This window comes from Aspergillus karnatakaensis (assembly GCF_047715665.1).
Source record: "Aspergillus karnatakaensis strain CBS 102800 unplaced genomic scaffold BJY04scaffold_79, whole genome shotgun sequence".
Lineage (NCBI taxonomy): Eukaryota > Fungi > Ascomycota > Eurotiomycetes > Eurotiales > Aspergillaceae > Aspergillus > Aspergillus karnatakaensis.
In genome coordinates, this window is record NW_027395791.1 from 1 (window position 1) to 60,908 (window position 60,908).

A 60,908-nucleotide genomic window follows, 5' to 3' on the forward strand; every position below is an offset into this window, starting at 1 on the left:
AAAAAAGGGGAACGAACGTGGAGAGTGCGGAGAGGAGAGAGAGGAGAGGAGAGGAGACTCAGGAGAGAGGAGCAAGGACAGAAGGAGGGAAGGAGAAAGTGGTGGCAGAAGAAGTCGGAGTGAAGTGAAGAGAGCCCCCCTTGTCTTGGGGATCGTCGGGAAGGATCTTGTGATTCGTAAAAAGTTCTTAATCTTTCTTCTTCTTAATAATGATTCAGTGCTAGTTGCAAATGCCAATTCTTCAGTCGACCGGGTCTCTGCATGTGAGTTTATTGTTTAAGCTGCTGACAGCAGCCTGACTGTGTCGGTCTGTCGGGCTGTCTGATATCATCCCCATCTCATCGCTTCCATCAGGAACACCAAACAACCAACCTCCAGGAACCCCAAATCTACGTCAGCAACATTCCTTCTTTCCATGATATCACTGAATATATCCGTCTGGTCTGTCCGCTGGAATGCGCGACAAGCAAACCGCATCATCGCCATCGCCCGTTGACGCAAACATCTCCATCTGCTACAAATACCAAGGGAGTACCTACCATTCTGTGCCACCTTCACCTTCGGCTTTTCCAAGGTCTGACCATTCTACGGAGTATATGTGCTGTACTCGATACATTTACCCTCTTACAGAGTACAAAGGACAGGAGGTTTTATCCGAAAGGAAGCTGGAGTACGGAGTACGTATTCCAGAGAAGATGCTCATTTAACTAGCCCGCCGATCGGCATCCCAAGATCCCAAGACGCCCCCCAAGGGCATAATCTTCGCACGGCACCCCTCACTGGCCCTCAGTAATTCTCCTATCTTTCGAGGAGTTTCGACGAGGGGAGTCTCTTAAAAAAAATAATCCAAGACATGCACGCGGTGTGGAATGTTGGGCGCTTGGCAGATTGCTCGCTTGACCGCATTCGTTTCTCCAAGCATTCTCCCCACACACCACCATCGAGTCTAGACTTGGGCAGATTGGAAACAGGTGCCGTTGTCATTGAAGTAGTTACATCACTTTGCAGGTATCCATTTGAGAAAGTGTACCTGGTAGGTACAGCATTAATCGCCGGCGATCTAGTCGTACATACATGGTAACTCTACCAAGCATGGATACGGTGGAACAATGAGTAAAAAAGTGGTGACTAATATGTATATAGAAGGTAATATACAGTCCAGACAGTTGGCTGTCAGATCAGTGTAGAGAATTGTCAAATGACTGAAAAGTTGTTCTACCTCAACTCATTAAAAATTAAACTTCTAGTTCTTAGGCTTGCAGTGGCCCTCCTCATCGCCATCGTGGCTTCCACCCTTGGTCTCGGCCAGGCCAAGACACTCGGCCATCTTGAAGAAGATGTCGTTGGAGTTGTAGACACCACCGAAGAGCTCCTGGCAAGGTCCACGGGCAAAGACGGGGACGTCAGTGAGGGAGTGGACACCCTGGTTGGCATCGGGGGCGAGGGTGCCGTTGATGAGGAAACCGCTGACGGCATCCTTGTAGCTGGCGTAGTAGCCATCGGCACCAGACTCGGCGGGGGTACGAGGACCATCCTTGTGGACCTTGTAGTTCTCGCGGTGGTCGGGGAAGGCGACGGTACCGGCGTGGAGGGCGTAGCGGGGATCCCACTGGGCGGGGAAGTGGACGCCCTCGGAGTAGCGGAGAGCGTTGGAGCCAGCAACGGTGTACTGAGAGAGACCGGAGTTCTGGTAGATACCGATGGCGCGGCGCTTGTCGCGGTCATCCTCCTGTTCCTCAAGATAGACGGTGTCGACGGCACCGGTGACATCGAAACCGTGGCCGTGGTCGGCGGTGATCACGACGAGAGTATCCTCGAGAACACCGAGCTCCTCGAGCTTCTCAAGGGTGGCCTTGACGGTGTCGTCGAGCTCAAGGAGCTCACCGAGGGAGCGGTCGTAGTCGAGAGTGTGCATCTGCTTGTCAATGCTGGCAGCCTCAGCCATGAGGAACCAACCCTCCTCGGCGCGGCGGGTGTTGAGGATCTCAATGGCCTTGGTGGTCATATCCTTGAGGCCGGGGTAATCCTCAGCATCACGGCCAGAGCCATCGGGGTGGTTGGCAAGCTCCTTGAGGTTGTCAGTGTAGACGTTGCGGTCGAGCCAGGTGGGGAGGTTAGAGACGGCAAAGAGACCAAGAGCACGCTCCTCGTTGGAGGCAGCCTCGAGAGCAGTCTTGTTGAAGCTGACGGAATAGCCCTTGTCCGCGAAGAGCTTGTAGTAGTCGCGAGGAGCATCCTCGCTCTCAAGGAAGTTCTCGGCACCGGCACCGAAGAGGACGTCAGGGCCGTCGAACTCGGTCCACTCGTAGTCGGTGAGACCTTCGAGGAAGGTGCTAATAACGTGGTCGTACTCGCCACGGTCACGGGTGTGAGCAGTCAGAGCACCGGGGGTGGCATCAGCCAGGAAAGCAGTGGAGACGATACCGATACCAGCATTGGGGTGCTGGCGGCGGAAGATCTCGGGGAGAAGCTCGAACTTGGGGTCGTCGAAGGGATCCTCGGAAGAGTCGACGTAGACACCGAGAGCATTGACGGTGGTCTTGTGGCCACCGTACAGAGCAGTGGCGGAGTTGGCAGAGTCGGTGATGAAGGAGTCCATGGAGTGGGTCATCTGGTGACCGAGGACGGGGAACTTGTCGAGGGCAAGAGTGGTCTGGTACTTTCCGTTGATGCTCTTGTGGGCAATGAGACGAGCAGCAGTGATCATGTTGGTGGTCATACCATCACCAACGAACATGACGACGTTCTTAGCGCGGCGCTTCTTGGGGACATCGCGAACCAGCCAGTTGGCGACGGTCTGTTCCTCGCCATAGTATGTGAGGATAGCCTCGTACTCACCGGGCTCGTAGAGAGCAAGGTGACGGTAGGCCTTGGAGGTGACGTTGACAACGGAGGGGGTCTCGGCATCCTGAGCGAACAGGTCTGGAGGAGTTAGCCTCTCGGTGCGAGCGCCCTGCAATTGATGTCAACTTACCCTCGTACCAGCTGAACTGCCAGTTCTCAAGCTCAGCCTCCTCAACATCAAAGAAATCGGTCACATCAACACCGGCCTGGCCTTTCTTGCCAATGGTGAACTTGAAGTTGGGGTCAGGAACACCATCACGTGCCTCCGATCCGTTGACAGGAGAGTGAACCTCCAGACGGATATCGAAGTGCTGTCCAGGGAGGAAGTCGGCCCTGGGGTTGATTGTTAGTTTGTTTCATCGCGTTCGGCAATTGCACCCAAAGCTTACTGGTCAGGAGGGAAGACACAGCCCAGGGAAGGGCAGCCACCCAGACGCTGGAAGTACTGGCCGAAGGCGCCAGAGGCGAACAGAGCCACACCGGCGAAAGAGGTAGGCCTCATGTTGATCGATGTTTGTTGTCAACGATTGAGACCGCGGCAGTGGTGGTACAGAGCTTTTTTCGAGGTCAAGCAGGGGAGAAGGCTCCTTTATTTATTATTTGCCGGGCGATTGGGAGCACTACCAGAACGGGCGAGCTCCGATGGCTTCCATTCCAAGTCGCATGGGCAGCTGGCAGCTGCGAGGAGCGCGAACGGCGTCAGCGATAAACGGCACCCCCGTCGAGCTCCAATTCCCATTTCCATACCCTGTCTAGCAGGCTTGGCAAATGCGACGCATGGTGGGAAGATACGAATCAGTTGCAGCGAAAGCCTCCACGTGCGGCAGCTAAAGATTGCCATGAAGCTTGGATTGGGTCTTGAGAAGTGGAAGCCTTGGCATTGCCAAGACGCCAAGGATCACCTGTCCTACACGTGCAAGGGTCTCGCAGTGACAATGGCAGTTTCTCTCAATCTGATGTTTTTCTTCCCCAACGCACGATCACAAAATGACTCGCCCGATGCCATTTACCTGTGGAGCTTATGCATGGAAGTCTGGCAATACGAACCAAGAAGGAATCCTCCGGCATTACCGATTGTCCATCGGAAATGAGCCTTGCAAACGCCACCATGATACCCCCAACGCTCGACGCGAGATCTCACCATCATAAGGTGCAGCCTGCGGCTTTATGCCAGCCAATCTACGCCTTTGATCCGGCCATGTTTTGCCCTAACAGATCTGAAAGACCTCGCCTGTGAGGGGTTGCTCGGGGGTATCCCTGCTATGGTCCACTGGGAGAAATCAGATGGATGCATGGCCGTGCTATTGGTCTTTACTACTGGTAGCTGGCAAGATCTATCGCGTTACTTGGCCTGGATTGTCGGTTATCCCGGTCATTGAATGGATCGCCTGTTCTGTCATCGTTCGTGATGGAGCAGCTGTCACTGCGCTGACAGACCATGGCGGAGCTGGGCAATCCCACTGTCAACAGAACTCTCTCTCCTACTCGACTTGCAGGAGGACCGGCTGCAGATAAGAGCATGCTCTGCAGTTTTGCTCTTTCATTATTCGGTCCTGATCACTTCTTCCGTCCAAAGCATATCCTCCCGGCCTCGAATATCTGCCTCAGCAACTCGGTACCACAGGATGCGCGATCAGCAATCTCTGGGGTACCAAGGCGCGTTCCTGTTCCATGCCGTCTTTGCATCCTTCCAGAAGCTTTTGTGCATGAACAGCCGCTGAGCTTCCCCACACGACCCCTGTTGATCACTCCGAAGACGTATCAGAGGCCAGGAGGTGCGCTTCCCCGACAACACAGAGTCTACACGCCCTCGACATGATCAACTCCAGCAGAACAGAGTTTGCATCAAGCTGATAATCGATTTAACGTTGGTTGTGACAAAAAGCTTGTCATTCAAGCTTAAATTCTGCAGATTTCCTCTCAAGGTCCTCACCAACCTAGCTGCCTTCTACGGTGTTTTAAAGCGGGCATCCTGGGTACCCTGAGAGCAAGGCTGAAAAGCAGAGTCAGGAGTTGATTTGCCGTTTCCACAAATAATCCGCAGGTCTGTTCTTTTGGACTTTTTGGTTACTCTACGCTACTCGTAAAAGCCACACAATCTCCATTTACAGCTCCATTTGATTCATCAAGCTAATATAGATCAACCACGTCTAAAAAGCGTACGTGAACGCCAGATAACTATCAAATCAGCCAAATACAGTATTAACGGCGCGAGCCGCAATTGTTCGGAGCCACCGTGATATCACGAAGTATGTGTACGACACGAAGTGCAGTACATTCTGCCTCTTGTGCTGGGCATGAGCTGGTTGGCTGCCCTTGGAAACCGCAACATAGGTTACCTCGGGATTATTGCCCTGGCTTTCAGGCTCAGGACCGACGCTGATCAGCTCAGGGGCGATATTGGCATCAAGAAGCGAGTCTCGTTTTATCCTGTCAGCATCGGCGACAACTGCAGGCTCACCAGGGCATGAAGCCGCAGTACCTGCATTAGCCGACGGCGGATCCGAGCTCTCCTCAGAGTCAATATCACTCTGACCAGGGTGTACGCTTGCTGGTGTAGTAGTGCCTGGAACATCCTCATCCTCTTCAGCAATAGAGTCAAGTGCTTCTCGTTCATCCCGATACTGGAACCAAGGATGCTCTAAAACCTCCTGGATGGTGAGTCTCTTTTCCGGCTCCCAAACCAACATCTTCGCAAGAAGATCGCCGAAAAGCTTCTGCTCCTCAATTGGTATCGGGTCTCGATGAACCTTCTTATCCCGTTTGCGAAGACCCCGTGTGCGAAGCTTATGTCCTATCGGTGCAGCAAGCTCCCTGCGTAAGATCTCCCTAATTGTCCCCGGGCCACCAATACTATCCATCCCCTTTTGCGAGTCATCCCTCTCACCCAATTCTCGCCTTGATTCATACCATAGCTCGGAAATTTTATCCCACCACAAGGGGTCCGCGGGTGCACCAAGCATCTTAACACGCTCGGAGACATAATAGCCATTAGCCTTGATATGTGAGTTCGAGAAAAAATCCCCTCCAGTCCGAATCGCAAACATCGTGCAAGCCAGCGCCCAGATCTCACTTGCGGGGCTACTAATATGATCCAACGCGAGCTCGGGACTGGCGTAGGATAAGGGAATCCCCGAGCCGTGCGCTGGTGCGTTGCCGATCTCGTGGGCCTCGCCCCAGTCGATGATGCATAGTCGGTCGGTCACGAGGTCTTTGGCTTCACGGGCGAAGTCTTCAATTGGGTAAACAAGGTATCCTGGGTATCGGCCTGAAGGGTCGTTTTGGTGTTCGAGCCTAGCCGCGTGAGCCTGTGGTGGGAAGATTGTAAAGACACCGTCTAGGGAGGTTCCGTCAAAGGGTTTGAGTCTGGTGAGGATGTTGCTCGGACGGAAGTCTATAGCCGTTAGGTTAGATACTATCAGAGGAATACTCGGGGAGGGATATACTAACCACCATGGCAGATTCCGTGTCGCTGCAGCATACCCATCGCCTCCGCCGCCTGCCTCGTCAACCCTCGCAAGAACTCTTGCGGGTCCTTAACAGTAGCATGGATATCATCCACCGGCCCCCCAGCAACAGGATAAAAGAAAACATCATGCAGTCCGTTCGGCCCTTCAATCTGCTGATGCACCCTCGGACACAACGCATACTTCCAGATTTCCTCATCGTCATCCGAAGCATCCATCAACTTCTCCAAGATGCGGAACTCCCGATTCACCTTCGTAGATGCCGCAGTCAAGACTTTCGCCGCCGCATACTTCGTTCTCTTGCGGTTAGTCACCTGGCACAGCCATACGATCCCGAAAGCACTGACTCCGAGCTTGTTGATGAGGCGGTATTCGTCATCGCCGCCGAGGCGGTCGCCCAGGAGCATGGGGTGGTGGCCGCCGGGGCGGTAGGATCTTTCGGGTTCGGGGTCTCGGACAGCGATAACAGGTGGAAAGCCGTGCGTGATCCAGAGGGCTTCAAGTCTCTCTAAGGCGTCGGGGGTATGAGGGGAGTCTGGACTGCTGTCTTCGTCTTCCTCTGACTCTGGCTCTGGCTCTGGCTCTGGCTCTGGCTCTGGCTCTGGCTCTGGCTCTGGCTCTGGCTCTGGCTCTGGCTCTGGCTCTGGCTCTGGTTCTGGCTCTGTGTCTGTCTCCAGGTCTAGCTGCTCGGGTTCGGAGTATGAATCGACTTCCGGTTGTGACTCTACCTGGATCGCCTGGGACTCTGTGTCCAGGTATAGCTCGGGGCAGGCATCTGAAGTCTTGGAAGCCATCTTGATTTCCAATACAGAAGAGTGAGGCAAGGGTTTGAAGAGAGGAGGACAAGTTGGAGGATTTGTGTATGATTTTAATGTCTGGCAGCCGCCAGTCTTTGAGTGCTCATTTCTTTGTAGTGTGCTGCACAGCACAACAAACCTGTTACTTGTGGTGTTTGTCTCTGGCAATCATGCTCTTTGTTAGTTTCGACAGATGCGGGAACATCTACATCCATGATCTGTCTGTCTATCCTCCATCCAGGATCCTAATTCCGGACATCTCCTCCAAACTGCTCAACAATCCACTCACACCACTTCTCAAACTCTCCCCTCCACTCTGCCACTCGCGCGGCCTTCACCCCATCCCCCTCTCCCTCAATCCCCGTAAGCCACTCATCCCGCGTCTGATCCTCAAACGCCGCCCACCGAATACTATCCTCCGCCATCGTCGCCACGCCCGCCAACCCTGTGTTCTCGAACGCAGCAACCACCTGATAAAAGTCATGACTGAGCCCGTTCTTCCCATGTCCCAGAATCGCCGGGTCGTCATTATTCAGCGAAACAGCCACCCCACGCGCCTGCAGCGCCGGCATCGGATGCATGAGGATATTCGACGTCAGCCGCAGAACCTCATGCGAGATAGGACACATCTCCACAAGGATCTTCTTCTGTTTGACCAGATCAATCAAGATCGGGTGTTTATACAGCGAAAACGCATGCCCAATCCGCCGCGAATCCAGCAAAATCGCATCCACAATATTATGATCCGTGCTCGTCCCATCACCTAGACACTCGCCCGCGTGGAAAAAGAACGGAATCGTAAGCCCCTTCTCGGCGCAGGTCTGCTCAAACCATTTAGCGAGCGGGAGCAGATCCACCAGCGGCCGGCCAGCGTCCTCTTGCCCGACGAAGTCAAAGCCCGCGATGAACTCCGGGTGCGCCTGTTTCGCTTTTATGCACTGCTGCATAGACTCTTTGATTTGGTCGTCTGGGAAGATCCGGATCGCGGTCCAGATCATCCTTGCGCCCCAGAAGCCCGCGCCTTCGGGGGTGGATTTGTAATCTTGGATACCCTGGGTGAAGCATTCGAGGAAGTAGGAGAAGTCGGGTTCTGGGGTGTCGGAGCCTTCGCGGTAGAATGGCTGCGCTAGGAGGAGAGCTAGCCGCAGCTCGACGTATTTGATGCCGTCTTGGTGAAGCTGGTGTAGGAGTCTCGGCACGCAGCGTCGGAAGATCGGCTCTGTGAAGAGTAATCCCGCGATGAAGCCAAAACACGACTGGAATTTTTTCCAGATATCTGCGATTCCGTGGTGGTGCTCTAACGCTTCTTGCGAGTTGATGGTCATCATGGAGATAGCCCATGCCTTGAAGGCGTCCACGCCACCGGGGAATGCCTTTGCCGCGTCGTTGATCGGAACCGGCTGGTTAGGAGTGTAGTCCGACTGCCAGATGTTCGTTGAGATTTGATCCTGCGCACCAGGGCGATACTGAAACGCAAATGTGGCCGACCACTCCGCATCCGCATGCAGCGGTGCCGCAGACGTAATATAGAACCCCGGGATCTCAAGCGCCTGGTCAAGCATCCAGTCAATATCAATCATGGCCTCCATATGCGCGTGCAGGAGAGTCCCCTTGGGCATCGCCGTGATGATCTTCCACAGCTTGGTTTTCTCGATGTGGTCGCGTGCCAGCGAGAAGGACATGCCGGAGAACATAATCTCCTTCAGATCACGGCTTGTGTTTTCAGTTACCGGGCGCGTCCATACGGAATACAGTTCGTCCGCGCGGATCTTTGCGACTGTTGCTGCTGCTTTTTGTGCGACCGGCGACATGCGCTGCCTGAAGGCGTGGTCGTGTCTGCTGGTTCTCTCGCGGTCGAGCAGCGCTGAGCGCTCAGAGAGGTGTTTTTCGACTTCGGAGTGAGCCATCTTGGTCTGTTTCTCAGGTTGTTGATTTCGTATAGGATTGTTTTGCTGGATCAGGGGTTCCCCCAGCCTGGTCTGACGTAACTAGTTCCAAGGTTGTAGAACTCTGTCCCCACGTTCGGCGGAAGGTCAGAATTTTCTCTGCCAAGTCACTGCAAAGTGTCGATTGCAACGTCGGACTCGGTGCAATGCAGACTTGAGACAGTTGGAGGTAGAGGAAACTGCTGATAGGAGAAAAACGAGCGAGGGGTCAGTCTAGGCTGAGGCTGCTTATCAGGCTGCCCCACTGCGGGCATGCATTGCTACTCTGGGGTTCGGCGTTGGCCGATTTTGAAGCAAGAATTGTGTGTAGAGAGAGAGTTATTACTTTTGATATACAGCAGTACGGCTGAGTTAGACTAACATATAAACGACGGGCAACCAAATCTATTCAAACTAAATCCAACATAAGAAATAACCATAAACGAATGACTGAACCTAGCAAAAGTCAACAATCTATCCTAAAACATCCACTTACCTCTCCTATTCCGCAACACGATTGAATCTCCTCGCCTTAGCTCGAAGCTCCGTGCGGTCGAGAATACTAACAGGATACCCATTCAGCACCTGGGTGGTCCGCCTCTCCGAAGGGTGCGCCAGACGGCTCGGGACCCTGCTACCCTTATGATAAGTAACGTAGATGTGAGCCTCATAAACGTACGACTCGCTGTTACCCATGTAGACCGTCAGGTGAGGATCATCTTCCTCATAGACCTCTTCTCTGTGGTCTCCAAAGCCGACGTAGCTTCGTGTGCATTTATGATCCAGGGCCCTGTCTCGGTTAGCAATGTTGACATTGACAGTTTAGATAGAAGAGAGGTGAACTTACCGTATTCAAATCTTGGTCATACCGTACTCCTGGCATACCTGCTGGCAAATATTATTAATTGCATACACTCTGCCTTGCTCTCTGTCGAGATCACAAAGCCAGTGGACCTAAACAGCATGGTTAGCAGAGTGTCAACGAGAAACCAACAGGCTGAAGGGAAATAAAGGGTACACATACATAAGGGTTCCCCACCGTTCCCTCCCCAATACTCGCAGCAAACTGTGCCGTTGCCAAACCATCAACGATCTGAACATACTTGTCCAGCGACATGGGGATCTGCTCGAACTAACTGTCGGGGGAGGTCTGGCGCCAGTTTCGAGGGCGAGGGGGCCCCGTGGGAACCTGCGCCGCCTGCCTCCTTTGATGTTCTTCTTGTCTTCTTTTCCCTTTGGACGGTGGGACGGGGTTCCATTTTTGCGATTGTCTGGACGGGGTTCGGCTGGGATTGAGACGGACGGTGGCGGCACCGGACGACGGGGTGCTACTTCGCGATTTGACGACTGCCATGGTGATGGGAGCTAGAACTGTATAGCATGAGGAATAGGAATTGTGAGTCAACATCCTAGCGTATATATACATCTGTCGGATATGACTCTCTTTGTTCTGGGGTTGTTTCTGGGAGACAAAGAATAGACTATAGCATTGTTCCGATCGCTTGTCTGTTCTAAGCGTGAGATTCTGCGATGTAGGGTTTGTACAAGGCATGACACTAAGAGCTTTGAAAGAGGTTTGAAGGCTTCAAAGAGTTTCCAATATTGTAGTTGAACGACTATCGAAACCGTGGCATATTCCTTCCTTCTTCCCTGGTGGACTTGCTACGCACCGCAAAGCCGTAGGGTACAATCCATCACCAGAGCAAGAACACTGAATGCCTTCACATGTAGAAGGGCAGAAATTATTCCTCGCCATCGAGGCTTCACAGCATATCCCCCTCATTCAAAGAGAAGTACGATACTAGACTAAATCATATAAACCATCTTTAACTCCCAGGTCTATCTAATCAATTCCCTCTCTAAAACCCCCTCCATCTCCTCCAAGTACCTCTTGATCATCTCGCCCTCCTCATACCCCTCATTAAAATGATACGCAACCCTCAACTGATCCCCAAACGTATAAACATGCGCCATGTTCATCCCCACCACAATATCCACCCAAAGCCGATAGTCCTCGACTCTCACCGTCGCAGCGCCTCTCGGCGTACCACCATACACCCGTTTCAGGTGGCTCTCTACAATCCCAAGGCTACTGAAAAATGCATCAGACGGCACCGGCGCGGAGAGATATTCAGGCGAGCAGGCAAGCTGCGCCATGAGATTCGCGAAGGCGGCGTTCGATTCGAGGCGCTCGGGGTTGCATTTAATGCATGTGGAATAGTACTGGCTTAATGTCTCTGCGAGTTTTGCAAAGGATGTGGAGGCGCTAAGACCTACCGTCAGCGGCATGGTCGTGTAATAGCATCCCATCGCAACGGTGTTGAACGGAGGGAGGCAGAAAGGCCGGAGATTAAAGACTGGCACGTTCGTGTAGCGCGATTGTGTCGACTCGGGGTCTGCGTATTTCTTGAGAACGAGGATATAGGCTGCGTGCACTGCTGCAGTGACGCTGATGCCTCTTTTCTTGCACGCTCTTATAATCGCGCTTGTCGACGAGACCGACCAGCGGTGCTCGAAACTGCGACATACTCCTGAGGCGACCTTGCCGGCGTTGGAAACGGGTCCGAGGGCTGGGAGGTTGATTATATACTCGCTTAGCAGCTCGGTTGCTTGTTCGATGTTTGATTGGGATAGCGAGGTGTGGCCGAGTGCTTCGTGGACGGTGGGATTCAGGCGGGTGTATTCCGTTCCAAAGACAAGATCGGTCCGTGGCGAGGTAAGCGCCGTGAGGAATTTATCCCAGAATATTAACATGCCAATGCCGTCAATGAGCCAGTGGTGCGCATGCAGGATCAGCTCGGACGACTTGGGGAGATAGTACAGGGTGGCCTGTTCCTGGTCCATGGCGTATCCGTGTGCGTATCCGTCGGGTCCGGCGTTGAGAACCTCCTCTGCATTATTCGATGATAAGACAACGAACGTCCTTTGAAGCCATTGCCCTAGTTCTCTCTGATCTGGAGTCTCGTAGACTTTCTTTTCTCCGCCTTCTTCGAGCGTTGCGGCGAGGTCGGGCTCTTGGTGCCGTAGCTGGAGCCAGGCTTGTCGGAGGGTTGCTTGTGGGTGTGGAAGGTTGAGCTCGACTTTCAGCGTTGAGACCAGGGTGTATTGACGCCGGCCGTAGACCGTCATGGCACCGTTGCCGGTAAAGTATAGATACCGTTCTACGCCTGTGGAGGGTCGTTCCCATCGAATGGGGGAGACCTGGATCCAGCTCATGGGGAAGAGGGAATTAGGATGAGGAACTGTTGAGACATATCATTGCCTCTTGATGCTTTGAAAGCTCTCATTTATAAGAAAGAGTTCTCGCAAAGTTCGCAAGCCTGTAGCAAAAGAGCACTATAAGTAGTATCTCTGCGAGGAATGGGGCGAATTGAGATATCCGGTTGGTTGGTTTTCAGCCCCAAGGCTGAGATCCAAAGAGCATATCGAGCTGGCAATCCTAGAGGCTGAGTATGTCTAAGACAGGTTTGATCGACGTATGCAGTGCTACTGAAGGTTTCAACGATTCCGAACCTATGATACAACCCTAGCCTTCGTTAGGGTCTCAACGTTGGTTCTATTCGGTACTGTACCTATAATTTCAACAAGAGACGAACCTGAAATCTGGCTGTCCTATCCTATATACGCTCATCACGCTGCAACGTTTACTGACAGGTAAGCACAAAATCACAAATGTTGTTTGGATCGCCCTTGGGGGGGGCTGCGGGCCTCCGAGGCCCCGACGCTCCACTCTCCACGCTGGCCTGGTCTTTTCAGGTTCTTCAGTCCAGATCTCAGATGCTGGCTATTCTCCTTGAAGTGATGATCTGTAATAAGATTTTTTGTAGCAGAATAGGGCTAACATTCGGGGCAAGGTAGAGGCTGTCTCGAGTGAAACTGGAAAGGAACGATTGAAGCCGGGAAGGACAAGATTGTGAGCCCTTTAAAAATTGACGGGAGAGACGATTATAGGATTATTAGGTATATGCGCAAGTTTCGCGAGAGTGGCTGAAACTCATTGGTGCTCGCAAAAAACCGCCATTCCGGGGTACGCCATCGAGCGCTAATCGTGAGGCTAGCTCTTCGACTAACTAACTATCGCAAGGCCTGTAGCTGCGTCATTGAAGTATGGCAGGCACCAGCCCTATTCACCGAGATATATCTGGAAAGGAGCGCCTTGTTTTTCTCAAGAGCTTGATAGACCCTGACCCGTACCGCATACTTACGCCATGGACGCCGACAGCTGCCAGAGCCAAGTTCAGTCACCTCTTCGCACATTCATCGATGTGTATGCATTCCTCATGCTCCAATGTCTTCTCCAAATTACTAACGGATCGTTTTAGGCTAATCGCCATCCTCATTGCCGCATCTTACACACCTCAATTCAAACAACTAAGAGCACGCGACAGAACCAGCGATAATGGGATTTCAGGCTGGTATATTACCTTGCTCACGATAAGTGCCACCACACATTTCGCTGCGCGTATCGAGAACGTGTACAGTCAAGAAGCCTATGACTGTACCCGCTACGGAGATCTACGAGGCTTGCGAGCCTTCTCCGCACTGGTCATCTATATCCAGCCACTGGTACAGTGGGTGGCTGCAGTATCTTTATTAGCTGTTTACCTGCGCGATCAGACCGATCATAATGGCGAATACAGTCCCATCTACAGCCTCGGCGGACTCCCACTCTTGACCGTTCATGACACAGACACAGATACACAGTACTCTTTACCCCGAGATCGACACGCAACTCGACCACTTTCAAAAAGAACAATCATTGCAGCGATCACCTCTCACGCTGCCATCGTTTTCCCGATCGCAATTCATCTTCTCTTTTCCGGCAGATCGGACGACTCCAGCAATGGATACAACCTTCGGCAAGGCCTCCACGTCGTACTCGCAATCACTGGGCTGTTCACCTCTCTCATCGCCGCGTTACCCCAGGTCTACCTTTTGATCCACCGAACCCGCGCCGGACTAGGCGTAGGAAGTCTCAGCCTGCTAGGGCTAGCTTTACAAGCTTTTGCATTCGCAGCACTCGCCGGCTCGCAAGCTGTAAGACTTGGATGGCCGGCTAGGCGCGGGTCGGGTCCTGATCAGCCATTGACACCGTTGGCGTGGTGGTGGGATATCAATGGGACGGCGGTTGGGTATGCTGCTTTGGCTGTGTGTCAGTTGCTTGTTCTCAAGGTCGCGATTGGGGCCAGCAGGGCAGGTGGAAGTGGGAGTTGACTGTTAGTTAGGAAGAGAATCGAACCCATGTATGATATGCACAGATTTTAAATCACTTCTGGTGTATCCCCTCTGTTGAGGTGACTCATGAACTAAATTAAGTAGCATTAGGAGCGAATCAAAATGATTGCTTCACGCCTCAGCAGTCAGCCGCCCGAATACGAACCAACCCACTTTGTCCCTTCTCCTACCTCTAAAGAAGCGAGCACATGCACTATACACTCGCCCACCATGAGCCTCCTTGCCCTCCCAAACGAGCTAATCCTTGCTATTGCAAGAATCCTTGAAGACAGCAGGTCACTCTCCCGTTTTGCCCGCACAACCCGCCACCTCCACACCCTGGTCATGCCCATCCTCTACACCTTCAACATCAACCATTCCAAGTGCTCTGGTCTCAAGCAACAATTAACCCCTCTGGAGATCAAAAGCTGGCAAGCCAGCTTCTTCGACGAAGCGCAAGAGGATCTCGAAGAATACAACAGCTCCTCTGAACTCACCACCCCAGACGGCCTCCCACTCCCCACAACAGAAGAAATCCTCAAACGGGATAGAGTAATTGCTGCATTCATAAGAAATGGTGCAAACCTCAACACTCTCTGCGCCAGACCCAAGTCCAGCCCCTGGGATAGCCCCATCCTGCACATCGCCGCGCTGAATCGCAACGCCCCAGCAGTAACCCTTCTCACCAAGCACGGCGCAGACATCCACTTACCGGATAAAGCCAAAAGCCGCATGCCGCTTCATTTCGCCGCCATCGGCGGCTCCGCGAAGATTATCAGGTTTCTCATCAACAAGAAAGCGGACGTTAATGCTCGCGACAGCGAAGGAAAAACACCATTCCACTTCGCCGCGGAAGAAGGCCATAGCGCTGCTCTGCGAGTCTTGGTCGAAGCCGGGGCAGATATCAACGCTCAAGATGAGGAAGGACTCACAGCGCTACATCTGATGATGATGAATGGCAAACCGGGCCCGGATGAATGGTGCATTCCCGCGCTCAAGACACTACTCTCGTTCAAGCCGGATACGGAACTTGTTGCTTACGAGGATAAGAAGACGGCGCTTCAGGTAGCGGCTTTGAGTCAGCGAGATGCTCACTTTATAGACACATTACTGGAACTTGGGGAGATGGATTTGAATGCGCGGACGGTGGAGGGGCGAACGCCGCTCTCTTGTTGTGTGGAGGCTGGGGATATCGGGTTCTTTATGAAGTTGGTGAGAGCGGGTGCTGACGTTATGACGAGAGATGGGGAGGGCCGCTCGCTTCTTCAGAATGTGTTGGATGATGAGTTTTGTGCGTGGGAGTGCTTGCCTACATTTCTGGAGGAAGGGCTGTGTACGCTGGAGTCGAACGCCGGGGATGGAATGACAGTGCGGCAGTTCTTGAAGGAGTGGAGATGGGAGTATACGGTTGAAGGTCGAGTTAGAGGTATTGAAGCTTTAGATTAGATGACCCTTTTCTCAGCCAGTGAGGTTTCACTTCTATGTCTCTACCCAGCTATGAAACTCTATACTACATTTGACTTCAGCTACCTCCAAACGCTCCTCCGTCTATCGTATTCAAAAATCCACAATCCTAGTGCCCTCAACAACCTCCACAAACTCACTCCCAAAGGCCTGCACCGGGGTCTGAAACCCCGGCTTAACAGCACCAGCAAGAACCCTCCCTGCACCCTCCGCAGAAGCCAATCCAGTAAACGTATACCCATTAACCGTATGCAGCACCGACCGCTTCACACTCCCGTCCGCCCCTGTCACAACAGCCACGGCATGATAAGGCGACGCAGCCCTCTGCTCCTCGGTCGGCCCATCCGGCAACGCCGCCAAATCACCAGTAGGAAACGCATCACCCGCAGCATGCACCCAAGTCCGGATATCCGGGACCTGGGTTGACCGGCGCAGGGTAATCAGGTCGGGGAGCGTAACGGGGTAATTGACCAATTCACCAGCCCCGTTGTCGAAATCGAGCTGTATGGTGTTTGTGGCGTCGTCGCGGGGGCCAAGTTCTCCGTCTTTGATTTGCAGACATTCTGCGGTTAGATTCTCCGAGGCACTGATTGCGGACCCGCGCGACATTGATCCCGCGACGTAGAGCGAGATGTCAATGCTCGTGGGGTTCTCGACTCGCTTTACGGCGTGCCCGGCGAGACAGCCTAGCATGGCGACACTGCCGCCGCAGCCGGGGAGGAGCATCACGCCGGCTTCTTTAGCGCGTGCGTCGTTGTTCTCTGCAAGCTTGTAGCTGTCTAGTTCGGCGGCGACATCGAGGTAGTGCACTTTGTTGCGGATTGCCGCTTCGATGAGGGGCTCTGCGGTGCGGAGGAAAGGGCCTGCGGCGTTGAGGACGGCTGTGATGTTTTTTAGACCAGCGTCGATGTTGGAGGGGTCGTCGAGGGTGAAGAGTCGATAGGGGAGGTTTAGTTCCTTTGCGTACGTTGCGGTTGACTCGGAGCGTCCGGCCAAAATGATGTTCAGACCGAGGGTTCTGGCGTGGGCTGTAGCGAGACGACCGGTGTAGCCAGTTGCACCGTATATCAGTAGGGTAGCCATTGCGGATAGGTAGAGTTGTTTATGGAGGGAGTGATATAAGAAATGACGAGTGAGACTGGTAGAGAGCGGTATGCTTTCAAAGTAGTCACTGCAGACACGAGTAATAGACTGCTGGATAACAGAGAAATGACCGAAAGACAACAGTTTATATACCTATTAAACTGAAAGTCCGAAGGTATACAGATGCTTGGCTTTCTGCATGCTCGGAACTCCGGGTAAGTGGGTATATTTATAAAACATGAGTGTATCGTACAATGGGTTGAGGGATTCGAAATACAACATGGGACCAAGTAAGCAATAGGACAGCCTCAACAGATTTGTATGAGAGTTCATTTGTGCCTCGTTAGTCATTATTGGTAAAAATGACATTTGAAAAGCAGCAATATATATTAGCGGTAGCATTGGAGGTAAACAATGTTCTAGCAAAATGCGACCAGCCAACAGATTAGACTTTTTGAGCGTATTATACCTCGACATGAGCATCTATATGGGAATCTTTATCATATTTATTCACTGATCTAGACAAAAACCGCATAACCATCCATCTTCGTGCAATTCCATCGGGGGTCATTGAGTATTATTACATAGGATACAAGTTTTAAAACAAAGGAATAATACATCAACAGGCAAGGTGGCCGAGTGGTCTAAGGCGCACGTTTCAGGCTTACCTGAAGCATCAATAGATATACGTGTCATTATATGGCGTGGGTTCGAATCCCACCCTTGTCATTTCTCTTTTTTTCTCGGTTACTTCCTCCACTCGGAACCCTTTTTCCGCACGGCTCTTGCTCGCAGTCTTGTTCTTGTCGCCCCTGGTCTGCCTGCTCTTACTTTGTAAATCGTCTACTGTGAATTCCCCGCTATCATTTACCCCCGGCTCGGTTTGCTTTCTCGACTGAGCATCATCTCCGAGTATCTTAGATTCTTCACCCTGGAAAACGTTATACAGACGATCGGCATCCAACAGATGTTCAACGATTGTCGAGGCTGATATTATGTGTCCCAGAAAGAGAGCCTTGCTTTGATGGCGGACCATAAATCAGAGCTCAGAGGAGCTTGAACCTCTGGATATATATGCCACACCCAGACCCTTCTGCTTGCTGAGTATTGTTCACTCCCAAAGAACTCTGTGTCTGCCAGATTGACAGTTGAGATTCTGGACCCTTTTCCTAGACCGGGCCGGTGGGTGGATTTGCCTGTTCGCTGTGGGCCTTCAAGGATAGGGGCTGTAATCCGTATAGAGGTACTGTAGTTGGGTAGTAGGTGCAGCGAAGAACATCACATCGTGTACTACTGACACGGGATAAAGTATAAACCATGGACCTGCCGCCCTTGCGATGCATGTATCTCTCCTGCCAAGTATTCTGACGCCTGTCGGGCAAAAGGACGACTCGATCATTGACAACCAAGCGTCAATCCTGGCAGAAGCTAGCGACCAGCCGTTACTGGATTGAAGCAGGTAGTAAGTAGCCTACCAAAGTACCAAGCGGAGAAGACGGAGATTATTTCCTACAGCCAGCTTGTGCATGTGAGTGTCCTCAACCCTTAACCCATTCTGCAAGATAGCACATCGTTTCTTCATGTAACAGGATGGAAATCTCACGAGCACCTCTTGCAGGGCAAGCGTTTACCCTAAAGCCATCTGATCGACCGGTGTGTGAAAGACTCCAACATGTCGGACAAACTCCGTCGGCGGACTTTCGGCCAAGGATGCGCTATATACTGCTTTGGTCGTAGCAGGATCTTTAGACTTTTCTGCCAAGTGTGTGCTAAATGGGGAAATCGTGACGAGACGCGGGCGGTTGAATGGTTTGTTATACGTACTCTGCTTGTTGATAATGCACGGTAGCTGGAATATCGAGCGCCCCTGCATTCCCGCAGGGACAGATCAATAGTGGCAGACTCCATTTCTATCATATTGGCTGTCAAGTTGTCAACAGCCACGGAACAAGTGCGGCGAAAAACAGGGAGGGGCTCCACGAGTGGGGAGTGAAATTGCGATGGGCGGACTCTAGGGCTCAGCTCGAGATCGCTCCCCGGACTCGATGCCGATCCATAGCTCGAAGTCTGTCACCTTGCAGTGCTTGCTGCTTATATCCCCTGGCGTGACTTGTGGTTTCTGCACTCGTTGTTTTGTGTTTTTGCTTCTTGTGCATTCCGTCAAGATGGCCAACACTTATGCTGAGAGTTTTGCTTTGTTGGCGCTGGGGCTGGTGTTTATTGTCTTTCGAGTATATGCCAGATGGGCCCAAGTCGGCCCTACGAACTTTCAGCTCGATGACTATCTTATGCCGTTGGCTGGTGTATGTCTCTCCTCATGTCCTACTTGACCGACTGTCTCAAACTGACACTCTTCTAATAGGTAGTCTTTGCGGTCGAAGTCTCCTTAGCATACCTTGTCGGAGCCAAATACGATGGTCTCACCAACAGCTACATGACGGATGACGAGCGCGCGGCAATCGATCCCTCCTCACGCGAATACTACAACCGGATCATGGGGTCCAAGATCCAAGTCGCAGGATGGTCACTATACACAATGGTTCTGTGGTTAATCAAGTTCTCGCTGGCGGTGTTTTACTCCCGCTTAACGTACGCCCAGTGCTATATGCCCTTGATCTACACGGAACGTGCTAATAGATCTTGACACAGAACTGGACTAACGCACCTACCGACTCGAGTCCGCACCGGATATATCATCCTCGGCGTCACGTATCTTGCTGTGGCTTTGACGATCGTGCTTAGTTGTCAGCCCATGCATAGGTTCTGGCAGGTTAGCCCGGATCCGGGGAGTGAGTCAACGTCTTACAGAGTTCTATATACCAAGCTGATAAGCTAGATACATGCCAACCCGCCCGCTCGATGGTCTACGTTCTCGTCGTCATGATCCCGAATGTCCTGACCGATATCTACCTCATGTCTATCCCCTTGCCGGTTCGTCGCCTCCTACACAAATCTCGATAATATCCAGCTAACCAGACCAGCTCCTCTGGGCCGTCCGCATCGGCACCCGGCGCAAAATATCTCTAATGGCTCTCTTCAGCGGCGCCATCTTCGTCATCATGGCCGCTATCATCCGCGCTGTGATTATTCTCACCGTATATGCCCCCTTCCACCTCGCCACCTTGGAAAATCCCCCACTAACCACAACTCCATCAGGCCGGCCCCAACGGCGCAATCGAAGGCTCCAAATGGGCGTGTCGCGAATCCTTCGTCTCAATCGTCGTCTCGAACCTCCCAATCATCCAACCTCTGATCCGTCGTGGGGCAAACAAAATCGGTCTCTCGGCGCTCTTCAGCAGCACGGGGGGTCCATCGAGTTATGGCCAGGGTCCGTCGAGACGGAAGGGCGACTACCCGCTTGCGTCGACGGAGGGGGCGACGACGAGGGGGACGATGAATGGGACTCTGACGGGGACGGGGAGGGATCGGAAGAGGGATAAGGCGAGGGGGCTGATGACTAGTCATTTGACGGCTAGGGGAAGCGATGAGGAGATTCTGGTTGAGGGGAGTGGCTTTGGTGCGAAGGGGGGTGGGGGAGGGGGTGAGATTAGGGTTACGCATGAGACTGTTGTTGAGAGGGAGGAGGTTGGCATTGAGGCTGATGCTGTGGGTGGTAGTGGGAGTGGCAATGGGAATGGGCATTCTATGACCCAGTCTGTGTCTGGGTATGAATGGGATGGGGAGAGGAGGGGGTGAGTGGTGGGCTTGGTCATGCTATGTTTCTTTTGTCTGTAAACCATTATTCTTATATCATTTAATCTATGACAACGTTCGGGCACACTCACAATTGCAGCTGGTTTCTTTACAATAAGATTGAGAACAACCTGGTCAATGCTTCTTTGAGGGCTCTACTTCTCGAGGAAATCTGCAGCACCCCTGTACATATCGAAAGAGGTTGAAGGTTCCAGATCAAACATAGCAGGACCAACTACCCCTCCATTAACGGAGAAAGGATCAACTGGAATATCCACGCATTCCAAGATAACATCCTCAGGGCCAATCAACCCCTCCAAGCGTCTTTTCACCGTCATCATCTCTGTTTTAATGTCATCGACAGCGCCATACCCCCTGAGCAGAACGTGCCTGCAAGCTGCGTAAAGCTGCTGTGCAAGAGCTACGAGCTCTACTTTCCGCGCAACTATCAGAGTTCTTTCCTCTGGGTCAGAGTCTAAATAGTGGATGATCTGTTTCAGGGCACGGCTGGCGGCGTCGATCCCTACTAGAACCACGCCGGCGGTGGAGCATGGCGAGGCCCATTGAGCATGTCGGGCGCAAGATTGAGCTCTCCACAGCGCGAAGGGAGTCGATTAATATTGTTAGAGCTTGAATGGCTCACTGTATTAGGCCGCTGTTGACTGGCTGGCAGGTAGGTGCGATGGTGTTGGCGGACTGCGGTTGAGGAAAGAGGAGGCGTTTCTTCAGATAGATGTTTTGTTTGTAATGAGCGCAGCTCTTCGTTAATGAGTGAGTTAGTGGGTGTGTGGCTTAGGGCTAGTTGGAGGGGATGTCGTTTTTTTTTTGCCAGTTGCTTGATATCGTTGGTGCTAGATCAACATGCTATATAAAAGACATCAAATAAAGGCTCTCATGTACACGCCAGACTATATAGAAGAATACAAATACCTACCAGCTAGAGAAGCATCGACTTCCTGCGGCCCCTCCCATCCCTAGATTTTGGCCGGCTCAGTCGAGTCGACTTAGCCAAAGCAGAGCTAGCTGAAACTATCTCAGTCACAGCACAAAGTATATCAAGCTTCTGCAACTGCGCGTCCCGCAGAACCCACCGAGTCTCGCCATCAGAACCCTTTCTCGGCTCATAAGGACCCTCACGCATCCACTCCATCCACCTCTTCACAACTTTCGTAGCAATTTCCTCTCCAACCTCAAACCACTCTATATGCTTCTTTCCACAAGTCTGGGCCGCACATCTCATCTCCTGACGACGATACGCGGCTAGTTCGGTGTGTATGAGTTTCTCCACACGGTTAATGTGCAGCACAGGTGTGGTGTCTGGGTCCTTCAGTGGGAAGTAGCACCATAGGTCTCTGCCGCATTGTTTCTCCCAGCCTTGAAGACGTGCTCTGACGTTGATGGTGTATCCGATCTTGAAGTGCCCGAATTTGCCCTGGCATTGGTAGATGTACATTAGTCCTTGGCGGGACACGTCTCCTGGTGTGAGAGGGGTGGTGAGGATTTTTCGTAGTCGCTCACTGACGGGTAAGTGATTATCTACCGTCGATATGTAGGGTACAAAGTCGGGTAGAGCTGGTGTGGGAGATGGGTCAGGCTCTGGTAGGGTGATGCTGGCAGTAATAGCTGGTAGGGTTGAGGTGAGACCTGCATCATCGGCAACGATTGAACTTGCCCTCTCGGCCTTGATGGTAGGTACTTCCTTACTACCGGCAGTGATGCTCTCGAGTCGTTGCTTCATAATAAGCAGACGGTCCGATTGATTCATGGATGAGTTGCTCTTGCCAGAAAGAATGCCCTCGGCGGCCTTTTTATGCGTTGATCCGCACAGAGCCGACTCGAAGATGTCCTTAATTATCTCTTCTATGTTGACAGTGCGTGAGGTTTGAGCTTTGTCAAGAGCCCTCAAGACTGCTGGCCCTTTCGGTGTCCGACGCTTACATCTCTCATTCTTTTTAGTGGTAGCGATGCATCGTGTATCGTCTTCCGCAAGCAGTTCTTGAATCGAAAGAGGCAAGATATTAGCCAGCGATTCCCTGAAAGCCAGGTCTTCCCTGGCGAGCTCTTCGACATTGATGCTTCTAGTTGAGGTTTCGCGTGTGGCATCGGCCGGTGTCGTTTCGGCACCGGGTTGACGATGGGGTTCACTTTCTATGATCGACTCAGAGGCGGAGGAAGCAGAACTGCCCTGATGACTTGCAACAGGTAGGGCACTCGTACTAAGCGACCGCGGTCTGGATTTAAATGCGAGACCTGGCGCCGTGAAGCTGTAGTCTGGCGTAGCGCTGAACGACTGCCGTCGAGTAGATCCCTTGGATACATCAAGGGTAGAAAAGATTTGGAGCAGGCCTAAAGGCTCGATTCTCTCAGCTGATTTGGAGGGTGTCTCAGCAGCAGCGCTGGCCGAATTCAGCTCATCTTCATCGTCCGAATATAAGCAGGTATTTGAGCTTTCTGCAGCACTGAGGGTCGGTGATGTCGATGCAAGCGAGATAGCCGAGGTGATATCGTTAACTGTGGGAGCTCGGATCAAAATACGTGGGATTGGCGCTGAAGATAGCTCATTCTGCTTGCAAGGTGTCCCTGGAGTGGGAGTATCCCATCCGTAGTCCGTCGCATCCGTCGCATCCGACAAGAGGGACTCGTTCGGGCTGAAGACAAGGTCTTCTTGAGAGGTGGGGGTGAGTACCGGGGTACTGGAACAAGAGACGAGCGACAGGTCGTGTTCATCTCGAGGGGTCGATTGCTTGGGAGGGACTTGTGCTTCTCGAATGTCCGTCATGGTTACAAGTTTGAACGGAATCTGAGGGAGAGCAGACTGCTGCCTTTGCGGAAAGACAGAATCAGCCTTGCTGGCGGCGCAGAACCAAGACCCCATGACTCTGGCATGTTTCGCTCTCCCCCCTGTACGATAGGGATTTAGTGGCTGCTAGCAATAGACCAGCCTGAACTGAAACGACCGTTCTTGCGCCGGCTGTCCCGACCCCTGCTGGTTCGTGATCCTGGCCTCGGGGGCACGTCGAACGTTGGTGGTGTTGGCACAAGAATCCCGGCAGGCCTCTAGTTCTCAGTACTAGTACTGGCCAGTTTGCCGTGAGGAACATGTCCTAAAATAACTTATCCGAATAACTTCTTCTAGGGGACTGCCGCTGGGGAGAAATGCGAGGGAATGACTGCAGGCGCTAAGGAAAAAGCAACCACTTGTCCGGCGCTTATGATCCCTGCACCAGGAAGCCTCGGAGGCTTGGGAGAACAAAGTCGTCATCAAGAGAGAGAGTGTGTGTAGGGGTTCCAAGGTACATAGTTAGGGATATAGCCAAGTAATTCCAAGGGGAGTGGTAGGCAGCAATCTCCATAATCCATATTAAAGGACACCGAGAAGGACGTCCGCTCTATTGATTTCTCTTTTCTAACCAAACCACCGCAACCATGAGGGTTGATAAGTCCCCACGGGGTCATACAGGAAGATATAGAAAAACAACCACTGGACCAGAAGATTCAACACATGCAACGAAACAATCACAGTCCTCGCCCATCGCAGCGCGAGAAGCCCAAAAACACCGGCAACTAGGGCAGCAGCACAGAACAGCGAGATTTGGACGGTCTTGTTGCCCAGGTCCCAGAACTCAAGAACAGGATGGATGAACTGAATCACTGCGCAGACCGTCAGGCGGAACAACGACGCCCTCGTCGTTTCGAGATCAGGGTCTCGGAGTGGGCGAGACCAAAGCGGGATGGAAAATGTCATGAATGGATTCATTAGACCAGTGAATATAGAGCTCCAGCTTCTTTTGTTGAGGAAATCTCGCTGTGCCGACACCGGGAGGCAGAAGATAAGCATATGAGCGATCATCGCCACGATAGCCCATGCGTAACGGATGCCGGGGTCGACAGAGTTGACTGTCTTGTCGGTTTCTCTATTATTTTTCTCACCGACTTCCTCGTCGGCTGGATTGTCGACTGTCTCGTTGACTGCTGTTTCGTGGGCTGCTGTTTTATTGACTTTCTCATCAATTTGAGCAACTAGAACAAGGAGCTCAAAGATTAGCCACGACGCGAGGTACATGGCTCCGGCTACTTGAGACAGGGGAATCCCTTTGCTAACGAAGAGCTTGATAGCAGAGGGTAGAACCCCAAGAAGGAATCCGAACCAGCGGACTCTGGACTGCGCCTTGGTGTCCTTGATTGCTATTAAATCTGGATTACCGCAGCTGTCGTCGGTGACGCGCTCTAGAAGAACTCGGGCTGCTGCCTGGCGAATGCTCGTCGGTGAAGTGGTAGGGGCAATTAGATATATAAACCAAGACACAAGGATATTGACCGAGTCAAAAGCACATAAGATGGGTGAGCCGCGAAGGACAGGTTGGTGGCGATACCGTGTGCCCAACATCCTGCCTGTGGGCTGCGAAATGGAGTTGAGCGCGAAACACGCCATCCAGAAGAAGATTGTTGGCCATGGGATCTCATGCGGATCTTCTATCCTGGCCGCTGGAGAAGGCATGGCAGCAGTGAGGGTTTTGGTGAAGTATCGGGTGCTAATGGTGGGAGGTGTGTGCCCTTTTATGTGTGAGGCTGGACAAGGCTGAGGCTGCTCAGCCACTCCACCCCAGTCCTCGAAGAAGCAAAAGCGAGGGGCATGATGGAACTCCTCTGAGCCAAAGACTGGATTGATTATAGATTCACATAATTATTGTAATTCCTGCACCCCCGAATGCCCACCAAGCTCTCTCAGCGGGGTATCCTGCCCTACCTCCTGCGCAGGCTTGCTATCGCGACCATAATCTTGCGCTTGCATAGCCCTTATATTATCATTGGCTTCTCTCTTCGCTTTTCTTGCCCTCCACCCAACAACCAGCAAGCCGATAGACACCGCGAGGAGTGGCAGCCCCAACCCCACCCCCAAGCCAACTCCTAAAGCAACTTCGTTGCCGGAAGAACCGTCCGTGTTGTTCGAGGCAGAGGCCGTGGCACTAGAGCTAGTATTAGGTGTTGTAGATGTCGTTGAGGTTGTGCTCGTAGCGGAAGACGAGGAGGAGGAGGAGGTGGTGGTGGTGGATGTCGAGCTCTCGCTAGACTCAAAGACTCGTGCCACGGCGACATGTCCCTCGACAGGTCGACAGGTTTGCCTCGCAGAAGCCCGTAACCCACCCCGCGGCTCCGCATGTCATCACCTGGTTTGGGTTTCCGGGGCAGGGGTAGATGTTCGCCCATCCGCCAGCTATTTCTGCACGAGCACGAGTCAATGTTTTAGTTGCTTGATACTAGGTATGCAAGAGACTGAGATGCATGCGAACCAGTGTGACAGATATGAGGGCACTCATCTTCGGGCCACGTTTGGTCTGTGCAGGCGCCGCGATAGGCGATGTTGTATTTGGCGCCGTAGCACAGTCGGTTGCTCAAGCAGGCTTCGCCGACAAAACAACAGACACTAGTATTGGGACAGGGCTCGTAGTCCTGAGCGACGTTCCCATTTGGCCAGAAACATGGTGGTGATTGAGCGATGGATGTTTGGAAGAAAGAGGCAAAAAGGAGGAGCGATGCCATGATAGTAACAATCTCATGAGAAAGGGCGAGACGGAGATTCTCAGCGGGGACTCAGCTGGAGCTTTAAATGATTCTATCTGTGCTACTTTACGACGTTGACGGTTACTCAAGTGGCCGCAAGGGGATATTGCAGCGCACTGACTAGGCACAACGAGTAGGACCTCAGGATCCTGAGATTCAGCCCTTGCGTAACCCACCCGGAGATCAGGGACGAGATGTTTCTTGATAGTACAAGCGATGCAAGCCCACACTGCACAGGCAGACGCTTTTCGACAGGTATCGTTGTAGCCTTATCACGCCATTCTAGCGCCTTCCACCCTCTTAAACCGGGCTGGTGGCATGCTTTTGATAATTACAATTACCCTAGAGTAATCAGCCATCCAGAGGTAACTTAATGATCTTAAGTCACACTTCAAGGTTTATACTTGAGTCTCAATCTTGAATCAAGCCTTATCGACTGCCTAACCAACTAGAATCCACAAAGTATTAGCTTGATTGATGCCTGGAAGGTTACATCGCGCGCGCGCTAACAGTTTGACCCTATATCAAGCCGGCTTTGCCCTGCCCTGCCCTGCTCTTTCGGATTGACTAGCCATTAAAATGCCTTTCACAGGAGATGAGAACCTACTCCAGCTGAATCATGACGGCTTTGATTTCAGTCTCCAATTTGAGCACCTCTTCTTCTCTATCATCCCATCTGTCCTGTTCATCCCAACAGTCCTATGGCATACGGTATCCCAGGCACGCAAGCCCATCGTGGTGAAAGCGCCGGCCTTGCTGTTCGTCAAGCTCGTAAGTCTTCCAGGGAGAGTTTCTGATATGAATGCCCCAGCTAATGAGTCACTGTAGGCTGCCCTTGCCGTTTACGCCAGCTTGGAACTTGCCCTCCTCGTCTTGGTGGCCATTGGCTCCTTCCATGTCACCAGCATCTTCATCGCTTCCTCCGTTCTCCAGTTTGTGGCAACTCTCTTGATGCTCACCTTGAGTCTCGTCGACCACAGCCGCAGCCCAAGGCCGTCGGTTCTCCTAAACAGCTATCTCTTCATCACCCTCCTTCTTGACGCAGCTCAAACCAGGACTCTATTTCTGTCATCGGATACCACACCCGAAACCACCTACACCAGTATCTTCTGTGCCTCGGTGGGACTCAAGACAGCCATCTTACTACTGGAAGCCTACCAAAAGACCAGGTGGGTAACCTGGGACACGAAAAACCACAGCCCCGAAGAAACAAGCGGTATCTTCTCCCTCGGCGTCTTCTTCTGGCTCAATAAGCTGTTTCTTGCTGGGTATAAGAAGGTCTTCAAGGTCGACGATCTTTACCCGCTCGACTCTTCTATTGAGGCACAAGCACTGCATGGGAGGTTTGTAAAGTATCTTGAGGGTGTAAAGCTGAAGGGTGACCAATATGGCCTCTTGAAGGTTCTGGTACGCACGTTAAAAGTGCCCCTTCTTCTGCCTGTGGCTCCGCGACTGGCCTTGATTGGGTTCACCTTCTGCCAGCCACTCTTCATCGAGACACTCTTGCTTCACCTTGCTCACCCGGAGCCAGATGCTAATGCCGGATATGGTCTCATTGCCGCGAGCATGCTTATTTATGGAGGAGTGAGCGTATCGTATGCCCTATACTGGTATTTCCATCATCGACTGCGGACTATGGTACGCTCAGTCCTAGTTACCGAGACATTTGCAGCTGCCACTCGAGCCCGTCTAGGAGGATCTGATGATAGCGCTGCTCTGACACTGATGAGCACAGACATGGAGCGCATCCGGCAAGCTCTTCGGTCTATCCACGAGACTTGGGCGAGCGTAATCCAGGCTGCACTCGCCGCCTGGATGCTGTATCGACAAATCAGAATTGCGTTCGTCGCTCCGCTCGGTGTGGTGCTGCTGTGCCTGGTTGGCGTTGCCATTCTTGTCAGATACACTGGCGACTCGCAACGGGCTTGGATGTCTGGCGTCCAGAAACGGGTCGGGCTAACAGCTACTGTCATCGCGAGCATGAAGTCACTCAAGATCTCCGGTCTCTCTGCGGCTGTGTCTCATTACATGCAACAACTCCGAGTAGACGAGCTTGCAGCTGGAGCGCAGTTCCGGGTAATCATCATCATCGCCGCGGTCTTCGCCTACATGCCACAGCTCATCAGTCCTCCGCTCACCTTCGCTTTTGCCCAAACAAAGCTCGAAGCATCGACCATGTTTACTAGTCTCGCATTCCTGACACTATTGACAAACCCCCTGTTAATGCTTTTCCAGACGATACCTGAGTTGGTTTCCGGTTTAGCGTGCTTGGGGAGGATCCAGGCTTTCTTAGAGTCCGAACCACGCTGTGACTTTCGACATACTTTAGGTAGCCAACACCAGGGTACAGAGAAGGCCTCTGAACCCACAGAGACGAACTCTACAGGGGCTATCATTATCACGGACGCGAACTTTGGCTGGACGGACGGCAAGTTTATCCTTCGAAACATGAGTGCACGAATACCAGCATCGTCACTTACCATGGTCGTTGGACCCGTGGGCTCGGGCAAATCCACCTTTTGCAAGGCTCTTCTAGGCGAGATCCCCTTCAGCAAAGGGCATGTTGTATTGAACACGGCCTACCGCCATGTCGGCTTCTGCGAGCAAACCGCTTTTCTCTGGAACGGCACAGTGAGAGATAATATCATAGGGTTCTCTCCGTTCGATGAAGAGCGATATAATGCGGTCATTGAAGCTACCTCCCTCGGCCTCGATCTTGCAATGTTGCCCCAGGCCGATGCGACCAACATTGGGTCTGATGGCGTCGCGCTTTCAGGCGGCCAAAAGCAACGAGTGTCTCTTGCGCGGGCACTGTACCTCCGGTCAGATCTGTTGGTACTTGATGATATTTTTAGTGGACTTGATGCAGATACCGAAGAGCAGGTCTTCCGGCAGGTCTTTGGTGCAGACGGGTTGCTGAGACGCAGAGGATCAACGGTGGTCCTTTGCACGCATAGTGTCAAACATCTTCCTGCCGCAGATCATATCATTGCCCTTGAGGATAGAAAGATTGTGGAGCAGGGCTCGTTCAAAAGCTTGTCGGACAGTCCGGGGTATGTTCAGCGACTGGGAGTTAAAGTCGAGGGGACTTCTGAGGAGGAGTCCTCTACGCCCTCACCCGACCTTAGCCCTAAGATTGATACACCAAGATCTCATACAGCCACGATTACCAGCACGTCGCCAGCTTATATTACAGAGGAGGTAGAGGCAGTCAGACAGCTGGGAGACAAAACGGTCTATAAACATTATATCAACAGTATGGGACGGTTCATAGCACTATGCAGTTTGTTCTTCGCAGCTCTCTGGGGATTCTTCACAAACTTTCCCACTATATGTGAGCTCTTATGCCTCCATTCTACACTTTATTACCGTTTATGATCTAATCGATAACTTAGGGCTAACATACTGGAGCAATGCCGCCTCGCTGGACTATCCCACACACGGCCACGCATACTACGCCGGTCTCTACGCCCTGCTTCAAGTTTGTGCTATGATATCTCTGCTTTCCCTAGGCATAGCTCTCTACATTTTTGCCATCAAGAAAGCTGGGGCCAACCTGCACCAACAAGCGTTGACAACCCTAATGTGCGCGCCACTCTCCTTCTTCACCCATACAGATACTGGGGTTGTCACGAACTTGTTCTCGCAGGATCTAAACCTGATCGATACGGAGCTACCAGATGCAACACTAAACGTTTTATTTTGCATCTTCCTGGCCCTGGGTCAGGCAGCTGTCATGCTGACTTCCTCTGCTTATCTTGCCATCAGCTACCCGATCTTGATTGGATTGCTATACCTTGTACAGAAATTCTACTTACGAACCTCAAGGCAATTGAGATTGCTAGATTTAGAGACGAAGAGTCCCCTATACACACACTTCCTCGATACGCTCAAAGGCATTGCCACCCTCCGTGCCTTTGGCTTTCTACCGGAGGATATCCGCAAAAACGCACATCTACTTAACACCAGTCAACGACCCGCATACCTCCTACTAATGATTCAGGAATGGCTCAACCTAGTCCTGAACCTCGTTGTTATGGTGATCGCAGCGGTACTCACAACGCTTGCCGTGCAACTGCAATCGAGTTCTGCCTTTGCCGGTGCATCTCTGTTCTCACTCATGAGCTTCGGGGACAGCTTGTCCGGCATTGTCACTGAGTGGACGAAGCTAGAAACATCAATCGGGGCGATTGCGCGTTTGAAGACATTCAATGAGACTGTCGCGCCTGAGGACCGCGAAGAGGAAGATATCGTTCCAGATGAATCGTGGCCTGAGCAGGGACTGGTGCAGCTGAACGGTGTATCTGCCCGATATAAACCCACCTCTGCCTCTGACAGCGAAAAAGATAACCTCGCACTCAAAGATATAACACTCACAGTCAAACCAGGCAAGAAAATCGCCATCTGCGGCCGCACAGGAAGCGGCAAATCTACTATTCTCGCCCTCCTGCTGAAGCTCCTCGACCCTATCGCCGCAGGAACAGAGACACCAGATGCTATTCTTATTGATGATGTCCCTCTGAGTCGGATCCATCGCGCAACCCTTCGAGAACGCATTATTGCGGTACCACAGGATGCAGTCTTCCTCCCTGACGGCACAACATTCGCTGCCAACCTAGACCCGTCATCCCTCGCCACAAGGGAGGAACGCCAAACTGTCCTCGAAGCAGTCCGGCTGTGGCCCTTCGTTCTCGAACGAGGAGGATTGGACGCCCCTATGTCTAGTTCAACGTTTAGTGCCGGGCAACGACAACTCTTCTCCCTTGGAAGAGCCCTATTACGACGTATAATCCGCAGCAAAACAGGTTCGCAATCTCACAACAACTCCGATTCCATCCCCGGTAGTAGCCCCGGTGGAATTCTCCTCCTAGACGAAGTCAGCTCCAGCGTGGACCGCGAAACCGAGCGCGTAATGCAAGAGATCATCCGGCGGGAATTCAGGAATTATACCGTAATCGCAGTCAGCCATCGATTGGAGATGATTATGGATTTCGATACGGTTGTTGTGCTGGATCAGGGGGCTATTGTGGAGGTGGGCAACCCGGAGGCTTTGAAGGGGTTGAGAGGGTCGAGGTTTGGGGAATTGGTGGCTGCGAGTCGGGGATAGGTGAAGGAGTTGTCATTGTTGACATTATTTCTTGAATCAGATATTGTAGTGTAATTTGAGAAACCATCCATGGAGTAAATACGCACCTTGAAGAAATCCGGGGTCTATCTGTTCGGTTGTTCAACATGGCATATCAAATATGTCTATTTTGTCTACCTTTTTACTAAATCTCATTATATCCATTTCTAGCTCATCAACGTAACCAGTCATGTCATCGACTTCCCTCCACTCAGTTCCTTTTCTCTCACATGCATACTTTCCATCGATATCTCACATGTCCTCGGAGGCAATGATTCCCTTCGCCTCTGAAGCCGAACCCTACCAAAAGACAAGTGCACGATAGACACGTGCGAAAGGTACAGGTCCTCCATCCAACCCTCATTTTCTCCTCACCGCGTTAGGCTGAAAGCACCATACAGGCAAGCGGCTTCATAATTGCAGAATACAAGCACGCGACCTATCTGTGGCTGTTCAATTGACAAGCCAGCCACGGATCCATTACCCGCTCAAGCTTCTCAGTCATCTTTCGCCCATTTGCACTACAACCATGAACCAAGTTGTTTCTAGAGAAGAAACTTCGCTTAGGCTTCGGGCAGCCTAGACTTGCCAGCCTTCCTGCTCTTCTCAAGCGCAGCCGAGAGACTGAACTGGGTGGGCACACCGTCGATACGGTGAGTCGAGTTCAGGTTCTTGACCACGACAATCTGGAAACAGGTGGCACTTCCCTGGCGGGAAGCGATGACGGACCAGGCGAGGAAGAGCTCCCAGATCTAGATTATTTTAGATTGGACAACACCGTTGGAGCGGATTACTTACGCGGTACCAGCGCTGGCCGTATTTGGCCTTGATGGTGTCAGCGTTGCCGAGCCAGTTGCGGTACCACCTCCAGAGAGTGCCGGAGTAGTGGACACCGACGGTATCGACGCTTATGCAGTTAGCGATAGAGTGATTGTGAGAATACTAGGACTGACTTACCTCTTGACCTCGAATCCAGCGCGCTCCAAGCACATGACGTAGAACCAAAGAGGAGTGGAAGCATCGGCACCACGGAAAATGTACTTGTTGAGGTACAGACCCCAGATGAAATCCTCGTATTGCCAAGCTTGACGGAGACCGGACATTTGAACGTACATGGCACCATCATCCTCGAGCATGTCGTAGCATTGGCGGAAGAAAGTGGTGAGCTTCTTGATACCAACGTGTTCGGCCATCTCAAGCTGCGTGATCTTGTTATACTTGGTACGGGGAATGTCACGGTAGTCCATGCAGACGATCTTGCTCTGCGATTCAGGGACACCAGCCTTGCGGAGGGCATCGTTACCCCAAGCTGTCTGGTGTTCTGCAATGGTGAGACCAGTAACCTTCGCGCCATAGTTGAGACTAGCGAAGCGAGCGAGAGTTCCCCATCCACAGCCAATGTCCAGCATAGTCTCGCCTTCCTTGAGGCCGATCTTCTCACAGACGACAGCCATCTTGTTATCCTGCATCTCTTCCAGGGTCTCTTCTTTCTCGGGGTCGGAGATCACACCAGAGGTATAGATCATGCGAGGACCAAGGAACCAGGCGTAGTGGTCGTTTCCGCGGTCGTAGTTGGGGCGAATCTGCTCCTCATCCTGCTCCTTGGTGTGGAAGAGCACATCCCGTGCGAAGGTTCCGAGGATGAACTTGAAGAGATCCCAGGTAAAGCTAAAGTTGGCCCAGTCGTGGCGGTATTCCATGATCTCGAGGCAGTCACCGTTGAAATCGGCAGTACCGTCGAGGTACATTTCAGCGAAGGTCTGCATGGGAACGCGGCTTCTACCATTGTATTTCAACTTGTCGCTCTGGTTCTTGAATGTCACGTACTCCTCCACTGGTCGGCCGGGGAGTTTCACTTTCTCATTGGTGCGAGGGCTGAGCGAAGATTTGAAGTACCAGAAAGCGATGAGGATCGGGAAGAGAGTGAGGAGGCCGAGGAACACCACGGTTTTGAGACCACCGCCCAATTTGTATGTCAAGAAAACGGGAACTCCAACGAGAGCGCCAATCAGGAGGGTGTTTGACCAGCTTTCATTGCCAGGACCGTCGACGGGCAGGGTGGGATTGTTGATGGCCGGAAACTGAGGAATTAGCAAAGAAGCGGTGGACGAGGGGGGTTCGGACTGACCTTGGTCAATGGAACACCACATTCATCGTTGACTTCGAATTTTGCAGGGGCTGGTGTAGGAGTCTCGATGTACTCGACATCGCTACCCAAGTGGACTTGAGGGGCCATTGTTGGTGTTGGGGGCTTGACGAGGAGCAAGCTGTGGAAGAGGGAGCGGACGAAGAGACACGGTATTGTTTTGGCCTCTCCGCCCGCGGGGCCCGCCGAGTCCAACAACTCGGCTCATCTACCGCCAGCATTTTGTAGCAGAGCAGCTGTACAAGTCCGACTGTTCAGTACAGTCTTAGATGGGGATATCAGAACAAGATTAAGAATCAGCAAAGAAGCGAAGAAAGCTTCTACTCCGCACCTGTATACACCTTCTACAGATGACAGCATGCGACCTCGACCTCGGACTAAGCCCAGTTCAGTAAAACTAACCAAAACAGGCAACCAACTGAGGTCTCGGGCTCATGCCGCGGAGTAACTATCCTACGCCTTCACCAGTTCATTCGCTCTTTAACTCTCACAATACGCTCTTTCACCTGCCAGCCATGGCTCAACAACAGCCAGATCAGTCGCAGCCACCTGCAACCCTCACGAACCCCCGCTTCACCCTCGAGCTCGAATTCGTTTCCTCCCTCGCAAACCCTTACTATCTATCCCACCTTGCCGTCACTTACCCCAATCTCTTGGGAATCTCTGGATCTCGTGAAGACACCGACGTGAACGACGACGATGCGGACCCAGAAGCAAAAGCGTTCGCCGCCTATCTTGCCTACCTATATTCCTACTGGAAAACCCCCGAATACTCCCAGTTTCTGACACACCCTGGAGCGACGTTACGAGCGCTGCGACTTCTCCAAGAAGATACCTTTCGTCGCGATATCATTCGGCCCCAGGTCATTGAGGGCTTGGCGGGGGTGAGCCTCAATGGCGAGCAAAAAGATACGGCTGCATCTGGGGAACAAGAGGGGGAGCATATCGCAGCCGAGCAGGCGACAAACAACGAAGGCAATCCCTGATGGCCGAAATTGACCATGTTTGACTCTACTGCATCTTTCGCAAACCGATCCTCATGTGTTGGAAATCCGACCGACTTTTACAGAATCATTGAAAATGGGCCCTGGTCGACACCGTCGACTTCTGAACAAAGAACAATTACTCCGCATTTTACTGGTGTGATATGCTTGCTTCCAGGTCGAGTCGAATGCACAGACGCCGTTCGTCCCTGGGCCTCTTAGGCTTCATGTGTGACCGAGGTAGTCCCCTGTGATCTTCGACCATCCCGGCAAGTCCCCAGGCGAGGGGTACACCAAGTTACCAACACGCGAGCTCGCGCTAGGTTCTTCAATCCTCGTTGTGATCCGAGAATGCGCGTCTGTGCTTGATCAAATCAGGATAATGTTGCGGGGATATGATCAACTTGGGATTAACGGGATGTTGGTGCTGGCCCAAGACCTCGTTCTTGAGATCACTGGACTCATTTAGCCCGTGTACTAGCTTAACTAAACTGCTTCCGAAGCGCCCGGTTGGATTGTCAATTAGACGAGAGTCTTGAACAGAGAGACTTCGGGACAAAAGGGTATAGTTAGTCCCAAGTGGAAGGAACGCGCGGTGAACCACTATGGTCCCGTTGTCCCTGAATAGAGTGTTTCGCCGCAAATTCAAATAAGTGCTGAACCCCTCTTGAAACAAAAACCTAGATTCTCCCTAACACTGTTCATCACTGTCTGTCTGCTTTCTGGGGAAAGTGAGATCGCCAAGTTTGTTCCGCGGACAGGCTGATTTTGCCGACTTTCACCTTGCGGCGCTGACCAGAGCCGGTTAAGGTTGGAGGCTTCCCTTCCCCTTCGAGCCTCCCTCATCTCCCAACCAACTTCTACAATTTAGCACCCCTTTCTTGGTACTGCCCAGTTCCCATCCATTCCGTGTGCATGTAGACTGCTGTGCTCACTGGGGTTTCTTCTACCAATGGACTCTATCTTTCCTTGATGATCCTCTGACCGCAGCTCCCTTGCTCACCAATCTCCACTCTCCATCTCAACAGTGACGTGACACCAGCGCTCCTCATGGTTTGAGAACAATCTCTCCATAACCCCTCCGATCCGACTCGATTCCGCCCCATTTAGCTATTCTTGGGTCTATCAATCGGCTGATTCGGTCTTCACTTGGCCCTGCAACCCCGGAAATACTTTTGGGGACCTCTTCAAGTCACCATGGCTATCGAAACCGTGCGCCAGTCATGCCGGCCCAAGCATCAGGTCTTGGTCCTCAAATGCTACCCTCAGTACCAGAAAGGAGTTCAGGATGTCAAGCCCAACTCCAGCGAACTTTCCTATCTTCTCTACTATGTGAGCACGCGCCGCAGCAAAATACCCAAAGTCAGCGCCTTCCTGGAAAAGAGAGCCGCCCGAGACGTCTGGCGCCGTAAGATTGGGTGAGTCCGCAGAAATTGGGAACAAGAATTACCTGGACTACCATCGGGTGTTCGTGAAGTCCAACTTGCTAACACCGAAGCTTCCGTAGAAATGTCCAAGTCACCCTGCAAATTCTCAGCGCGCTTATCGAGAAAGTCCCCCGCGATCTACCAATATTCGCGCGAGCCGTCCTGACCGTTATCGAAACCGTGCTCCGTTCGGGTGATATATCAATGGTGGAAGATTCGATTGCCACTTTTGAAACGTTCTGCCGGCACCAAGACATGGCTGCGCTCTCTGCGGAACAGGACTTTGCGAATCATTACCGGGAGGTCGTCAAAATATATACGAGTTTCGCCCATGAAGAACACCAATCCCAGACGAAGGTTGCGCCGAGTGCCCCGCAAGTGATTCGGTGGAAGAACGCAGGTCTACGTGCCATCAAGGGCGTCGTTAGCTCTGAAGCTGGCCTAGCGGCAGATGGCGGCGACTCATTGAGGATAATACTGCCGGTCATTTTGGAAAACCTCTACAATGGGGATGATACGTTGATTGGGTCCCTGGAGCACAAATTGCACGAAGCCGAGCGAAACGCACCGGAGCCTGGGGTACGGAGAAGGTATAGTGTGGTGACCGTTCAAACGGTTGACACAGCAGAAGGCGATCCGGCGTTGGCGGCCCAGAATATTGCCGATGTCGACCGAAAGGCTGAGTTGGATATGAGGCTACTTGCCCTCCAATGTTTGGAACAAATCGTCGTTAACGGCAGCAGTCGCGGTCAAATTCGTGTCACTACAAAGGTCGTGCTGGAGTTCATCTTACAGAAAGGCCAGTCGCACAACAACCACCCTTCGCTGGATACTGACGGGGACAATTGGGCGACATCATTGATTGAAGTGGTTGCAAAATGGTGTCCAGTGCAGGTTCGCTTCATCATCTCGACTGCTGCCATGGAAGTACTATTCGATATCCCTCCGAAAGAAGACTCACTCGACAAGGCCTTTACCATCATATATGTTATCGATTGGCTATTGAAGTCATCAGTGAACATGATAGGGCTCAGCGTAATTGACATTCTACTCGGCTTGATGCGTTACATGTCATCACTGGTATCTCCAGCGTCGGAGAGATCGACAGATGAGCAATCCGACGAAAAGGAGAAGCCTCGCTACAACGACAGCGGCCCGTTATCACCAAAGAAACAGCAGCTTCTCTTGCTCCTTCAAAAGTGCATTGGCGATCTCACCACACATATTTACTATGGAGATCAAGTCGTCGATATGCTTCGAGCTATATTGATTCGGATTAGACCTGCGTATGGGCAAGACCAGGGCGTACCATCGGCAGTGGCCGAGCATCCAGATGGGTCCTCTCCGGAGATCAATCTAGCCTCGTTTTCCATGGCCAGCGCAAAGATATGCGCTCTCAGGGCGATTAAAAACATCCTCTTGGTGGCCAACTCACAGCGGCCCTCGGCACCAGCTGGTGTGGAGTCCAGGAACCCAGTTGGAATTCACGTCTGGGAAGGAACACATTGGCTCCTGCAGGATTCCGATAGAGACGTTCGGTATGCATATGTCGATGCACTCTTGTACTGGCTGCGACTCGAAACGAACAAGAACGACCTCCGGCTCAAAGATCGGTCACTCAGGGCTGCCGTTCAGCCGACAAGGCGTGACGTGTCAGATACGTCTGAAAGGGCCGCAAAGCGAGCGGGTGTGCATCAGAGAGAAAAGGCATTGATCGTGGCTCAGTCGAATTTCGTTCGTCTATTACACTTGACTATCTACGAAATTGCTATCCAACGGTCAGTCAACGAGACTGAAATCCGAATCCTTCACCTACTCTTAACGAGCCTTGTTCAGAATCTTGGCATCAACGCTGTCAGGTTCGGGCTTCCAATGGTGTTACGACTTCAAGAGGACCTGTTCAGCTTGGAGAACCTAAGCACACCCGCAGCCAAAGTGAACGTTGGAAGTCTGGTGCATGGGTATCTGTGGGCGTTGTCTGAAACTTTCGACCTGGACACTTACGACATTGGAAAAGAAATCTTCACAGAGATTGAGAAAAGGAAAAGCTGCGGTATTTGGCTGGATAGTATCAGCCTTTCTTTAACAAGTCTCGACAGCATCATCCGCGATGACCGGCATGCAGTCAGTCATAACACCAGAGAGACCGATAAAATGACCCCTTTCAAGAACGGCCCCGAGGAGCTCGTTCGCCGAATCGAGGAGTCTTATAATCATACCATGCCAGCACACAGTCCACCCGGGTCCCCTGGCCGCAACCTCGGGAAACCAGTGATAGGCTTACTCTCTGCAAATCCACAACAAGGCGACCTTCTCCCTTCTGCGATCAGAGAGCAACTACTCTCACCGTGGTCCAAAGCTCTTTGCTTGGAGGCCGCTGAACGAGAGCACTCCGAGGCTCTCTCTCTGAACGGGTCGAAAATTGGAACCGTGCCTGCGCGCGGCCATGCCTTCATTAATGGCACTGGGGGCAGCTCTATCTCGACCGGTTCACCTTCTACCGCCCACGTTGGAGGTGCAGGGAATCAGAACTCACGCCGCATGAGTATGCCAGATAAATCGGGCACGCCGCACCACAGTTCTAGCAGAGATTCTCCGGTGCATGTCAACGAGCTGAGACGCGTCCTTTCTGTGCAAGACCCGGACAGAGACCGGCGGCTTAGCCCGTTGCGCGGTCGACTAGATGCTTCGAATGATAGCATGTCGTCTAGTAGCGACAGCATGGTCAGCGGGTTCTCCCACTCGGAGTATGACGGAGACGGAGCGTCTATCCGGCCGCAATCCGTAAGAGACGGGCTGGATCAACTTGATGGAGATGGCTCAGAGACACCTAGGCCCTTGAGCAACGGACACACCTCGCAGCAAGGCATGTTTCGGACCTCATCCTACTCAATTCCTCCAGTCCCACCGATTCCTACAGATCTTTCCATTCCAGGCGGGTTCCCCAACGATTCCCAACGGTCTTTGCCATCTGAGCGTCCATCGACCAGTCACTCATCACGCAAACAATCCGTCAACGGGAAATCGAGCGCTACTACCTCGAGTGACAACAAGTCTCTCAACAAGCACAAGACTCGGTCTAACGTCGGGCTTGCAAACGGCGGAGAGACACGCGTCGTGTCCAATGGTAAAATTGGAGGGCAACCATACAGCCATCATCAAGTGGAGGACACCCCCCAGCGACGCGAGGTACAGAAGCTGCTCGACGGCTTCCTGTCGCCCGCCGATGCAGAAACCAACCGCCAAACAAGAGTCGCCTCTGGCTATTCTGGTCGACGTAGCGTGACGGGTGGCATAGGACGGCCGCCGTACTAGTCGCCACCGCCCTAATCACGTTCCTTTGACCTATTTTCCCTTCATTTTGCCTCTTGAAAGCTCGACTACTTTATTCGCATTTTGCCCATTTCATCGAGGTTCTTGTACATACCTTGCGCCCTGTTTCTCATTACCTTTCTCATCTTTGCCAGCTTTGGAGCGCTGGTACTCATTCATTGTGCTCTACAGTCTACACACCTTAGATTTCCTTTCGTCTCATATCCCTGTTATTTTTGATTGTTATGGCTTCTGTGGAGATTTATAGAGGTTCATGTATCTCTAGCCTGTTACTGAATTCTGATTTGAATCTGAAGATCGTTTCCCGTATGTTTAGGTTTGTAGATAACGTTGGCGTCAATAGACGGTGAAGACCAATATAGTGGTTATGATTGGAGCCAAGCTAGATAACAACACAAATAGTACGGTATATGTCGCTAGGTATAATTACTATAGTGAAAACACAACTTCCCAGGATTCTAATATCCCTGGCTCACAAGCGTAGGCACATTTTCGACATCAACCTTCACCGGCCCAAAGTACTCCTTGAATACTCTCTCCAAATCATCCTCATGCAACTGCATATGATCCCCCTGCAACGTCCCAAACTCCAGTCCCCCTCTCTCATCAATTTCCTTCAAGCCAAGCCAATCCTCCTTGTAGATCTGCCTCTCGCGCAGCGGAATCACATCTCCACTCTCCGGATCAATCTCCGCAAACCACGAGCTCTCCACAGGATGCACGATCGTATCATCTTCAAACAGGAACATCGCGAAGCGGTTCAGTTTGCTGAGATTCTCTTTATATGTCTGATTCTTTAAGACGCGCTCGTTGTTGATATCCGCAAGGAAATTGCTGTTCTGGAGATACGGCTTGAGCTCCGCGGGATCACGGAAGTATTGCGCCGGCACGAACTGGCTCTGAACGAGCGACGACCACTTTCCCCATCGCAATAATGCCTCCGCCCCGCGACAGGCAAAGTCGGTCCACTGGCATTCCTGGAACTCGCTTATCCCGTTATGCTGACTCCCGAACGTCACGAGATTCCGCACGGGCGGGTTGTTGCATCGCTCGATATACCCTCGTAAGAATTGTCCGCCCTGCGAGAATCCGAGTGCGTTGACGGCTGGCGCTGTGGAGAGAATTGGGTCGGCGGCGATTTGTTCGCAGACGGTGGAGACTTGTTCAGTGAGGTTTCCGAGGAACGTCGCTTGTCGGTCGGAGGAGGATGTGTCGCCGATGTGGATTAGATGCACGTAGGTACCGGGAATGAGGGTAGAGGCGTAGGTTGCGAGGTCGGTTAGGCCGGAGCGTGTGAAGTCGTCGCCGAGGCCGTGCCAGATTATGAGAGGAAGCGGTGTTAGCTCCGCTGCTTGATGGGAAGTTGGGTGGGCGGGAGCGAGGAGGGGGAGGGATAAAAGGGGAATAGAGCGCAGTAATCGCATTATGGTGGTGTGAAGATGACTATAGGATAGAGACGGAGATGAAAGGTGTGGGGGAGGAGGATGATGAAGGTGAAGGGAGAGTTGGAGAGATGCGGAGATGGCGCCAGGTCACGTTTTTTGCATGTGATCTCATCCATACTATATAGTCATTGTCAGTTGCTGTCTCGGTACTAGGGCACGAATCCTCATAAACCTTTCTCAGATCATGCTGATATGGCTCAGGAGTCAATGGTCTGTATTCTCATACAATTATACTACCTTTAGTCCCCAAAGGGTGCGTGTAGAAACATGAGCACCGAATAATAATATATATACTATGCAACACCTATTGGAGTAGACAATACTAGAACAATAGCATACAGAATAGTCAATTCTTGACCAAAGTGATTCATATTGCCAGGTTTACCTAGGCAGAAGAATGATGCTGAAGTGTTCGAAACCTCAAGAAACCATCACATGATAAGGTGGTTTCCTAATAGAGCACACTGAGGCCAGTCCCGTCCGGGTCGTCTCCTTCACAACAGCGATGTTACATCTTCGTCCAAGGTTTCAAAACATCACATGCATCATGAACTGGACAGGAGGTCGCCTACGTCGTCACGCCGAGATCAACGGAAAATCCCGAAAACAGACCTTTGGCAAGCCAAGCGCAGCTCCAAAAGGTCCTCACCAGATCACTCTTTTCCACAGCCTCGAAAAACGGCAGACCCGGGGGAAAGGCGGGGACGAAGGTCACAATACAGACATAGAAGTAAGAGAGAATGTTGTAAGAGAGAATGTTGCTAGGGAGAATGCAGTTTGACTTGTTCCAGGATCAACTCGCCCACCCTCATCCTCCCTCCACCACCGACGCACCACCCAATCCGTACGATCGGCTAGAAAGAATGAAGCGCCAGCTACTCGAGCAGAACGATTGGGGAGCCGTGGAGGCAGCGCGCCCAGTGCAAGTGGATTTTACACCGCAGGAAGATCTCGCCCGGTTTGGTAAAAGACGACGACTCACTGGGAATGACCATGAAAGAATTGGTGCTTCTACAATGGGACGTCCGAGAGGCCGCGAATTCGTTCGTCCCGAAGGGAATATCCCAGGGGATATCGAAATCAAAATCAATGGTCGTCGTGTTGGCCAACAGAATATCATCCCACACCAACAGGACATTCCGGTCAGCACGTCTTCACAATCAATGCTTCTAAATGAGAGCTCCATTGGCTCAAACCAAGAGCTTGAGACGCTGGACTCTCTGCAGAACAGCGTTGCGAGAAGCGAAAGTAGGCTCTCTGTGCTTTCAGAAAGTTCCTACCTTCGCGAGCTATCAAGTGCGCCGGAAGGATTTCAGCCCGTCCTGGTAGACGAAGGGCTGCCCATGCTGCCTGCAGAACCTTCAGACTCAATGGATTGGGTCTCCGAGCCGGTATTAGACCCGATGCACTCGACCGAGAGCAGCTCAATCATCCCCCAGCCTGAATCTCCCGTCCGAAAGCGATTCACCATTGACGATCAAGCACTTGCTGATAGACAGGGAAGGTTCATGATATCATCTCCTGTACCGATGCCCAGCTCGCAGTCCGTGTATGCGAATCAGCAAATACCTGGTCTCCATGGCGAGACCTATCAAGGATCCTCACCAGAGTTTGCCTCTCAGCCGGAATCTAGGCTCAACTTCCTGAGCCAGCTTGATCACATAACTGGACCTGCAATGACGACTTGGCTCCCAAGTCCGCATCCTGGCACACAGCACTCAGAGAGCAACAAGGCTGTCTCCGGGACATCCATACCGCAGATCCGGAGCCGCTCAGACTTTGCATGGATGGCCAATAGAGAAGAGAACGGGCGCCCGCTGAGGATATATGGTCAATCTGTCGTCTTCAGCGATTGGCAAGGTGAAAAAGAGGCATTATTGAGAGAGCTGGACCGAGAAGGCAAGAACCTCGACCTCAGTGGCCACACCCTTGACAGCTTTGCATCCGGCGAGGCTGGACTGTTCCATTCACGCCACCGATACCCTTATGATCGGTTCTAGATGCTGTCGGATATCTACTTGTAGAAGACGTTGTGGCTCCACTAGAGATAGCCAGCATCAGGTGGTCTGAATCACGTGACTCGCTTCCGCCTTTTTGTCCACAAAATCTTGCTTTTTGTCGCCAACCACTTCGTTCTCTTCCATTTCGTATCTCAACGGTGACGTCTCATCTCATCTCACCTGAGGCTGATGCCAACGCATTCAAGTCAAGGCTGAAGCTCTTCTGCCAGTCATTGGTCTTGTCTTGCCGCTCGACCTGTTGTCCAACGAGGCTGGAAGTCGGATGGATGAAAGCCGACTGCCTCGACCTCCTTTTTCTCTTCGCGCACGAACAATCTTAATATTGCAAGGTAAGCCAAAATCGATTATTTGTTCTCCTTTCCATGGCTGGACCCATCTGTATGATGAGCAACCTACCCATAAAGCATAGTTCACCTGAAATCTTCGGATTGCTGAACGACAACCGTACCATCACCATTTCTTTCTGATATGACCGTCTTGCATGCTTGTTTATCGTCTCCTGTTGATCACTGATCTATGAGCTAACGAATGAACGCACAAGCAGAAATTTCAGATAGTCTCAATGGTAGAAAATGAAGCATATTCCCTTGGTTCCTGGATTCGAAACTCCCGAAATTTCCCATCAGCTGCATTGCTGCCCAACGAGTCCGTGCTTCTCTGGGTCCGCGGTCTCACCACTCAGCGTAGGCGTAATGGATGATGATGCATCCATCAGCTTTTCTTCGAAGCTGCGACGTACTTTTTCGTATCCAGGGTCATCATGCAGTCCAGCAGATGGGGGTGACTTTTCAGCGCGGGGTGTGCGTGCAGGCAGTCTGTCACTCCGTCTGGCACAGTGACACCCCCCTCATGGAAGTCTGCCTGCAGCTGCGTCGACGGACTGGAATCCCCGAGTTGACGTGGGTAGGGCGCCAGCCAGTTGATGAGAGACGGCACAAGCGGGGCGGCAGAACAGGAGGAATTATTGGATCAGGGAAGTCCTCCGTAGTGTCCGCTAGTGTGTGAAAGTGAACAGGCTGCAGATTTGCATCATGCTGTCGGAGAGCATCACCAATGAAGAAAGGAAAGCGCTTCACCGCTACTCATCCAAGGAATCAGAATCGGGACGTGCCGTTCCCTCTCAACCACTCGTTCTGTCGCTGAAAGCCCGCAGGATTCCACAATCTCACAAAGTGAGGCAACCGGTCCCTCCCCTCTGACTTGAGTCGGTCATATAAGGCCTGACCCCCCCCTTTTGTCGCTCCTGCTCTCTTGACCTATCCTATTTATCTCAACTATCACAACTTCCAAGGATCTTTCTCTCGACTACTTCAACTGTCTCTCTCTCCAACCAAGAACTCTCTTCTCGACTCCGAAGGACTCTACTTGATACCCCTCTGCCACTCCAACCCCCTATCACTCCTACCACTCTACCACTACCACTCTATCACTCTCCAGATTTGTCACAGTCAAATCACCTGGATCGCTGTCTTGTTTTCTCTCTCTCTCTCAACAATCACACCCGTGGATTCTGGAAAGAATTGAAAGACCTGGCTTCAGTCACCTCGGATAACCCATTGGAACTTAATCCAGACCCTGGATAGGACTCGTGCTTTGTTTCTTTTCGTTCTTATCTATTCCAGGCTTTCGTCTGAGTTTCGACACACAACAGGTAGACCCCTCGCTTATTTCTTTCTCCCGTTACTTGCTTCTTTTTGCGATACCATCATGCTCTTGCCTTGGAACTCGACCTCAACCTCTGGACAATCGACCATCAACACTCAGGATCTTTGAACTTGCTTCTCCTTGCCTCGTGCTGGAATCATGGTGCCGCGTCGCGGTTTACCCAGAACAATAATGATGTCTTAAGGCCTTGAACAATGTCTGCAGCAGCCGCTGTGAGACTGGACCTCGAGTGCTGTTTAATGTTGCACACTCGCTAACACCAACCAAACCCATCTGGATCTTTTCGCTCGGATAACGCACCACTCCAAGCCTGGAGTGGTGCTTGGACCAACCCTGGGATGAATGAATGATGACATGAGACATGTATCTATGACCTTGGCCTAAATACCTGGATGACTCCGACCGGAGTGAAACCCTAGGATGAATACAAATGTGACCACAGGCTTTTCCGCGGATTTCAATCTTCTCCTGAGCCAGCCTCTGTGGCACTTGACCTGCCCTTGTTACCGACAGAACCAAATTCAGTGTGCATCTAATGTTGTTGCACTTCCGTTGACCCAGACACGATGACACTTCCCCTTGGAACCCAGCTGAATGGAAACAGACCCAGCCTTGGACATCAACAACGCCTTGGAGTAGCCGTCGACACCTTCGCAGGACCCTTTAGCACAGCAGGTAGACCGTTTTCGTTTACTCGACAGCCAAGATTGGACGCCAATGACACCGATCGCATGGACCAGTGATACTCGCTCGACAGACAACTTGGTAACCTTTTGGCCGTCCTTGTTGGGTCGTTCTATTGTTTCTCGCCGACATTCCTGGAGAAATTCGCCATCGCAGACAGCCTGGACCGTGGATATCGGACGCATGATTTTGCTTTTGTCTTGATGTCGCTTTCATAATTTGCCTGTAGATGTACTGACTCAGTCTTTTAGTGACCAAATCTCCCCAGCACTGCTGGATATTATGACCCCCATCCTCAAATCCGACTCCGAGACCATGTCTCTTCCCCGCACAATGCTTCACATGGACCACCACTCCCAATCAAGGCCTATTACAGGACGCATGGCCTCAAGATCAACCCAGGATGATGAACTCTTGAGCCAGGACAGCTTCTCCTTGTGTTCAAATTCGACCCACAGTGATGTTCCCGACCTCAAGCCATGGGCTCTGAATGATGTGGACTCTGTTGACAGCAACACCCTGGCTTCAACCAAGCCTGACTCTCCTGCAGTCCAGATGCTTTCCTTCTCATTATCTCAACATGCCCTGCTTCATTCCGCAGTGGGCGCCAGCGACATCATGTACTCGGCCGGCTCCGAATACCATGGTCTCCCTGACGTTGGACAGCCGGACATGGACTACGGAAAAGCGCAGGATTTCAGCAACAACTACACTTCCCTCTTTGATTTCTCTGCCTTTGATAATGATGTTAACGGAACACACGCATCGTGTACCCCTGAGCACGGCTCTCCTGCCGGAGACAGCCAACTCGCCGACTGGAACATTGCCTCGGACTCCCAGTATAACCAGCCCATGGATCATTACAACGGCAATTTTTACCACCCCATGCCAGTGTCTCCCCCATTGACGGAAGCGAGCAATGATCTCTCTGTAACTTCCTCCTGCTCCCACTCTGGATACCCTGCATTCATGTCCCACGAGGATGCCATGCTCAAGGACATCACCACCACCCCCATTGGACCCCAAGGCATCAATCTAGGAGACCCGATCTTCCCTCTGACTCCCCCTCTGAACGAACAGGACCCCAACAGGTTAGTGTCTCCGAAGCTTGGTCAATTATGCATAGTTTTTAACATCAGAACAGGACCATCCGCCAGTCTAAGAATGCTCGTAGGCCAGCACTGCAGCTCTCTCCTACTCAGCCACAGGTGAAGCAGGACTCTGAATTCTTTCCACCCCTTCCCGTCAAGGAGCCAGCCCGACCCAGATCCAAGGATGGAAGTGAGTCGCGAAACCCGCGCGACCACCCTTTCTACTCTCTGTCCACCCACAGTGATGGAAAATACTACTGCCCCTTTACCAATGGAGACAAGCCATGCAACCACCCCCCCACCACCCAAAAATGTGCATACCAGTGAGTTCTACCCATCCTGGATGCTCGCGATCGGAGACTAACCAGAACAGCAAATACTTGGATTCCCACCTGAAGCCATATAGGTGCCGGGTCCCCAGCTGCATGGATGCTCAACTCCAATTTTCTTCTAATGCATGCCTCTTCCGCCATGAGCGCGAAGCCCACGGCCTCCATGGCCACGGAGACAACCCTCACCTGTGCCTTTTTGAAGGATGCGACCGTTCCATCCCAGGATATGGCTTCCCCCGCCGCTGGAACCTTTTTGACCACATGAGGCGTGTTCATGATTACGCCTCTTCCGAGCGCCCCAGCTCCCCGGATGCTTCTCCCGTCATGAACCAGTCCAAGAAGAAGGAATCTGCCGGACGCAAGCGCAGAGTGACCGGTGTTAGCGGAGCTCAACCCATGAAGCGCACCCGCTCCACCCAGTCTCAGACAAACCCTCTGAAAGCTCTTCAGCAAACCCCCACTCACCACGGCCAGAACCTCCAAGCCGCGGAGCGGAACTACTTCAACTGCCACTCTCGTCTTCTGGAGCAACTCAGCAACATCACCCCCCAGGACTCCACCATGCACGATAAGGTGAACGCCAGCCTTCAAGAGCTCATCACTCTGGGCATCACCTACCGGCAGGCCCAGGCCAGCCAGGCTGTTGCTCAAATTGCGAATGGACACGGAGCATGAATCAAGCATGATGCCGCTTAGTGCGAACCATTTTCTTTTCTCAGGACCGCCCGGGACCGCTTATTCCAGCTCGAAGCTTGCTAGACCAGCTATGGAGCCCGATCTCCATCATGAACGCTGCAGCAGCTCAATGGCCACGAATTTCTTTAGACTGCCAGGAATGCATCCGTGTCTACTTTAGGGTATCATCCGGTCGGGTGGAGCACCGCTCTGGGATCTCATCAGTGTCGTGAACACTAGCCTACAAGGCGATCCCCTTCCAACCTTACTATAGGTGGAAGACCCATTAGGAGCAGCGCACCGCGCCGATCCTCTTTCTTTTGTCATTTTCTTCCTGAAAATGCTTTCTTATCCTCGCGCCGTTTCTTGCGTGCGATTGATTTGTATCACTTTTGTATTTTGGTGTACTTTTGTTGACTCTTTTGCAAGACTTGGTTTCTCACAGAGACAACAAACGAAAAAAAAAGGCGGGTGTTTTGGTTTTCTGTATACAGACAGACAGAGCGACAGCTACAGCGGGAAACAGGACGGAATTTGGGAGGCTTTTCGGGTTACTTATCTATTAGACTTGCTATTTGTTTTTGATTCTTGGTTTGTTTCTTGTGTGAATATTTCTTTCTGTGTCATCGAGCAGGCAGTCGATCTGCTGCTGTGATGAGATTTCTTGTATCTTTTGGCTTACCTACTTGAACTAACATACAATCTCGGGCAATATCTATATCTACATCAATTCAAAAAATGCAATCAAAAAAAAAAAAACAACCAAACAACACGCTCATTCTCCCTGTGTATTGTATCATGAAATGCTATCTATGCTTCTGCTCCGTTATATACTCAGAACTGCATCTACTTATTTAAAACTGCCTTTCTGTCTCATCATCATCCCCAAAATCCGCATTCAAAAATCTCACAAACGCACCACCCACTTCATCCTCTTTCAATCCCCCACCCTTGCTACTCGCGTGCGGACCGCCGATATATGCTCGGTTCATCGTGATCCATTGCCTTCGCAATCTTTGCAACCGCGGTAAAGCGAGTATACCACCAGCCGAAGAGAGATCATCTGTTACACTCGCTAGCACAATATGAGACGGGATGAAAATCGGTGTTTCAGTATGTGGAACGGGGATTGTAAGGCCCTTTTCGCCGTTTTGCGTCGATGTATGTGTGGGGGAAGTAAGGGCGGCCTTTGCGGATGGGTTGGCGAGTGTGAAGGACCGGATTGCGGATACGATGGCAGACGTATGTTTCTCCATACTGTAGAGTGCGGATGAGGCGGTTGTTGTTGATGCGGGGAGGAGTGTTGCTTGGTGCGGTTTTATGACTAGGCGGCCTGATGGTCGTTGAAGACTTCCTGGTCGGTTGCTTGTTCGGGCGGTCGTTGTGCTTGCGGCGGACGAGAGGGTGATGGATGTGAGTGCTTCTGCGAGGGGGGATATTTGATCAATTTCTTCTTGCGACCCATTTTCGTTGAGCGTGGATGGATGTGGGAGGCCTGTGAGTGCGGTCCAGATTTCGGCGATTGGGGGTTCGGCGTCGGACCAGGGGACTGTAAAGAGAGGCTTGTCCCAGCGGCTGTGCATCGAGGGTTCTTCATAGCGGAATATGAGGTTGTTGAGGAGGTCAGGGGGATAGGGGTCGCTTTCTGTAGAGTCGTGACCGGTTGTTTTGGGGTGTTCGTCCGTGGAGGGTTCGGAGGGTGAGGTTAAGGATTCGTTCTCGGCCTCGGTCTGTTTCGCGGGCTCATTGTTGGATTCAGACGGCTGTGATTCATTCTTCCTCCGTATACGCGCTTCGTTGTTCGCGATGCATTGGTCGATCGGTGTTCCAACGTGAACCTGCACAAAGAGAGAGCCAGGTCAGCCCTGCATTTGCAATCTCCAGATTGAGATCCAGTAATAGGATGGTATTGACATACGACGCAACAGCTAGTCCCCAAAGCCTTTGCCTCGCACCATAACTGGTACCGATACCCCTTGATATAGTTCATACCATCCAGAATCACAAAGCTGTCTCGTCCGAGCATGCGCTTCGCGCGCGTATACGCCAATCCGCGCGCCTCCTTCTCTGTCCTCGCGGTGTCATAGACCGTTCGTGGATAGTTGACATTGTCGTGTGTGGAGACGACGTTGATTTTGTATTTTGATTTTGGGGGATTCGGAGAGGAGAGTAGTTGCGTTTGCGCTTCTTCGAGAAGGGTGGCTAGTTGCGTTGCGCGGTGGGTGAGGCCCGAGCAGGGGTAGCCGGTTAGGATGATGAGCTGGGTAGATGGTCAGACAGCTTGTTCAGCTCTACAAGGGAAGAAAAGTTGGGCGTACCGGCATGGTGGGGTGGGGTTGGGGATGGAGGATTTGGAGATATTTTTTGGCGGTTCAGTTTTCTGCGCGGGGCGGGGGTTGACCGCCTTTGATATATTGCCGTTTTTTGGATGGCGGGGTAGTGGCTCTATATTGTGCTGAGGGCAGAAAGTAGGTAGATCAGGGCTGATTTCTTTAACCTCGTCTTGATATATGGTATAAATCTATCTATCATTGCTCCTGCTATGCAATCATGGTATCATGTCTATCGTAGCTGTTCGTCGGCCCACCGAAGCTCGTATCCAAATACTGTTCTTCGAAGTTTCTCGTCCTGTGCACTGTTAGCTGTGTTTCACAATCTGCAGGAGTGATACACACCCCAGGATCGTCCTCGAAAAGAACCTTGTCCACCAACTTCTCAAACACCTTTGTCACCACGAACCCGCCCTGCTCAGCAAGGGGGAAGAACCTCTCTGTCTGCGGGAGCAGCCAGGGCTCATACGGCGTGAAGATCACCAGCGCAACGGCATCCTTCTCCCTCTTCATAGTCTCTTGCATCGTTTTGACCAGGTTCCCATGCTCCCGATGGCTATACACGACATCCGCCATGATCAACACGTCGAATTTCTTTCCCTCCTCAGGTATATAAGCCAGCAATGGTGCCACATCAGCGCCCCATTTATAACCTGTAACGTGTAGCTTCGACGGCGGGTCAGTAGGTATCTGCGCCAGAGCAGCTTCAGCATTCTGACGCATGTTATCGACGAGATCTGGGTCCGGATAGTCGGTCATGACGGTCGTTCGCGCGCCTTTGATCGCACTGACAATGCTGGGTACACCAGCTGCGGCACCAATCTCGAGGACGTCCTTTCCGGCGATGAGTGTGGGGGCGTGCGTCTCGATGTAGTCTGAGCTTATGTGACCTGCATTCCAGAGCATGTTACCCTCCATAGAGATGTCAGTGGGAGAGCATCAAGAATATGAAGGGAGCAGTACATATAGAGGGTGGCTCCCGACGAGACGCACGCGCACGACCTGGCCGGAGAGCATTGTGTGTTCGGCATAGGTTGGTTCCTTCTCCGGCGGGTAGAAGCCCTCCGGGTCCTGGAACATGTCCCCTGTGTCAAAATCGTCCGCCATGATGGATTCAATGTCTGTAAATAGAAGTAGAGACTTTATGTGCTCATCGACAAGAAAAGTAAATTCTTCGTGAGAGTGGAGCTGCAATCGGTTTTAATCCGGCTTAGCGTCCGTTCGGTCGAGTGTCCCGCATATCACATGATCTCACGTGCGCTTCCCCAGATCCGAGTCGGGATGTGGCCGAGATTTCTCCGTGCCGAAGGCAGCGCGGAAATCGCGCCTTGATGCTTTATGTCGCAGCAACAGGTCGCTGGCTGGGATAATCGTCTGCTCATGAGTCTAGGCCATGGCCAGCTTCGGCTGTGAGAAACCTCGAGTGTTGTAATAATGGCTGAGAGGGAAAACTTCGGGAAGCGAGTCATGAACTCAGACTACAGACAAGGGAAGGGACCCTGCGGTTAGCCAAGACCCAAGTCGTCTTGCGATAGCGCCATTCTTCGGTCCAATGGCCTCCGAATCTTCGGAATTTATCCGGCTCTCTGTTGCAGCAGATCGAGTGAGGACTTGACTGTAAGAACTGGAACCAGATGCAGCAGGAATGCATGAGAATCTCAAACCCAACGCATCTTATGAACTTTGGAGCATCGGATTGGAGGAAAATCAGCGAGGCCGATCGCTGCAGCGGTTGGAAATCTCCAGGACCCCTAGTCTGGCAGCGAACGAACACCCTCAGCTGCTTCACCCATTCCTCGGTTCAACGAGACTTTTAAAGACCTGGATTCCAAAGAGCCCAGCAACTCTTCTCATCATTACAGAGGAATAATAATAATATAAAACCGATTGAAGGCTCGGAAGAAATTGGCGAGTGCCGAACGTCATACCGCGGTATCCCCGACTGGGCCCCACGTGGTTCGCTATCGTGCTCATTATCTCAGTCTCAGTCTCAGTCTTTTCTCCATCTCCATCTCCATCTTCTCCCGACTCACTTTCTCCTCTTTTCTCCCTCTCCTCGTCATACGGTCTTCTTTCGCACATCATCCGATCTTCCATCTCCTTTCCTCGCTTCTCCTCTTCTCCTCTTCTCCGCACCTTGGCCATCCTCGCTCCTCTGCACTCCCCACTGAGGTCATCTTTTCCTGCCTTACCAGGCCTCTCTCACCAGACCAAATCGATCTTCTCTTCCTTCCTCTGACCATCTATTCCCTCACAATATTCAATCAACCGCCAAAATGAGCAACGCCGCCGCAACCCTCACCCTCTCTCATACCAACCCCCAAGCCTCGACCACTCTCTCTACTCCCGCCGCAAACCAGACTCAAACGCAACCCCAAACCAAGACTGGCCAGCAAGCGCTAAATGACACAACGCAATCATCAAACACTACGATATACCAACACCAAATAAACACCGGCGGTCCAACAGCGACCGCACCATTCCTGCGAGACTTTAGCCTCGTCGCCGAGGCAGCAAAACGGGCGCAAGTTGCCATCGTCACAAGAGATCTAGAAGGCGTTTCATTATAGATCAGATCAGTTTCTGTACACATATCTCGAAGACAAGAATCACGGTTACAATCACAAGATGCGATGAGATAATCGGTACGCCATCCGGCGTGCTGTGCGGGGTTGGCGTGATGATCGTCCGCTGAATCCGACCCAAATCGAACTTCGTGGGGGAACAATCGTATACCCACGGAGCACGTTCCGGAAGACTTTCCGGCGTGCAACCCGATCTTGGGATTATTGCGGGATGGATATTCAATCTTGGTTTCTTTGTTTGAGTGGCTTTTCTTTGCGGTGCTTGTTTCGGGTTGGTTTTGTTAGTTCCGGAGCCCTGGTTGGCGTTTTCTTTCATCTCTTCTCTAGGTTATATCGCGGTTACTCTACTTCTATATATAGATACTGTCTAGAAGACGGAGACATATATCTAATTCTAAACACTAGTTGATGATCTTGACATGCTGGTAGAGCGTGCCTTTGGCATGACATTCTGGTAAGCCTGATGGAACCACCTAAACCTCTCGACAAGCACTCATCGGAAAGCCAGGGCATGAAGCATTTTCTGTGCGTAGTACCGGAAAAGCGCATACTGGACCGATTTCTCCTAGATAACCAATCACATTTAGTGATTAGACGAACTGACAGGATCTTACTATCTACCACGTAAGCACAATAAACATCTTATCAATAAATAACATGCAATGCCAATCTAGGTCAAACGGTCCTTTCCCCAACGGAATAAGTGCGTCTGCATGCATTCCTGGCGGTGCATGCCGGTATTAAGTTATATCATGAAACGACAAAGATAACCCTGTCCAGCACGCCTATATGTAGAAGGGATCATAGAAGGAGCGTAGAAGAACATCGATATCGCGGACTGAATAAGGCTGGGGTGGCGCTTATTTGACTTTCCTTGATGGTGAATATCTGGAATAGGTTGAAGCGACAATATTTTCTTCTGAGGTATCTTGTGTCTGAGAGGCAACCTCAGGATGACGAAGCCTAACATCTACCCCGGGAGAAAATGAGGCCTGGTTTGGTCATGGAGCGCTTTGGTCGATTTCTTGGTGAGAAACTACCTGAGATAGAACTGAACATCTCAATCGTCGTCATTTAGAAGTCCTTACAATTGTAAAAGTGTCTTCGATATCAGTTGTATATATGCAATCAGGTAGCTAGATTTAGACGAAATTCCTTATTGATGCGAAGTATGTCCTTATTCGGTTTGCTGGGTATCCCGATAGGAATATAGAACGTTCGTACAGCGGTGTCTGGAGATCAAATCGTTCACGATACACTAGTAGGTGGGTGATGGTATGTTCGTAGATTCTGAGAAAAGTATTATATTAGCAACATCACGTATTGAAGAGATATCCTTATGGCTTCGGATATAAACGCTTCGATATCATTGAAATGCCAGTTGAAAGGGTTAAAGCGAAAACCTATAAGAAGTGGCAAGACTTGAGCATAACTTTTTGATGAGGAAGTGTGCAATGAGAAGCAGCCGATTTGAATCTGTGAGATTCACTAGAGCTTGTTGTGTCGTTTGAACCTCATATAGCAGAGACACACTGACGTGGTAGGGGATGCTACCAACCCGTGAGCAACTCCTCCCGTGTAGCTCATATCAGGAAAGAAGTTCAACTGGCAAGAAACCTCAACTGATGTAACAGACGAAAAGGGGTGCGAGAATTGACGCTCTTCGAATGCCTAGAGAAACTCAGCCGAGAAGTACACGCCAGAAGCCAGCTAAAGGGTAAATGCAGACAATGCTCACAAACAATGAAACTTTTCTGCCCCGATAGGACTATTAAATGATGAACCTGCTTGGCACCACTCTCAAGCCCGAAGGATCTTCTAAGTCGTAGGCTTCGACTTCACGGCAAGGGTGCATACGGAGTAGAGGGATCTTCCGTCGGGGAAACACTGGTTCTTCTTCTTTCACATTGTTTCAACTATTGCCGGCCCTCCTGTGCTTGAATGCTCCAACAGAGATGCTTACCAGCATCAAGAGCTCGTGCGCTGTAGAAGAATCCATCTAAACCATGGCACTATTGCATAGATGGGGCCTCATCTAGATAGCTGAGTTCCACCTCGTTCCTTCCTCCGCGCGCGGATACTCCAATAGAGAAGCTTGTCACAACTAAGCCATCGCGCTGACTCAAAATAATCTACAGTTCAATCTTCAAGGCAATCATGTATGGATGGGCTCTCTCCACTCGGGACCTGCCGGGTCCCTATTCAAGATACCAAAGGTCCACCTCGTTTCACCTACCATTACCGACTGGAGAACACTTCACGCAGACGCATGCACACCGATATATTGCGCATCTCGGAATGGAATTATCGTATCTCTCATCGGGAAGTCAATCGGACTACGTCCCGTCCGTCCCACAAGCTTTTGACACAGAGCTGAAGTCTGAGAATGACAAATTGACCCCCTAGTGAGAAGTAATCATGAACTTACAATCCTTCAGCGCTTTGTCCTCCAGCCTTGACACTACAAAGTTCAAACCCAGCGGTCAGCATTAGCTAAGCGGTATACCGCAGCTCACGGCCAGGATCGATGGTCCCCTAAAGTACAGAGTAGTGCGTTGAATTTCCAGGACATCTAACTCTCAGTCCAGACTCCAGCCACAACCGACGGCCCGGAATGCTAAGTCCAGGGCCACATGTCCTTACATCCAACCGCGATAGGAAAAAGAATCTTCAAGAAGGAAGAATAAGCGCCCGAACCGTCAACGGTGGGTACAGTCTACGACGACAGACGGGAAGACAGCGTAGATCTTGCCCCCAGAGGTTATTGCAAAGTTGAAAGAAGCACATGTGAAGACGAAGCTAGTCTTAGCCTTGTGGGCTGTGGATTGCCCTGTTACAGGCTAGTTGAAGTCCGCAGGCGGGGATCCATTATTGATGCCCGGGGTGGGTCTGCCTTGCAGAGTATACAGCCAGCTACGATTAGGGCTATCATGTACGAGAAGGGAAGGGCAAGATCAATAGTTTGCTCTGGTTCGGAGGAAAAGCGATATCTCGCCTGTCGGGCAGACTCCGGGTTGCTAGATCTTCGGAATCTTGAGACTATCCTTACTTGCCATGAGAATGACACTGGGATTGACATTGTCACTGACACTGACAGTTCGATCTCGGAAGATTCGATCAGGGCTACTGATCTGTCAGTATCGCCGTGACGATTGCCTTGCTTAGAGTGCACACTGCAACGGAGTATTTCTGAGGCAAACCATCTATAGGTACTCGACTGCTGCGGACTTACCTGCCCGGATGAATCCTCAGCCCGACAGGGATCGGTACGCTCAACTTGCTCGAGCATATGCCCAAAAGGAACAAGTGGATCGGATTTGATCATGCAGGCTATGGCTGTAACGGTCCTAACGGGAGGCAATATTTATAAGCCCTTAGCCATCAGAAAGACATTATCAGACGTATTGTCCAATAATGTTCCCAGGTGTCTTCTCTAAGAAGTAATGCATCAGAACGTCCATCGTATGATAAACAGATCTAGACCTCGCATTACGTAGACCTTTGATATCGCCTCCTCAAACCCTGGCAGTGGATCTCGCAATCGAGCAGAATGAGGGACCCGAGATCTCACCTACGTTACATCCCACGAAACAACAGGGGAGATAACGACAATCTTGCAGATCAAGACCGAGATAGCTTAGCGAACCGGGCAAAGTGTGTTCGAGAAAAGTCTGCAAGTATGGTTCCTGTCGAAGGCGAGTCGGATCTCTCGAAATTTCCTAATCCGGCGATTCGGGAAGCCGAGACACATAACCGCTATGCACCCCCACCCCGACTGAGCTTGGTATCACGACCTGTGTAGAAGCAATGATTTTCAGATCTACACTGTCCCTTTCTCTCTTTACTGCCGACGAGAATAAAACGGGCGAGATCCATGGACTTCATCTTGATAAGCGAAGGTGCATCACTCTTGGCTGTAACCATACCCTACTTCTTGACTTTGCTGAAACGCCGGACAAGCATGTCCATCAATCCTGGGCGCTCAGCCGTCCCTTATAGATAAGCAATTTCACCAGTGATTGATTTCACGAGGACTTCCGAGCAAACTGACTGGTCAGACACGGGCCCGAGGTTCGCTGATCATCAGCCACACTTTGGACTCTAGTCCGACCCATGGCAGCCCTAAGCCAATTTTTGGGCTGCCTGCTCCACCCCTGACGACAGCCTACATACTGTGCCTGACAATCATCTCTCCATCGAGTCTGATAATGGAGTATACAGACTTTTCTCTCTCTATCAAATTAGGAAAATGAATTATCGCCAAGACTCTCATGCAAGATGTGTCTATGCGCCTTTTGTACTTTCTCTGGTTATGGATTCTATTATGGACCACTCCACTATGAAGAAGAGGACCATGTGAAGGGTCCGTATCAATTTACTGGGTAGCTACGTATGTGCTCGTGCGATTCCGGGCCTGATGCAGCACGGTAGATCGTTGTCTCCAGCGGACAAGGGAGAGAAAATTCTCTGGCCCGGAACGTGGGACATATCTGGCTCGGAACAGAGGACATATATCAGGGTCGAGCCGGCCAGATTCGGACTCGGAATGCAGTCCAGAGCCAATTCCTTCAAACTCAATTGAGGCATCAAGATGCTGCAAGACGAGTTGCAGACGGTGCGCGGCCTTGCCTCGCAGGTATCTGGCTCAGGGTCCGAGACCCTGCAGCGGCTGGCTTCGTTGCTTGATACCCATGCGCACGAGCTCACGCAGCAGCCATGGCTCGCCATGGATATCCTCCGCTGCTACCAGCATCTCTGGCTGAGCCTGCCCTCGACGTCGCGTGACGGACAGGACCCAGCTACGAACGCAGTCATTGCCCGTCTCCGGCAACAGATGAAAGCCGGATATACATCCTTCGCAGAGCTCCTCCGTGACTCTCCTCGCCCAGCCCTAATCGACCCGTCCACAAACACCGAGATCTCATATTCCTCCCTCCGGCGGTTCATACAAACTTTCGACCTGCGGTTGCCATGCCAGGGGCAAGGGAAGAAGCCCAGGGTTGCGGTTATGCTTCCCAATGGGCCGATCCTTGCGCTCGCGTGCCTGGCTATTGCGAATCGGTATACCATGGTCCCAATGGCAAGGACTGTTGCGCCGGAGCAGCTGAGGGCTGATATCGAGGCTGTTCATGCCGATGCGATCTTGATGCTTGAGGCAGATGTGGAGAAGGTTGAGCTTGACGACATACCTGTGTTTGCTCTCCACCCTCAACCAGATCTTACCTTTACTGTCACATCATCTTCCACAACTCCACATGAAGCTGCGCCGGCAACGGATAACAACCCCGACGACGTCGCAATCCTCCTCTTTACCAGCGGGACAAGCGGAACAAAAAAGCTTGTGCCCATCACAACATACAACCTCTTCGCCAGTGCAGTCTTCACAAGAGACAGCGTCGCACTCGACGAATCCTCACGCTGTCTAAACATGATGCCTCTCCACCACATGTACGCCCCTTTACCATTTTCCATTCCCACTCTACCTCATACTAACAACTCCCAGCGGCGGAATGGTCCGCAGCCTATATGCCCCCATGCTCGCGGGCAGCAGCACAATCTGCTGCGCCTCCTTCGACGCAAACCTCTTCTGGGACGTCGTCGAAGCCCACAGCCCAACATGGTACTACGCAACACCCACAATGCACCAGATGATCCTGTCGGAGGCCGAGCACCGCCCTGACGCCGTCAACAAGTCTCTGATCCGGTTCATCTGTAACGCCGGTGGTGGCTTACCCGCGACGCTTGCTGTGCAGCTGCGCGAGGTGTTCCAGTGTGTTGTGCTGCCCAGCTACGGCATGACGGAGTGTGCGCCCATCGCGGCGCCGGAGAAGGATTATGATCTCGGTCGTGTTGGAACGTCGGGGCGCCCTGTGGGTCCTGATGTAGCGATTCTGGATGGTGCTGGTAAAGTATCGAGTACCGGTACGACAGGACGGATCTGCGTGCGCGGATTCCCTGTTTTCCCGGGGTATTTGAGGGCCAAGGGGTTGGATACGAGTGTTTTCGACGCAGCGGGGTGGTTCGATACCGGTGATCTGGGACATCTCGATGGCGAGGGGTATCTTTTCATCACTGGACGAAGTAAAGAGGTGATTAACCGTGGTGGAGAGATTATTTCGCCTCTTGAAGTTGAGGATGCGATTCTTTCCGCGGCGCAGGACGAAGGGAATATTCTCTTTGGGCGCGTCTCGGAGACGTTGGCCTTCTCTACGCCGCATGATGTTCTTCAGGAGGCTGTTGGGGTTGTTATTGTTACCCCAGCTGGGAAGAGTCGGCCTGATCTGAGGCAGATCCATGAAGCGGTGCAGGATCGCCTGCACCAGCCCAAGTGGCCTGCTATCGTCGTGTACATGGATGGCGTTCCGAAGTCGAATAACAAGCTTCAGCGGATTCGGCTCGGACAGCGTCTGGGGATGGAGACCCTCAGTGACTCTGTTCCAATCGCAGAAAGGCATTTCGAGGCTGCTTGCCCGCCGTCTGGAACGGCGTTGACGGTCTCGATCCCGCAGACGAGATGCCTCATTGATGGAAACCAAGTGCAGGAGCATATCGCCCGTCTGGCTGGTACAGAGGTCGTCATGCGGCATAATCCTATTGATGGCTTCCCACAGGCCATCTTTTTCAATCCCTCCTCTGAGCCTCTTCCTATACTCGCAACCCTAATTCACTCCCTTCGTTCGACTGTCCATGGCTACCTGCTTCCTAGCAGTGTCAAGACCCTCCCTATCCCTCTGCCTTTGGATGGCAACGGCTACACCGACGAAAAAGCCATCAACGAAGCCCTCGCTTCTCTCAGCGCATCCGCCGATACAGACAGCCCTCTCTATCGCGTGCGTTCTCTCTTCGCCTCAGCCCTAAACCAATCCATCGACGACACTATCGAAGAAACAGACTTCTTCCTCTCCGGCGGCGACAGTCTCAGCGCCGGAAAGCTCATCTCGACATTACGCCGCGAATTCGAAATCAAGCTGTCTGGCGACGTGCTATTCCTTAATTCCACCGTCGAAAGCATAACCGCAATTGTCGAGCGCTCCCTCGCCGCAAAAGCCAAATCCGATAACGAGGGACCAGTCCCTCTACCCGGCTGCGAAAAGACACACAGCTCCACGAACCCTCTCGTCCTTCTTATCCAGCTTATCCCTATGCTCGTCTTCTTCCCGCTTCGCGTGGGATTGCAGTGGACGATATTTGTGTACATCATGTCCCTCACAGCACGCCGGTTCCCGCTCGACGACATGCTCATCGGGAGACTGATCCATATCGTCCTTGTCGGTCTCGCCGCGCGAATCGCAATCGGCTTCATTGCACCGATTGCCGGAATCGTTTCCAAATGGGCCATCATGTGCGGCCGCTACCAACCAGGCATGTATCCGATGTGGGGAAGCTACCACACGCGGTGGTGGTTAGCACAAAAGGCCGTCCGCATCGCCGGCAAGGGCGTCTTCAACTACTTCGACTTCACGCGAGTCCTCTACTACCGTGCTCTGGGTGTGAAGATCGGTCGAGGCGTCACGATCCACGAACATGCCTCTCTAGGTGAATACGACCTCATCAGTCTCGGTGATGGAGTCGTGTTAGAAAACTGTATCGTGCGCCCCTTCGCGGTCGAACGAAATACCTCCATGCTCCTCTCACCCATCGCCATCGGCTCAAACTCCTCCATCGGTCTCCGCACCGTCGTCGCCCCAGGCTCCATGCTTCCTAGCGACACACACCTCGGCCCAAACAGCTCCAGCTGGGAAACATCCTCCGCAGACCCAGCAAACAAAGACCTCAACTCGAATTCCATCCCCGCGCCGCACTGGCTCTGGAAATTCCTCGTCATCGAGCCCATGGGCTCCCTCGCGGGATTCGCCTTCCGCCTCCCGTGGCTCGCCGGTCTGGTCCCGATCGTCATGCACTACCCGCTCGATGGAGACGACATGCTCCGCGTGACGGTGTACTGGTTCACCGTGCCCAGCCGGATAGGCTGGCATATCCTCGCTCGCGTCATCTACGCCGTCATCGGGCCGATCGTCTGGTTCGCTGCGATCCTCTTTTTCAAAACGATCCTCGATATCGTCTGTGGCCGGTCGAAGACCGGGCCTGTCAGCAAGATGTCCCTGAGACAGAGAGTCCGGCAGGCTGCCCTCTTCCGCATCATCCCCGGTGGGAGTCTCGGTCCGTTAACGCGGCTCATCGGCAAGCACTACGAGCTTGTCTCCGTCGCATTACGCCTGCTTGGCGTGAAAGCAGGAAAGCGAATCTACTGGCCGTCCGTGGGACCCGGGATCCAAGATTTCGATCTCGTCTCTGTCGGCAACGATGTTGTTTTCGGATCGCGCTCGTACCTCGTTACCTCTGATGGCTCGGGCCGCGAGAAGGTGGTGATCGCCGACGGCGCAATGCTGGGTGATCGCGCGGTTGTTCTGCCTGGAGTGACGGTTGGGGAAATGGCGATGGTGGGCTCTGGCTCCCTCCTTCGACGGAACGGCTTCTACCCACCCGATACCGTCTGGACGGGGAGTAAAGGCGGAAACGCAATCCAGTTCCCCTCCGCTGTGACGCCGCCGGGTGGCCAGACCGAGAAGAAAGACCAGCTGCGCGTGAACGTCAACAAAATCGACTCCGGCCTCGGCACCCCCGACGAGAAAGAGGTCGACATGAAAGCGAACAGCATCACCGATAGCAACGCCGGCAGTGTGCAGCGCGACACAACCCGACCCTTCGGTCGAGCCTTCTACCAAGGCCTCGCCAACTTCCGCGTCATCAACATCCCCGGCATCGTCCTATACTCCACATTCATGGTGATCATCTCGACGGTCTGGCGCCTCCTCGGCGTTCTCTCCGGCCTGCTCGTCCTCGCACACGCCCTGCGACAAAACCACCGCGCCTTCGACAACGAATGGTGGCAGCCGTTCTCCGTCTACGGACTCTTCTGCGCGGTCGTCAGCGCCGTCACCTTCACACAGACGATCCTCGGCACGGCCGTCGTGATCCTCACGAAATGGGCGGTCATCGGGCAGCGCACCGAGGGC

The 60,908-nt window shown here is 52.1% G+C and overlaps 26 protein-coding genes and 1 non-coding gene across 27 annotated transcripts in view; 13 read left to right on the forward strand and 14 right to left on the reverse strand.

Moving 5' to 3' along the window:
* Positions 1-19: 19 nt before the first annotated feature.
* BJY04DRAFT_201411 (uncharacterized protein) lies at positions 20-1,164 on the forward strand. The gene has a single exon (XM_073713068.1). The coding sequence runs from the start codon at positions 456-458 to the stop codon at positions 705-707; it is 252 nt and encodes an 83-aa protein (XP_073565412.1). The 5' UTR covers positions 20-455; the 3' UTR covers positions 708-1,164.
* On the reverse strand, positions 1,092-3,714 carry BJY04DRAFT_232330 (alkaline phosphatase). Its single transcript, XM_073719734.1, has 3 exons — positions 3,234-3,714; positions 2,975-3,177; positions 1,092-2,922 (listed from the first exon to the last, which is right to left on the reverse strand). Exons 1-3 carry the CDS (start codon positions 3,344-3,346, stop codon positions 1,244-1,246), a joined length of 1,995 nt encoding a protein of 664 aa, XP_073565413.1. The 5' UTR covers positions 3,347-3,714; the 3' UTR covers positions 1,092-1,243.
* A 1,316-nt stretch (positions 3,715-5,030) lies between these two features.
* On the reverse strand, positions 5,031-7,105 carry BJY04DRAFT_223836 (kinase-like domain-containing protein; the record flags this gene model as incomplete). The annotated part of the gene is made up of 2 exons (XM_073717806.1): positions 5,031-6,238; positions 6,295-7,105. The coding sequence occupies 2 exons, from the start codon at positions 7,103-7,105 to the stop codon at positions 5,031-5,033; spliced, it is 2,019 nt and encodes a 672-aa protein (XP_073565414.1).
* A 124-nt stretch (positions 7,106-7,229) lies between these two features.
* BJY04DRAFT_154424 (uncharacterized protein) lies at positions 7,230-9,206 on the reverse strand. Its single transcript, XM_073708927.1, has one exon. The coding sequence runs from the start codon at positions 9,013-9,015 to the stop codon at positions 7,354-7,356; it is 1,662 nt and encodes a 553-aa protein (XP_073565415.1). The 5' UTR covers positions 9,016-9,206; the 3' UTR covers positions 7,230-7,353.
* A 328-nt stretch (positions 9,207-9,534) lies between these two features.
* Positions 9,535-10,150, reverse strand: BJY04DRAFT_223838 (uncharacterized protein; the record flags this gene model as incomplete). The annotated part of the gene is made up of 3 exons (XM_073717807.1): positions 9,535-9,823; positions 9,947-9,987; positions 10,058-10,150. 3 exons carry the CDS (start codon positions 10,148-10,150, stop codon positions 9,535-9,537), a joined length of 423 nt encoding a protein of 140 aa, XP_073565416.1.
* Positions 10,151-10,872: 722 nt separating this feature from the next.
* On the reverse strand, positions 10,873-12,249 carry BJY04DRAFT_232332 (uncharacterized protein; the record flags this gene model as incomplete). Its single annotated transcript, XM_073719735.1, has 1 exon — positions 10,873-12,249. The coding sequence occupies one exon, from the start codon at positions 12,247-12,249 to the stop codon at positions 10,873-10,875; it is 1,377 nt and encodes a 458-aa protein (XP_073565417.1).
* Positions 12,250-13,211: 962 nt separating this feature from the next.
* On the forward strand, positions 13,212-14,287 carry BJY04DRAFT_201418 (uncharacterized protein). Its single transcript, XM_073713069.1, has 2 exons — positions 13,212-13,300; positions 13,356-14,287. The coding sequence occupies exons 1-2, from the start codon at positions 13,242-13,244 to the stop codon at positions 14,245-14,247; spliced, it is 951 nt and encodes a 316-aa protein (XP_073565418.1). The 5' UTR covers positions 13,212-13,241; the 3' UTR covers positions 14,248-14,287.
* A 33-nt stretch (positions 14,288-14,320) lies between these two features.
* BJY04DRAFT_201419 (uncharacterized protein) lies at positions 14,321-15,082 on the reverse strand. Its single transcript, XM_073713070.1, has one exon. It carries the CDS (start codon positions 14,979-14,981, stop codon positions 14,604-14,606), a length of 378 nt encoding a protein of 125 aa, XP_073565419.1. The 5' UTR covers positions 14,982-15,082; the 3' UTR covers positions 14,321-14,603.
* On the forward strand, positions 15,075-15,707 carry BJY04DRAFT_201420 (uncharacterized protein). Its single transcript, XM_073713071.1, has one exon. It carries the CDS (start codon positions 15,193-15,195, stop codon positions 15,691-15,693), a length of 501 nt encoding a protein of 166 aa, XP_073565420.1. The 5' UTR covers positions 15,075-15,192; the 3' UTR covers positions 15,694-15,707.
* BJY04DRAFT_232333 (saccharopine dehydrogenase family protein) lies at positions 15,708-16,794 on the reverse strand (the record flags this gene model as incomplete). The annotated part of the gene is made up of 1 exon (XM_073719736.1): positions 15,708-16,794. One exon carries the CDS (start codon positions 16,792-16,794, stop codon positions 15,805-15,807), a length of 990 nt encoding a protein of 329 aa, XP_073565421.1. The 3' UTR covers positions 15,708-15,804.
* Positions 16,795-17,419: 625 nt separating this feature from the next.
* Positions 17,420-17,523, forward strand: BJY04DRAFT_t149. The gene has a single exon. It is a non-coding gene; the product is annotated as a tRNA-Leu (tRNA).
* A 1,436-nt stretch (positions 17,524-18,959) lies between these two features.
* BJY04DRAFT_211151 (uncharacterized protein) lies at positions 18,960-20,490 on the forward strand (the record flags this gene model as incomplete). The annotated part of the gene is made up of 6 exons (XM_073714360.1): positions 18,960-19,097; positions 19,157-19,383; positions 19,444-19,583; positions 19,631-19,725; positions 19,776-19,889; positions 19,951-20,490. The coding sequence occupies 6 exons, from the start codon at positions 18,960-18,962 to the stop codon at positions 20,488-20,490; spliced, it is 1,254 nt and encodes a 417-aa protein (XP_073565422.1).
* A 799-nt stretch (positions 20,491-21,289) lies between these two features.
* On the reverse strand, positions 21,290-23,303 carry BJY04DRAFT_201422 (GIY-YIG nuclease family protein). The gene has a single exon (XM_073713072.1). It carries the CDS (start codon positions 23,264-23,266, stop codon positions 21,425-21,427), a length of 1,842 nt encoding a protein of 613 aa, XP_073565423.1. The 5' UTR covers positions 23,267-23,303; the 3' UTR covers positions 21,290-21,424.
* A 556-nt stretch (positions 23,304-23,859) lies between these two features.
* Positions 23,860-25,139, reverse strand: BJY04DRAFT_201423 (uncharacterized protein). Its single transcript, XM_073713073.1, has one exon. It carries the CDS (start codon positions 24,983-24,985, stop codon positions 23,894-23,896), a length of 1,092 nt encoding a protein of 363 aa, XP_073565424.1. The 5' UTR covers positions 24,986-25,139; the 3' UTR covers positions 23,860-23,893.
* BJY04DRAFT_154447 (uncharacterized protein) lies at positions 25,091-25,479 on the forward strand. Its single transcript, XM_073708928.1, has one exon. The coding sequence runs from the start codon at positions 25,196-25,198 to the stop codon at positions 25,397-25,399; it is 204 nt and encodes a 67-aa protein (XP_073565425.1). The 5' UTR covers positions 25,091-25,195; the 3' UTR covers positions 25,400-25,479.
* BJY04DRAFT_201425 (uncharacterized protein) lies at positions 25,127-26,264 on the reverse strand. The gene is made up of 2 exons (XM_073713074.1): positions 25,779-26,264; positions 25,127-25,708 (listed from the first exon to the last, which is right to left on the reverse strand). Exons 1-2 carry the CDS (start codon positions 26,026-26,028, stop codon positions 25,560-25,562), a joined length of 399 nt encoding a protein of 132 aa, XP_073565426.1. The 5' UTR covers positions 26,029-26,264; the 3' UTR covers positions 25,127-25,559.
* A 154-nt stretch (positions 26,265-26,418) lies between these two features.
* Positions 26,419-31,280, forward strand: BJY04DRAFT_201427 (putative ABC multidrug transporter). Its single transcript, XM_073713075.1, has 3 exons — positions 26,419-26,820; positions 26,878-29,383; positions 29,445-31,280. The coding sequence occupies exons 1-3, from the start codon at positions 26,629-26,631 to the stop codon at positions 31,154-31,156; spliced, it is 4,410 nt and encodes a 1,469-aa protein (XP_073565427.1). The 5' UTR covers positions 26,419-26,628; the 3' UTR covers positions 31,157-31,280.
* A 2-nt stretch (positions 31,281-31,282) lies between these two features.
* BJY04DRAFT_201429 (S-adenosyl-L-methionine-dependent methyltransferase) lies at positions 31,283-33,435 on the reverse strand. The gene is made up of 4 exons (XM_073713076.1): positions 33,303-33,435; positions 32,132-33,255; positions 31,973-32,081; positions 31,283-31,926 (listed from the first exon to the last, which is right to left on the reverse strand). Exons 1-4 carry the CDS (start codon positions 33,408-33,410, stop codon positions 31,738-31,740), a joined length of 1,530 nt encoding a protein of 509 aa, XP_073565428.1. The 5' UTR covers positions 33,411-33,435; the 3' UTR covers positions 31,283-31,737.
* Positions 33,436-33,783: 348 nt separating this feature from the next.
* BJY04DRAFT_154482 (mediator of RNA polymerase II transcription subunit 31) lies at positions 33,784-34,627 on the forward strand. The gene has a single exon (XM_073708929.1). The coding sequence runs from the start codon at positions 33,836-33,838 to the stop codon at positions 34,304-34,306; it is 471 nt and encodes a 156-aa protein (XP_073565429.1). The 5' UTR covers positions 33,784-33,835; the 3' UTR covers positions 34,307-34,627.
* Positions 34,628-35,111: 484 nt separating this feature from the next.
* On the forward strand, positions 35,112-39,283 carry BJY04DRAFT_232339 (uncharacterized protein). The gene is made up of 2 exons (XM_073719737.1): positions 35,112-35,721; positions 35,811-39,283. Exons 1-2 carry the CDS (start codon positions 35,501-35,503, stop codon positions 39,043-39,045), a joined length of 3,456 nt encoding a protein of 1,151 aa, XP_073565430.1. The 5' UTR covers positions 35,112-35,500; the 3' UTR covers positions 39,046-39,283.
* BJY04DRAFT_154516 (palmitoyl-protein thioesterase family protein) lies at positions 39,284-40,902 on the reverse strand. Its single transcript, XM_073708931.1, has 2 exons — positions 40,681-40,902; positions 39,284-40,625 (listed from the first exon to the last, which is right to left on the reverse strand). The coding sequence occupies exon 2, from the start codon at positions 40,485-40,487 to the stop codon at positions 39,522-39,524; it is 966 nt and encodes a 321-aa protein (XP_073565431.1). The 5' UTR covers positions 40,488-40,625; positions 40,681-40,902; the 3' UTR covers positions 39,284-39,521.
* Positions 40,903-41,055: 153 nt separating this feature from the next.
* Positions 41,056-42,508, forward strand: BJY04DRAFT_223851 (uncharacterized protein; the record flags this gene model as incomplete). The annotated part of the gene is made up of 2 exons (XM_073717808.1): positions 41,056-41,253; positions 41,300-42,508. The coding sequence occupies 2 exons, from the start codon at positions 41,056-41,058 to the stop codon at positions 42,506-42,508; spliced, it is 1,407 nt and encodes a 468-aa protein (XP_073565432.1).
* Positions 42,509-45,049: 2,541 nt separating this feature from the next.
* Positions 45,050-47,146, forward strand: BJY04DRAFT_154525 (putative C2H2 finger domain protein). The gene is made up of 3 exons (XM_073708932.1): positions 45,050-45,969; positions 46,023-46,292; positions 46,343-47,146. Exons 1-3 carry the CDS (start codon positions 45,161-45,163, stop codon positions 46,974-46,976), a joined length of 1,713 nt encoding a protein of 570 aa, XP_073565433.1. The 5' UTR covers positions 45,050-45,160; the 3' UTR covers positions 46,977-47,146.
* On the forward strand, positions 47,147-47,743 carry BJY04DRAFT_154504 (uncharacterized protein). Its single transcript, XM_073708930.1, has one exon. The coding sequence runs from the start codon at positions 47,317-47,319 to the stop codon at positions 47,629-47,631; it is 315 nt and encodes a 104-aa protein (XP_073565434.1). The 5' UTR covers positions 47,147-47,316; the 3' UTR covers positions 47,632-47,743.
* Positions 47,649-49,333, reverse strand: BJY04DRAFT_201441 (putative RNA polymerase II Elongator complex associated protein Kti12). The gene is made up of 2 exons (XM_073713077.1): positions 48,895-49,333; positions 47,649-48,814 (listed from the first exon to the last, which is right to left on the reverse strand). The coding sequence occupies exons 1-2, from the start codon at positions 49,000-49,002 to the stop codon at positions 47,831-47,833; spliced, it is 1,092 nt and encodes a 363-aa protein (XP_073565435.1). The 5' UTR covers positions 49,003-49,333; the 3' UTR covers positions 47,649-47,830.
* A 16-nt stretch (positions 49,334-49,349) lies between these two features.
* efm7 (putative nicotinamide N-methyltransferase Nnt1) lies at positions 49,350-50,465 on the reverse strand. The gene is made up of 2 exons (XM_073713078.1): positions 49,652-50,465; positions 49,350-49,604 (listed from the first exon to the last, which is right to left on the reverse strand). Exons 1-2 carry the CDS (start codon positions 50,222-50,224, stop codon positions 49,539-49,541), a joined length of 639 nt encoding a protein of 212 aa, XP_073565436.1. The 5' UTR covers positions 50,225-50,465; the 3' UTR covers positions 49,350-49,538.
* Positions 50,466-56,617: 6,152 nt separating this feature from the next.
* The window catches only part of BJY04DRAFT_232342 (uncharacterized protein), a gene marked incomplete at its 5' end in the record, with an annotated part of 4,800 nt that continues 509 nt past the window's right edge, over positions 56,618-60,908 (forward strand). Inside the window, 7 exons of the mRNA XM_073719738.1 lie at positions 56,618-57,339; positions 57,395-58,463; positions 58,503-58,861; positions 58,901-58,913; positions 58,956-59,769; positions 59,809-60,383; positions 60,420-60,908. The exon at positions 60,420-60,908 is cut by the window's right edge and continues 509 nt beyond it. Coding sequence (XP_073565437.1) covers positions 56,618-57,339; positions 57,395-58,463; positions 58,503-58,861; positions 58,901-58,913; positions 58,956-59,769; positions 59,809-60,383; positions 60,420-60,908 — 4,041 coding nt within the window. The remainder of the gene's footprint in view (positions 57,340-57,394; positions 58,464-58,502; positions 58,862-58,900; positions 58,914-58,955; positions 59,770-59,808; positions 60,384-60,419) is intronic.

Bases quoted from the DNA above. Each gene is read 5' to 3' on its own strand.
- BJY04DRAFT_201411 (XM_073713068.1), top strand. From the start codon at position 456: ATGCGCGACAAGCAAACCGCATCATCGCCATCGCCCGTTGACGCAAAC.
- BJY04DRAFT_232330 (XM_073719734.1), bottom strand. From the start codon at position 3,346: ATGAGGCCTACCTCTTTCGCCGGTGTGGCTCTGTTCGCCTCTGGCGCC. The intron at 3,178-3,233 runs GTAAGCTTTGGG...AATCAACCCCAG, and splicing joins TGTGTCTTCCCTCCTGACCA to GGCCGACTTCCTCCCTGGAC. The intron at 2,923-2,974 runs GTAAGTTGACAT...TAACTCCTCCAG, and splicing joins GCAGTTCAGCTGGTACGAGG to ACCTGTTCGCTCAGGATGCC.
- BJY04DRAFT_154424 (XM_073708927.1), bottom strand. From the start codon at position 9,015: ATGGCTCACTCCGAAGTCGAAAAACACCTCTCTGAGCGCTCAGCGCTG.
- BJY04DRAFT_201418 (XM_073713069.1), top strand. From the start codon at position 13,242: ATGGACGCCGACAGCTGCCAGAGCCAAGTTCAGTCACCTCTTCGCACA. The intron at 13,301-13,355 runs GTATGCATTCCT...GGATCGTTTTAG, and splicing joins CTTCGCACATTCATCGATGT to GCTAATCGCCATCCTCATTG.
- BJY04DRAFT_201419 (XM_073713070.1), bottom strand. From the start codon at position 14,981: ATGCGGCTTTTGGCTTTATCCGGTAAGTGGATGTCTGCGCCGTGCTTG.
- BJY04DRAFT_201420 (XM_073713071.1), top strand. From the start codon at position 15,193: ATGATGATGAATGGCAAACCGGGCCCGGATGAATGGTGCATTCCCGCG.
- BJY04DRAFT_201422 (XM_073713072.1), bottom strand. From the start codon at position 23,266: ATGACGGACATTCGAGAAGCACAAGTCCCTCCCAAGCAATCGACCCCT.
- BJY04DRAFT_201423 (XM_073713073.1), bottom strand. From the start codon at position 24,985: ATGCCTTCTCCAGCGGCCAGGATAGAAGATCCGCATGAGATCCCATGG.
- BJY04DRAFT_154447 (XM_073708928.1), top strand. From the start codon at position 25,196: ATGCCCACCAAGCTCTCTCAGCGGGGTATCCTGCCCTACCTCCTGCGC.
- BJY04DRAFT_201425 (XM_073713074.1), bottom strand. From the start codon at position 26,028: ATGGCATCGCTCCTCCTTTTTGCCTCTTTCTTCCAAACATCCATCGCT. The intron at 25,709-25,778 runs GTTCGCATGCAT...GTGCTCGTGCAG, and splicing joins CCCTCATATCTGTCACACTG to AAATAGCTGGCGGATGGGCG.
- BJY04DRAFT_201427 (XM_073713075.1), top strand. From the start codon at position 26,629: ATGCCTTTCACAGGAGATGAGAACCTACTCCAGCTGAATCATGACGGC. The intron at 26,821-26,877 runs GTAAGTCTTCCA...GAGTCACTGTAG, and splicing joins CCTTGCTGTTCGTCAAGCTC to GCTGCCCTTGCCGTTTACGC. The intron at 29,384-29,444 runs GTGAGCTCTTAT...TCGATAACTTAG, and splicing joins CACAAACTTTCCCACTATAT to GGCTAACATACTGGAGCAAT.
- BJY04DRAFT_201429 (XM_073713076.1), bottom strand. From the start codon at position 33,410: ATGGCCCCTCAAGTCCACTTGGGTAGCGATGTCGAGTACATCGAGACT. The intron at 33,256-33,302 runs GTCAGTCCGAAC...CTAATTCCTCAG, and splicing joins GTGGTGTTCCATTGACCAAG to TTTCCGGCCATCAACAATCC. The intron at 31,927-31,972 runs GTAAGTAATCCG...AAAATAATCTAG, and splicing joins ACGGCCAGCGCTGGTACCGC to ATCTGGGAGCTCTTCCTCGC.
- BJY04DRAFT_154482 (XM_073708929.1), top strand. From the start codon at position 33,836: ATGGCTCAACAACAGCCAGATCAGTCGCAGCCACCTGCAACCCTCACG.
- BJY04DRAFT_232339 (XM_073719737.1), top strand. From the start codon at position 35,501: ATGGCTATCGAAACCGTGCGCCAGTCATGCCGGCCCAAGCATCAGGTC. The intron at 35,722-35,810 runs GTGAGTCCGCAG...AAGCTTCCGTAG, and splicing joins GTCTGGCGCCGTAAGATTGG to AAATGTCCAAGTCACCCTGC.
- BJY04DRAFT_154516 (XM_073708931.1), bottom strand. From the start codon at position 40,487: ATGCGATTACTGCGCTCTATTCCCCTTTTATCCCTCCCCCTCCTCGCT.
- BJY04DRAFT_154525 (XM_073708932.1), top strand. From the start codon at position 45,161: ATGACCCCCATCCTCAAATCCGACTCCGAGACCATGTCTCTTCCCCGC. The intron at 45,970-46,022 runs GTTAGTGTCTCC...ACATCAGAACAG, and splicing joins AACGAACAGGACCCCAACAG to GACCATCCGCCAGTCTAAGA. The intron at 46,293-46,342 runs GTGAGTTCTACC...TAACCAGAACAG, and splicing joins ACCCAAAAATGTGCATACCA to CAAATACTTGGATTCCCACC.
- BJY04DRAFT_154504 (XM_073708930.1), top strand. From the start codon at position 47,317: ATGCTTTCTTATCCTCGCGCCGTTTCTTGCGTGCGATTGATTTGTATC.
- BJY04DRAFT_201441 (XM_073713077.1), bottom strand. From the start codon at position 49,002: ATGCTCGGACGAGACAGCTTTGTGATTCTGGATGGTATGAACTATATC. The intron at 48,815-48,894 runs GTATGTCAATAC...CTCTTTGTGCAG, and splicing joins TGGGGACTAGCTGTTGCGTC to GTTCACGTTGGAACACCGAT.
- efm7 (XM_073713078.1), bottom strand. From the start codon at position 50,224: ATGGAGGGTAACATGCTCTGGAATGCAGGTCACATAAGCTCAGACTAC. The intron at 49,605-49,651 runs GTGTGTATCACT...AACAGTGCACAG, and splicing joins TTTTCGAGGACGATCCTGGG to GACGAGAAACTTCGAAGAAC.